Here is a 68,614-nt window from a genome sequence, read left to right on the forward strand (position 1 = left end):
TTTTATTCTGGGAGTTTTTTGAGGATTTTCTTAAAATGTTTTATTTATCTATTTTAGAGAGAGAGCATGAGTGGGGAGGGGGAGAGGGGGAGGGAGAAAGAATCTGAAGCAGACTCCACACTGAGTGCAGAGCCCCACACAGGGCTCAATTCCACCACATAAGATCATGACCTGAGCTGAAATTAAGAGTCAGATGCTCAACCAATTGAACCATGCAGGCACCCCATTAAGTATGTTTTTTGGGATGAGATTAATATTTAATCAGTAGACTGAGTAAAGTAGATTTCCTTACCTAATGTAGGTGGGTGGGCCTCATCCAATCAGTTGAAGGCCTGAATAGAATGAAAAGGCTGACCCTGCCCCAAGTGAGAGAGGTCTTCCTGCCTAAAAACCCTTGAGCTGGAATACCAGCTTTTCTCCTGCCTTCAGACTTTAAGTGAAACATCAGCTACTCCTGGGTCTCAAATCTGCCAGCCTTGGGACTGAAACTACATCATTGACATTCCTGGTTCTCAGGTCTTTGGACTTAAACTGGAACTAAAAAATCAGCTCTCCTGGGTCTCTAGCTTGCCAACTCACTCTGCAGATCTTGGGATTTGCCAGCCTCCATAATTGTGTGAGCCAATTCCTTATAATAAATAATATGTGTGTGTGTGTGTGTATACTATATATACATATATGTATGTATATATGTTTATGTATATGAATATGTATCCTACTGGTTCTGTTTTTCTGGTGAACCCTGACTAATACACACACATTACCTAAACTGTCTCAGAAAACAAAACAAAACAAAACCACAGAAATCTCAACAGACCTATAACAAGAGATTGAATCAGTAATCAAAAACCTTCCAACAAAGAAGACCTAGAGATGGCCAACAGACACACGAAAAGATGCTCAACATCACTAATCATCAGGGAAATGCAAATTAAAACCACAATGAAATATCACTTTACAACTGTCAGAATGGCTGAAAATCAAAAACACAAGAAAAAACAATTGTTGGCAAGGATGTGGAGAAAAAGAAACCCTTGTGCAGCTGTGGAAGACAATTGTGGAAATTGTGGAAAACAATTTGGAGGTTCCTCAAAAAATGAAAACTAGAAATACCATATGATCCAATAATTCCACTACTGGTATTTACCCAAAGAAAACGAAAACACTAATTCAAAAAGATATACATACCCCTATGTTTACTGAAGCATTATTTACAATAGCCAAGATATGGAAGTGACCCAAGTGTCCATCCATAGATGAATGGATAAAGAAGATGTGGTATGTATATATATATAATAGAAAATTACTCAGCCAAATAACATTTGCAACAACATAGATGGACCTAGAGGATATAATGCTAAGTGAAATAAGTCAATCAGAGAAAGACAGATACCATATGACTTGATTTATATGTGGAATTTTTAAAATTAATTTATTATTTGAGAGAGAGAGAGCAAATGCTGGGGATGAGGGGCAGAAGGAGAGGGAGAGAGAAACTCAAGCAGACTCTGCACTGAGCGCAGAGCCCAATGTGGGGCTCAATCCCACAACCCCGAGATCATGACCTGAGCTGAAACCAAGAGTTAGAAACTTAACTGACTGGGCCACCCAAGCACCCCTTATATGTGGAATTTAAGAAACAAAACAAATGAACAAACAATGAAAAAAGGAGATTAAAAAAACAGACTCTTAAATATAGAAAATGAACTGGTGGTTGCCAGAGGGGAGGTGGGTGGGGAGGATGGGTGAAATAGGTGATGGGGATTAAGGATACACTTATCTTAATGAACACTGAGAAATGTACAGAATTGTTGGATCATTATATTGTATACCTGAAACTAATATAACACTGTATGTTAATTATACTTCATAAATAAATAAATAACATTAACAAACAAACAAAAACCTTCCAACAAAGAAAAGTTCTGGACCTGAAGCTTTCACCAGTGAATTCTATCAAACATTTAAAGAAGAATTAATACCAATATCAATCCTTCTTAAACTCTTCACAAAAACAAGGGAATACTTTCCAACTCATTCTATGAAGTCAGAATTACCCTGTTACTAAAGCCAGATAAAGAAAAGTTAGATTAGAAATAATAAAATTAGGGGCACCTGGGTGGCTCAGTCATTAAGCATCTGCCTTTGGCTCAGTGCATGATCCCAGGATCCTGGGATCAAGCCCCGTGTTGGGCTCTCTGCTCAGCAGAGAGCCTGCTTCTCCCTCTCCCACTCCCCCTGCTTGTGTTCCCTCTCTCGCTGTCTCTCTCTCTCTAGCAAATAAATAAAATATTTTTTTTAAAAAAAGAAAAAATAAAAATAAAATTAGAAATTCTAAATATAAGCTTATTCTAATAAGTTTAAATAATAAAATTAGATTAAGAAAAGAAAATTAAAGCTCAACATCCCTTATGAATATAGATGCAAAAATCCTCAATAAAATATTAGCAAATTGAACTCAACAGCACATTAAATTATTCCTCAAAACTAAGTGGGATTTGTTCCTGGAATGTAAGGGTAGTTCAACCTAAGAGAAACAACCAATGTAATACATGATCCTAGTAGAATAAATGGGGGAAACACATGATCATCTTGATACAGAAAAAGCATTTGATAAAATCCAACATTTTCATGATAAAAACAAAGAAAACAAGGAATAGAGGGAAAATTCCTCAACATAATAATGGGTATTTATGAAAAACCTACAGCTAGTATCATACTCCACAGTGAAAGACTGAAAATATTCCCCCTAAGATAGGGAACAAGACAAGGATGCCCACTTTAACCACTGCTATTCAACATTATACTGGAAATTCCAGCCAAATTTATTAGATAAGAAAAAGAAATAGAAGCATCCAAATTGGAAAGAAAAAAGTGAAACTATCTCTATTCACAGATCACATGATCCTATATATAGAAAATCCCAAAGAAACCACAAGAGAACTAGAGCTAATAAATGAATTCAACAAAGTTACAGAGTACAAGATCAACACACAAAAATCAGTTGTTTCTCTCTGCACCACAAATGAACAATCCAAAAAGGAAATTAAGAAAGCACTTCCATTTATAATAGTATATAAAAGTACCAAATACTTAGGAATATATCTAACCAAGGAGCTGAAGACATTGCTGAAAGAAATTAAAGAAGAGCTAAATAAATGGAAAGATATCCCATGTTCATGGACAGGAAGACTTAACATTGTTAAGATGTCAACATTACCCAAAGTGATCTACATATTCAACACAATCCCTATCAAAAGTCCAACAGCCCTTTTTGCAGAAATGTAAAAGCCATCCTCAAAATAATATGGAATTGCAAGGAACCCTGAATAGCCAAAACAATCTTGTAACAGAAGAATAAAGTTGGATGACTCATAGGCAACAAAAGAAAAAAAATAGATAAATTGGACTTCATAAAAATTAAGAACTTCTATGCACTATTAAAAGGTACTATCAAGGTGCACCTGGGTGGCTCAGTCGTTAGCCGTCTGCCTTCGGCTCAGGTCATGGTCCCAGGGTCCTGGGATTGAGCCCACATCCGGCTCCCTGCTCAGCCAGGAGCCTGCTTCTCCCTCTCCCATTCCCCCTGCTTGTGTTCTCTCTCTCACTGTGTCTCTCTCTGTCAAATAAATAAATAAAATCTTTAATTAAAAAAAAGGTACTATCAAGAAGAGTGAAAAGAGGGGCACCTGGGTGGCTCAGTTAGTTAAGCCTCTGCCTTTGGCTCAGGTCATGATCCCAGGGTCCTGGGATTGAGCCCCGTGTCAGGCTCTGCTCAGCTGGGAGCCTGCTTCTCCCTCTCCCTCTGCCTGCTGCTCTGCCTGCTTGTGTACACTATCTCTCTCTCTCTGTGTGTCAGATAAATAAATAAATAAAATCTTTAAAAAAAAATGAAAAGATGACCTATAAAATGGGAGAAAATATTTGCAAACTATGTAGCTGATAAGAGATTAACATCCAGAACATATAAACAACTCAGTAACAACAACAAAAAAACAACCCAAATTTTAAAAAATGAGAAAAGGACTTGAATAGACATTTCTTCATAGATGATACACAAATAGTCAATAAGCACATGAAAAGATGTTCAACTTCATTTGTCATGAGGGAAATAGGAAATGCAAATCAAAACTACAATGTGATTTAAGTTTTTGGGTTTCCAGTTAAACATGGTGGACCAAACATACTTTATCTTCTCTCTCACCCAAAATTCCATTAAAAGCAAAGGAAAAAGAAAATAAACTATCAAAGATGACACAAATGAGGGGGGATACATATGAGGTATCAACAAGCTTCCAGCAGACAGAAATCAAATGGAGGACTGGTAGCTGACTTAGCAGAGGAGAAGTACTTACCAACTTAAGCACTTACAGAAGAGGGCAGGGAAAGTGAGCCAATTCACCCCACCAACTTCAAAAGACCCAGCAAGTGAGGGTGGGGCATGGGGCAAGGAATTGCAAATGATTATTTGATGATTTTTGACCATGTGGTAAGCAGACTTGACAGACTATGGGTATAGATAAATACAGATAATGAGAAAATTGAGTACTGGAAAAAGAAAAAAATTGTATAAAACAGGAAACATAATTAGAGTATAATGTTTGACACAACAGTAAGCAATATTTATATAGTCTATTTAATATAAATATGAACATCGATTTAACCAAAAAATTATAATGTAAGAATATGGAGGAAGGAAAATGGGGATGGTTGTGAAAGCCTAATCTTCATCTTCCATAGTTAGAAATCAATATGATGTCTAAAATTAATAAATCAAGAAACAGTGGTAAAAGTATATTATTTAAATATAAGGAGGTCAACAATACAAAAAATAGCCAAAAGAACTCAAAATGGTTGCCTCTGGTAAGTAAGACTTGGGGTAGAAGAAAGTGGGAGAAAAGAGCCTGCTTTCTGTTAAAAGACAAACTACTGGGATGCCTGGGTGTCTCAGTCAGGTAAGCATCCAACTCTTGATTTTGGCTCAGGTCATGATCTCAGAGTCGTAAGACAGCCCTGTGTCAGGCTCTGCACTAGGCTTGTAGCCAGCTTAAGAAGAATCTTAATCTCTCCCTCTCCCTCTGCCTCTGCCTCTACCCACTACCCACTACCCTCTCCCTCTGCCCACCACTCACTCTCTCTCAAAACAAACAAACAAAAAAGAAAAAATTTAAACTACTGACTTTTTAATTTTAAGATTTTATTTATTTATTTGACAGAGAGGGAACACAAGCAGGGGGAGTGGGAGAGGGAGAAGCAGACTTCCCGCCAAGCAGGGAGCCCCATACAGGGCTGGATCCCAGGACCCTGGGATCATGACCTGAGCTGAAGGCAGACACTTAATGACTGAGCCACCCAGACACCCCTAAACTACTGACTTTTAAAATAATGGGCGTATATTACTCTGATTAAAAAAAACCACTAATTTTAAAAAGAACCAAGAAAAAAGCAAACAAGTGTTTGACAGATTTCACTGTAAAAATCTCCAAGTAATACCATTTACATCCATGTGGATGGAACTGGAGGGTATTATGCTGAGTGAAATAAGTCAATCAGAGAAAGACAATTATCATATGGTTTCACTCATATGTGGAATATAAGAAACAGTGCAGAGGATCACAGGGGAAGGGAGGGAAAACTGAAGTAATCAGAAAGGTAGACAAACCATGAGAAACTCTTTACAGGAAACAAACTGAGGGTTGCTGGAGGGGAGGTGGGTGGGGGGGATGGGGTAATTGGGTGATAGGCATTAAGGATGGCACATGATGTGATGAGCACCCGGTGTTACGAGCACCCAATGTTATGTGCAATTGATGAATTACTGAACTCTACATCTGAAACTAATGATGTACTATATGTTGGATAATTGAATTTAAATTTTAAAAAATCTCCAAGTAAGCCTGAAATAATCCAATTTTAAAAATGAAGTCTAGGGGCACCTGGGTGGCTCAGTCATTAAGCATCTGCTCAGGTCGGGATCCCAGAGTCCTGGGATCGAGGCAATTGGGCTCCCTGCTCAGCGGGAAGCCTACTTCTCCCTCTCCCACTCTCCCTGCTTGTGTTCCCTCTCTCACTGTGTCTCTCTCTGTCAAATAAATAAATAAAATCTTTTAAAAAAATGAAGTCTATAAGATTTCCATTTCTGACATTTAGCTAGGCTAGAAATTATGAAATGTCCTCCCACTGCAAAACACCCAAATGCTGGATAAATTAGAGCAAATACACTTTTAAATGCATTGCTGAGCTCATAAGAAGGTAAGGGAAGCTTTCAATAAACAGAAAAAGAGAGAAAAAGAAAAAGACAAATAAGAGAGAGGAGGGGGCACCTGGTTGGCTCAGACATGGAGCATGTGACTCTTAATCTCAGGGTTGTAAATTCGAGCCCCGTATTGGGTATAGAGATTACTTAAAAATGAAATCTTAAAAAAAAAAAGAGAGAGAGAGAGGAAGGAAAGGAAGAAGGAGGGGAGGAAGGGAGGGAAAGAAAGAAGGAAGGAAGAAAAAATTCTAGAGCCAAAATTAGATGGAAAGCCAACACTGACACCAGGCCTGCCTTAAAAATATGCTCAAACAGGTGCACCTGGGTGGCTCAGTCCTTAAGCATCTGCCTTCGGCTCAGGTCATGATCCCAGGGCCCTGGGATGGAGCCCCGCATTGGGCTCCCTGCTCCTCGGGAAGCCTGCTTCTCCCTCTCCCGCTCCCCCTGCTTGTGTTCCCTCTCTCGCTGTGTCTCTCTCTGTCAAATAAATAAATCTTTAAAAAATATATATATATATGCTCAAACCAGAAACCTAAAGCTTTGCTGGTTATCAGCCCCACTGAGGAATAGTGTTTAGATTTAACAAAGTAAGAGAGCTGAATCTAAGAGCAGCACATAAAGCCAAGCACCCAAAAGGACTATATCTTGAAGATGTAAACATAAAAATCTACATGCAACAAGAACCAATAAGAAAATCAATCTGTCTCTGGTGACACTAAGAATGGGGAGGAGAGACTAATTTGAGAAATAGACAAAATTAGCAAAAGTGAGTGGAAAGACTAACAACATTAATAATTTATTAATTTATAATCATAGTCCTAGTCTCATGCAATCCTGGGATTTGAATTTATACCATACTCACAGACTGAGAAATCCCAATACAAGAAACAGAAATAGTGCCAGGTTGGTAATATCCCCTAACACTCAGGAGAAACCAAAACAAATTATCCCAATCCACGCTCTTCAAGATTCACAAAGCTAAAATTTAACCAAATATGAGCTCCTAATAATATGCATATCAAACATACAAGGAATCAGACCTCCATAAGCCGAAGTCCAGAGAAAGCACAAACAGAAAAATAAGACATGTTCAGACTGCAGATATTGAAATTATACGAAAAAGTACATAAAGTAAATAGATTTAAAGGGTTTTAAGGATGTTTTAACTGAAAGGACAGAGATAATCTCTATGTAGAGCACAAAGAAGGGACATTTAGCCCAACCTGGACCTTCCAGGTAGGTTACCTAAGGAGATAATGCCTGAATTAGGACAGAAGGACATTTAAGAATTAGCCGGGTAGAAAAAAGTGGTGAGGGCATTCTAGACAGAGAAATCAGAATCGTGATGAGCAAAAATATGAAAGCAATGAAGAGCACAGGGGGCTCAGGGGAAACTACAAACATTCCTCTATTATTAGAACAACAAATCCAAGCAGGTAATGGCAAGGTACGCTAAAGAAGTACAGAGAGATCTCCAAGTGGAGGATTCTGTGTACCATGTAGGAAATATGGCCTCTCTGAAGGATTTTAAAGACAGTCATGGTCATTTTTGTTTTAGGTAGATTGCTTTGGGAGTAGTGAGGGGAGAGGACTTAAGATGGACAAAGCTGGAGGAATGGAGATCAGCTAGGAGGCAACTGCACAGTCTGTGGGAGAAATGATGACAGCCTGAACTAACAGGGTGACTGTGACAACAGGGAAGAGAGACAAATTTAAGAAACAGCAGATAAAATTAGCAAAAGTTGGAAAAAATAAAGGGGCAGCAGTGTAGAATGGCTCCTGTTTCTTGCCTGGGTGATTAGGTGATACTAATTGCTTTGGAGAACACAACAGGAAGAGCAGATTGGGACAGAAGGAGAAAATGGTCTAAGTTATGAAGATGATAGACCTGGGATACCTGTGGGAAACTGAGCTTGGGGATGTTTAGCAAGCAACTGGAATTTATCAGACTGAAGCCCATAGAAGTCAGTGCTGAAATAACTAACCACATGAGTGGTTACTGACTACCTAAGAGAACCTACTTTAGAGAATAACATAGTCATTAAAAATGATGGTTAGGAAGAGTTTACAGTGTGTAGAAAAGTTTTACACTAAAATATTAATGCTTTCCTACCTTATAAAAACCTACATTTATTTAATCAATATAAAAATATGAATAGCAAAGTCTGAAAAGAAGTATGTCAAAATGCTATGGAAATTATTTTGAGATTGGAAGTTTATGGGATTCTCCCTTCTAGTTTTTCAAATCTTCTAAATTCAGTATACAATACTATCATAACGAGGAAAACCGTAAAAAAAAAAAAAAAAAAACTACAATATTTCTTCCTACCTCTAGTGGGACATAGCTAAAGTTCCTATCAAACTCAAGACCTGACACATAGTTACCCCCTCAACAAGTGCAGATGCCTCAGATTTTCCTATCTTCTTCTCCTCCTTCTTAATTTTATTAAGTAACCTCTGCACCCAACGTGGGGCTCCAACTCCCAACCCCAAGATCAAGAGTCGCATGCTCTAACGAGGAGCCAGCCAGGCGCCCCCAGATCTTAATATGTTCTAAAAGCCTTGGCTTGGCGTGTCGGCTGCTGGAGGCCTCTCCAGGGTGGGACTCCACAGATACGATGCCGATGCCATGCCGATGCCGGGTCTGCCTCTGCTCCTCAGGAGTCCGCCTCACCTCAGCCACTTGACGCTCTGCCCTTATGGGCCTGTGCAGGGCTCCCTCCCACCACTCCCACTGACGCCCCCCGCGGCCTCACAGCTCCCTTCATCTCCTCTGAAACAATTTCCCCGGGGCCAGGCCCGGCATCCTCCCTCCTGTGGCTGAGTGAGTGTGAAGGAAGGAGAGTTTGAGAAACTGACCCCTCCTGGAGGAGTGGCTCCGTGAGGTCTCACTGTCCTCTGATCAGCCCAGACATGTTCAGGACACCGGGCCTATCAAGGACACTGGACAAGACCGTGTGCATGCGGCCAGGCTAGTGGGGCTGGGCTGCTGACGGGGCCCTTACCTCGACATCCTTATGGAGGAGGCGCGGAGAAGGCGAGGAAAGAGAAAGTACTGGGACAAGAGGAGAAAGGGAAGAAGGAAAGGGGAAGGGAGAGGGAGGCGGAGGGAAAAGAAAAAGAACGACTAGCGAGTTGGGCAGCGACGGAGAAGCCGCTGCCGCGGTGACGCGTCGACGCTCAAACCGCGGCGGGTCCTGGGCCCAGCCCCCCTCCCCAGAAGCCTCACCGCTGGAGGTGGGGTAGTCCCGCGGGGGAGGGCCCTGGGGCGTCGGAAAAGTCCCGCCTGAATCTCGGCTGTGAGCTTAACTGCCCAGCTCATGTCTCACGGAAGCCAAGGAGGCCGACCAGACTGGAGGCCTCAAGAGGTGGCCACTAAGAAGCCTGAGGAAAGAGTTCGGAAGCCCGGGAGGAGGCCGTAGGCGGGGCCTCTCCAAGAAACCCCGCCCATCGGTCATTCTAGACACTGAATTCTAACCAAATACTACTAGGCAGATGCTGGGGTTAAAGCAGTTGGCTGGGTAAAAAAGGTCTCTGCCCTTAGATAATTAAGGCACAAGTTACAATCTGGTGTGGAAAATGGCGGTGAGGGAGTGGCGGGAAGATAAGTGCACCCATACTAGCCTAGGAAGGCCTCCCAAAGGGACACCTTTCACATAGCAAGGAAGGAAGGAGACTGAACTCAAGAGTTTTTAATGATGAAAAGTTTCCATATGACGGTTTCTGGTTCCTTTGAAAAGTGGAGATCTGGCTCATCTGCTAGGAGCAGGGGCAAGAGAAGTTGAAGAAAGTGAAGAAGGTTTGAATTGATTTTAAGTAGGATGGGAAAAAAAAATTTTTTTAAGATTTTTTAAAAAAAGATTTTATTTATTCATTTGAGAGAGACAGAGAGAGCACAAGCAGGGGGAGAGACAGAGGGAGAGGGAGAAGCAGACTCCCCGCTGAGCAAGGAGCCCAATGGGGGATTCGATCCCAGGACCTGGAGATCATGACCTGAGCCGAAAGCAGATGCTTAACCAACTGAGTCATCCAGGCATCCCTAGGATGGGAAAGTTTTTAAGGAATAAATGAGCAGGGAGTTTTGCCTGTTTTGAATGCTGATGTATCCCAAGTACTTAGTGCCTAGTACATAGTAGGCACTTAATGGAATGCATGAATAAATGCTTTTCAAGTGATAGTGGAGCTGACCCTTAGTTGTAGACCATGGTCTACAGTGACACCAACATGTATGATTTTATCCAGTAGGGCTGAGCCACTTCCTAAAGGGCAGGTCTTGGCAGAGGCAGAATTGGGATTTTGCCAGGTAAAAGTGATGAAAGGAAGAATTGAGAAGTGTTTGGGATGTGATTAAGTGATGGGCATTGAAGTCTATCATAGAGAGGGAGGAAATGAAGGCAAGAGGTTGTTGATGGACAAGGAGAAAGTGGAATGGATGTTCTGACAAGGCTGAAGAATTGGCATCTTTAGAACAAATCTAGAGGTTTAAGTCAGAGGGCGGGATGCCAAACTATTTCAGAGGGCCAAACAGTCCCTAATGATGAGGCTTCAGATATGGACATAGCTGGACTGGAGCCGAGGTAAAGGACTCTAAGATGAAAAAGTCTAGGAATTGAGAGTCATTAAATGGGGTATCCATATAGATGTTTAGGTCTCTCATAGATTCCCCCTTCTTTAAGATGCTGCCCTGAGCTCCATCCAGTCCCTTCCCCAATCTTCAGAGGATCTGCATTCACACTTCAACTTAAGCCTTAAATCCTAAAAGGGTAATGGCATGGCTGAGCCAGAAAACAGAATGGAGATGTTAGAGAGGGCTGTAGTGGACATCTGTTTTATTTTGTTTTGATACCAACATGCATACACTTTTCTGAAACAGTATGTCTGTTTCCTTTGGAGGGACTACCACACATCCCTGCTTCTGTCCATGTGCAGGTAGAGTGTGACTCTGACTTGTTAGAAGAAGCATTCTGTTTCCCTGTGAGCAGTTCAGTGAGTAGTTCAGGGATAGATACATGACCAACTGGAACCCATAGGCACAATGTTGTCAGAACAACACCACATTTTCAACTTCATTTGAACCTGACACAAAACCTGAGAATACAGTTAGCTCAAAAGAGAGCCAAGAAATAGAAAATGAGGGTGCCTGGGTGGCTCAGTTGTTATGCATCTGCATTTGGCTCAGGTCGTGATCCCAGGGTCCTGGGATCAAGCCCCGCCTCGGGTTCCCTGCTCAGCGGGGAGTCTGCTTCTCCCTCTGCCCCTCCCCCTGCTCATGCTCCCTCTCTTGCTTGTGCTCTCTCTCTCTCAAATAAATAAAATCTTAAAAAAAAAAAAAAGAAATAGAAACTGAATCCTGATGACATTGAAATGAGTTCCTGAATCAACCCTATTACCTGAAGCCAGCCAGCCCTAATCTTGGACTCTTCAATTAGAGTCAATATATTCCCATTTTGCTTATACCTGTTGGATTTTATTTCCTGTCACTTATATCTAAATGATTCCTCACAATGCAAGGGGGTTCTCAAACTCTGGCTCTGCTTTCTGGGATAGCCAGAAATATATATATACTAATATATAGTATTATATACTAACATAATATTATATAGTAATATAATATTATATAGTTAATATATATTAATATATATTAACTTCTCTGTGCCTCAGTTTCCATTTATGCAAAAAAAGATAACAATACCTACTTCAAAGAGTTGTAAAGATTAAAAAAAAGAGTTGTAGTTGTAGCGTCTGCCTTCGGCTCAGGTCATGATTTCCAGATCCTGGAGTAGCCCGCTGAGCAGAGAGCCTGCTTTCCCCCTCCCTCTGCCTCTCCCCCTGCTTGTACTCTCTCTCTCTCAAATGAATAAATAAAATCTTTTAAAAAAAAAGAGCTGTAGAGATTAATAGAGTGCTATTAAAGAGTAATAAATGTGAGAGTATAAATTTGTTCCACAACACTGAGAAACAAGAAACATCACATTACTTAATTTTTCTAAGTTAAATTAAATCTGGTTCAAAAATCTCATTTTTTAGTGTTGGAAGACATCCAATATTAAATCATTATATGGGGGGGGGCTTTTTTCCTCTTTAGCATGATATACATTGACCAACAAAACAACCCTCCCCCCCCCAAAAAAAACCACTTAGAAAATAACCTCTGCTCTTGAGTCTATCATGGTTGCCACTGGATGTGCATTGTATAAGCACATATGGTCCATTCAAAGGCAGGTGGCTCCACAGCATCTCTGCCAGGTATGCACACAGCATTTTTGCTGCAGTTCCCAAGACTATGTGCTGGATGTTTAGTGCCCTAACCATTAAATCGGCTCTCCTCATTAGAAGTCCTGTTGCCAAAAAAAAAAAAAAAGTCCTGCTGCCTCCCAGTGGACTTCTTTCTGTACAGACACTGTCACTCAGGGAACCCATTACTATATCTCTTCTCTCAAATTCCTGAACAGACCTCTATCCTTGGGCAATTCTTTCAATCATCCTCCATCTTCTCCTTCTCAAGAACACGTAGCTAAATTAAATTCCCCTCCCACACAAGAGCCTGGATAAGGTTGTAGACCAGGTGTCTTGAAACTTTGGTTTGGGACTAGAAAACATAAAACTACCAATTCCATGAGACAAGAAACCTAGAATTCCTGGAAGAGAGGAGAGCAAAGTTACCTTTTTATCCTACTGGATGTTTCCTTCGGCAAGAAGTAGGAGACAACAATTAATAGCTTGGTAAATTGTCCTGCCATAAATGTAACTATGTAAGTATTCAACATCGCTTTCTCTCTTTCCCATTAGGACTCAACTTACCTTCTTCATCCAGAGGTAGCAAACTCAAATACCAGGCAGGTAATACAAATGAGCAAAAATGGACACATATAAGAAAACAAAATCACAGGCACAATGATAAACTGCAACTAGCCTTAGCCTTGGCATTAACGATGAGAACATGGGGAGAACCACGGTGAATTGAAGAGCACATGTACACTACAAGGGGAGCCACTGCTACTTAGCTCTAAATGGTCTTTACTTTGTGGAAATGAGAGTCTAGTGCTGCCAGACTTTAAACTTGAAATACTGATTATTTTGTACAATCTACTAGTTTTACAGTGTTGGCTACTCCAATTTTAATGCTGGCCACATTGAGCCAAATGTTACATATCGGTACATCATTTTTAAGCCCTTTTATGGTTTCAGCTGCTACATATATGCTGCTAGCTGTCAAATTTTACATCTTCACCATAGACTGCTCTTCCAAGCTTCAGATCCATCTATCTAATTGCCTCCTGCCCAGTTTTTCCTTGTCACAGAAACCTCACATTCAAATGTCTAAATGGAACCCATTACCCTCCCCCCAACCGTAAATTGGTTCCCAAGTCTGTGTTCTCTATCTCAGTAAAATGGCACTAATAGGGGTGCTTGGGTGGCTCAGTCGGTTAAGTGTCTGCCTTCGGCTCAGGTCTTGATCCCAGGGTCCTGGGGGATCGAGCCCCACATTGGGCTCCCTGCTCATCGGGGAGCCTGCTTCTCCCTCTCCCTCTGCTGCTCCCCCTGCTTGTGCTCTCTCTCTGACAAATAAATAAATAAAATCTTAAAAAAAAAATGGCACTAATACACACCCAGTTTCCTGAGTTAGGAACCCTAGAGTCATTCTCAACTCCCACTTTGATCTACCCCGTGCCATTGATAATGAAGTCTAATCAATTATATCTTTGGAATTCTACTTGAATTCATTATTCTCCATTCTTACCATCACTGCCTTGGTTTAGGCCTCATCTAAACTAAAGCAAGAGTTCCCTAACTAATCTCTCACCTCAATCTCTTTGCCCTCACTAGAGCCAGTGTTCTTTCCAAGACAAACTTGATTTTGTCACGTTCCTGCTCAAAACTTTTCACTGATTTCCCATCATTTTCAGGATAAATTTCAGTTTCTCAGACTGATGTTGAGGGGCCTTGGTGATCCTGTCTTTCCAGGTCCATCTTTTACTGCTTCCCTAACCCCCATACATTGAAATACCTTCAATTTCCCTAATGGTACATGCTTTCTCTGCCCTAGCATCTTTACACAGGCTGTTCCTCCTGCTTGAATCGTCCTTCCCTTGCTGCCTATACTTTTCATTTTCTTGGCTCTTCAAACCAAGCATTAATCATCTCATCTGGGAAGCAGCCCCTGGCAAGCAACCCCCTTCCCCAGGCTAGTTAGATATCCTCCTCTGACCCCATAGTACCCTGTGCATATTTCTATTTTAATTGTCTATTACTTAACTGTTTCCTCCCCCACTGAAATGGGACCTACTTTAGTGCAGAGACTCTTATTTCTATCTCCTCAAGACTGAGCACAATACCTGATCCATAGTAGGCACTCAGTAAATATATGTTGAATGAGTGAATGAAGTCCAACTCATGATACCTAGGGGAGAAACTTTTCTTGCCTGAAATCACATAACTGATATTATCAGTGACAGAGTTAGAGAACCCAAGTCTTAATTTCAGCTCAGTGCTCTTTCTATCAGACTAAGCTGGCCTTTGATGGGGGTGGGGTGAGAAGAGAGGCATTAAATTGTATTGGGAAGGTAGAGATTAAAGTTTGGCCCTGAAAAAGTCGATGTGGAACACAGTGGTGCTTTTAGGATAAAGAGGGCAAATGAAGAAAAATGGTCAAGCACATTTGATTTGTCATCCTTAACATAAATGCTTGCCAAAAAGATCTTAAGCAACCTAACGTGAAATAAGACAGTTCATAGCTGACATGAGATTTTAAAAGGGGGGAGGGTGGGAACAGACTCCATATATTAAAGATGGAATAAGGCTTATAATCAAGAACCTTAAAAGAAATAATTTTTTTAAGATTCATTTTATTTTTTAAAAAGATTTTATTTATTTGACAGAGAGAGACACAGCGAGAGAGGGAACACAAGCAGGGGGAGTGGGAGAGGGAGAAGCAGGCTTCCCGCTGAGCAGGGAGCCCAATGCGGGGCTCGATCCCAGGACCCTGGGATCATGACCTGAGCTGAAGGCAAATGCCTAACGACTGAGCCACCCAGGTGCCCCAAGATTTATTTTAGAGAGAGAGAGAGCAAGAGCAAGAGTGAGAGAGAGAGCACAAAACGGGGAGGGGCAGAAGGAGAGGGAGACAAGCAGACTCCCCAGTGAGTGCAGAGCTCAATGCAGGGCTTGATTCCAGGGCCACAATATCATGACCTGAGCTGAAACCAAGAGTCAGACAATCAACTGAGCCACTCAGGTGCCCCAAAAGAAATAATTTTTTAATACAGCATATACTATGTACTATCCTAATCATATGAATTTGTTCATTTAATCCTCAAAACAACTCGAGGCGCCTGGGTGGCTCAGTCGTTAAGCGTCTGCCTTCAGCTCAGGTTATGATCCCAGAGTCCTGGGATCGAACCCTGCATCGTGTTCCCTGCTCGGCGGGAAGCCTGCTTCTCCCTCTCCCACTTCCCCCCTGCTTGTGTTCCTGCTCTTGCTCTGTCAAATAAATAAATAAAATCTTTAAAAAAAAACAACTCTATGGGTAATATCATCCCCATTTTACAGGTGAGAAAACTGAGGCAGTAGAAGATTAAGTAGTTTGAGATTTCACAGATAGGATGTGGCAGAACTAGGATTTGAATAAAGCAGTTTGATGCTAGAATCCATGTCCTTAATGACAATGCCTGAAGCATAATTCTGATTTTGGCAATCAAGACAAAAGGGATCACTAAGGTTTCAGTTATGAAGTATTAGTTGCCTGGTAGAGGCAATGTTTTGGCTCCAAATTCAGGGAAAAGGCTGTTAGGCATGTGGGGGATGGGAGTTCTTTGTTCCGTGATGCAGTGATGACCTCGGGGTAAACTGCCACTGGCTGAGGAAAATGGAATGGCTGATACAAGGCCTACTTGGGGCTGAAGGGGACATGGAGCTTCTCTGGGGCCAGCTGACCCATGCCCTGGCCTGCAGACACTGTGGCAGCAGCTGCCTCCAGAGTCCAGGGAATCTGGTGACACTATTCTTGTTCATGGTTTGGCAGATCCGGAGGTGGTGGCAGCTTGGGAAGTGGCGACAGCTTCAACCCTGGTACTCTGGGGACATGATGCAAGGCAAGGTGGGTGACATGGATGTGCAGCTGGGTGAATGACTCTTGATACCACATGTAAGTTCAGGTAAAACATCATTGACATGGAATGACTATAAGTCAAATCTGAGGCTGGATGAGTGACCATGGATACCAGATTTGAAGACAGGTGGGTGATTACTGACCCTAGATGTTGTTATGGTAGGGAATGCTGATTTCCAAATATGGGCTGGGTAATGGCCCAGATGGGTAAGTTACTACTGACCACAGATGTGGGGCCACGTGAGTAACTTCCCTCTGGATGTGGAACAGAGACTGAGGGCTTCATGATACACCTTGTGTCTCTGAAAGGTCATGCCTGAAGTAGCTTTCTCCACTCCCCAGGGCCTACCACTTCTGTATCGTGTGGCTTTCCTTGATCACCTGTGGAAGCAGAAGTCAGAGGAGGAAGAAGAGGAGGAAGAAGAGGAAACATCTCTGGATCCACTGAAGCCATGTTCTCTTCCCAAAGAAGCTCCTATTGGAGAGCAAGCCACCACAGCCCCATCTCAACCATCCTGTGGTTCTGAGGACCTCCACAAAGCCATAGGGACACCAAAGCAAGTACATACACAGACCCCAAGCCCTTCCAGATCCTTCCCCACCTTTCAGATCCTGACCAACCTGCCTGTGAGGCACAAAACAGAATCAGGAAGCTATCTACATCAGAGAAAAAGCCAGCTCTTCTGGGGTCTCCCCTCTTTGCACAGTGAGTCCTTGGAGGCGATCTTCCTGAGCTCAGGTGGCCCCTTTCCCCTGAAGTTGTCTATTGGTCCTTTTGTCTTCTTCAACAAGCTTGCCTTCCTGCCTAGGTCCAATCTGCTGCTTCCCCAGTATTGCTCCCCAACTCAGCCTCCTACCCATGAAATTCATACTACAGAAGACGTGGAACGGATGGCCCTTGATCCTCAGCAACCTCCTCCTCCATCTTCCCCTTCTGTCCCATCACTACCCTTCCATCTTAAGTCCTTTCCCATGGACCACATGGGAGTCCTATCTGATGCTAAGGCACATACACAGTGGCTTATGCAGCAAAAAGAGGTCCCTTGGGTCTCTGAGGATCAAGCCCTGCACCTACAGCCTGAACTCCAAAGAACCAGACCCTCCAAGCTCTCCCCGTTATCTGAGGTCTGGTGGGATGTGCCACAGGATCCCAGCCTCCAACAACACATTCTAGATTCACTCTCTGCCTCTCTGCTGTATCCTTCTAGCCTTCTGGGAGTCCTGACAAGGTTTGAGGCCCCATGGAGAACTATGGGGCAAAATGAGGACCCCAAGGCCTCTGAGCCTACAATGCCAGCTCCCAGCCCAAACCTGGCCTCCCTTTCAGAACTCCAGGAAGTCAGCCCTATAGAAGGCCTGCCTAGATCTAAGGCCGTCTGGGAAACCACAAGGCAAAGAGAGTATCCTCAAATCTCTGAGGCTTCAATCCTGGTCCCTTGCCAATCTGTAGACCCCATGACACAGACACAAGGAACTAGCCCCCTGGGAGTTCCACCTGGATATAAAACTCAGTGGAGAACCACAGGACATAAAGAGAGTCCTCAAGCCTTCGAGCCTCCAATGCCAGCTCCCTGCCAACCCTCAGATGCTCTGTCAGAACTCCAGAAAGTCATTCCTGAAGGAGGACTTTCTGCACCTAAGGACTTCTGGGAAACCATGAGTCACAGAGAGAGCCCTCAGACCTCTAGGTCTCCAATGCCATGCCCTTGCCCTCCCCTAGGTCCCCTGCAAGAACTCCAAGGAGGAAGTTCTCTGGGAGATCCATCTAGATATAAGCCCCAGTGGGGACACAGAGAAAAATCAGGAAATCTGTGGGCCTTTAAGCCCCCAGCCCTGGACCTTAACCCAGGGCTCTATGGAACGAGCCCTAAATGTGTCCCACAAAGATCTGAGACTCCATGCAAGGGCAGGCAGAGTAGAGAAAATCTTTGGGTCTCTGCAGACCCAGTTTCTTCTCCTAGGCTACCCTCATCTTCTCTGCTGGTGTCCCTAGGAATGAGTTCCCAGGGAAACTTGTCTGAGTCCAAAGCTTTGGGGGGGCAGAGAGAGAACCTCTGGACCTCTGAGTCCCCAGCCCCTGCCCACAGCCCATCTCTAGCTTCCATTCTAGAACTCCACAGAATCAATCCTATGGGAGGCCTCACTAGATCAGAAGCTGCATGGAGGGACACTGAGCATTCTAGGAATTCCTGGGCTCCTGAGCCTCCATCTCTGGCCTTCAGCCCACCCCCAGCTCTTATATTGGAGCCCCTCAGAGCTAGCCCCATGGGGGTCCTGTTTGATTCTGAGGCTAGATGTGGGGACATAAAAAGGAGAAAGAACTCCTGGGCCTCTGAGCTCCCAGCTTGCAGCTTACCCCAAAACCCACATGGAGCCAGATCCTTGGGAGCCCTGTCTGGCTCTGAGCCTACTGGACAGAACAAGAAGCAGAAAGAAACCTGTTGTATTCCTGGGTCCCCACTGTGGGGCCACAGCCCACCTCCAAACTCTAAGTCAAAGTTTCACATAAGCGAGCCTCCTGGAGACCAATGTACCTGTAAGCCTAAGGGGGAAGCAGTGGAGCAGAAAGACAACTGCAGGGCCACTGAGCTCCCATCCCCAACCCCCAGCTCTCTCTCTGCTCCTCTACCAGATCCACATACTGACCTTGAGTTTGTATGGAGGAATGTGCAACCAAGAGGGATCCCCCAGGCCTCCAGCCCTCCAGCAGTGGATCCTGTGCAGCCAATACCCTGGCCTGCCACCTTAGCTAAAGCTCTGAAGACTGAGTCCAACCAGCCTGACTTACCCAAGAGAGAACTGTTCCCAGGGGCTAGGGCAGAGACTCCATCCTCCCAGGGAGAGGCTGTCCCAGAGGTGCCCCCCAACTCTGGGATCCAGGCCTGGCACTGGAGTAGAGAGTTGGAACTCAGGCTGAAAAAACTACGGCAGAGTCCTACTTCCGGATACCCGGATCAGCGACTGTCCTTTGAATGCTCCCGGGACCTGAGCTCCACAACTCCAGACTCCTGGAGACTCTCTTCCTGCCCCCCCACAGCAGAGTCATCCCTCTAATTTGTGCCCCCACTCTTCAAGCTGTCATCCCCTGAAAATTCACAGCACAGTAGCTCAGCCTGTCCAGATCTCCCACTGTTATCACTCCCACTCTTCTTCCCAGCCTCAGCTACGAGTGTCTGGCAGGGCCGAACAAGGGTCTGAGAGAGAGGAAAGAATGAAGATGAAGATGGTAGCCCAGGTCTCATCCCAGGTGCCATGTGTTCCCATGGAGACTGGTGAGAACTGCTCAGACCTGAGTAAACCCTCAAACCCTGAGGTTCCGGCCTTGGGCAAGAGACAGAACAAGGCTTCAGCCCTACCTTCAGCCAAAAAGAGAGAGAGCCCCAGGAAACCCAAAGCAGGAGACCACAGAAGAGGGGATGCAAGATTGGGGTCATCCACAGTTACAGGGAAGAGCCACCCAGCCCAGGCCAGAAGACTGGTGGAAGCCCCTTTAAGCAGACTTTCCCAAAGACCTCAGCACAAAGACCAGAGCTCTCGACACATTGCTCTCCCTCAGCAGCTTCACTCTAAGGCTGCAGGTCCCCAAATTCAGCGAGGAGCAGGGCTGGGAGCTGGTGACATCCTGATCCCTCATCATTCTAAGCACTGCCCTTGGGCCCACATGGAAAAGCATTTCTCCTCCCCAATGCCTCAGGTTCCCCTTACCAGGGGTCTCCAAAGAATGTTAGCCAAGTTTCTGGGTACCCATGGCCCCTGCCAACCAAAACCAGTAAGAAGAGGAAAGGCTGGTAGTACTGGCACCCAATACCCCAAGACTTGAAGCCAAACCAGCTGTGGGGTGGGGAGAGAGAAAATCCTAATAAACTAGGTGAACTAGACAAATCCCTCTCATGTTGTATTTGGAGTCTGGGGTACTGGGAATGTCAGTTCCCTATTAACTTCTGCTATAGCTGTATTCCCTCAGGATCAGAGAAGTACAGAGCTCAGGATTTTGCAGGCTTAACTTTTCAAGCCCTTCACAGATGATCAGCCTGGAGCCCACACATCCCTGCTCTACAGGCTTTAAGGCCAGAACAGAGTCCAATGCTACCCTTGAGAAAAACTTCACAACAAGTGAACAGAAAAAAATACATCCATTCACATGAACACAATTGCTCTGAGTCTAGGCAGCTGTTCTCGGTCCTTGGTATAGTCCCCTTCTTCACCCATTTGATCCACAAGTTCTCTACGCTTTTGACCATTTCTTCTCAGCTCTGTGCTCTTTCTCTCCTTGAGTCAGTTCATCCATCCCCAAGACCACAGAAACAAGTGCCTTTTCCTGTGTTTAGTGGCCATGTAGATTTCTTCTATAATTGCCTGTTCATATCCTTTACCCATTTTTCTACCGCTGCCCTAACAAATTTACCACAAAACAACACAAGTTTGTCAGAAGTCTGACATGTCCCATGGAGCTGAAATGAAGGTTGGCAGGGCTGCATTCATTTCTGCAGGCACTGAGAATTCATTCCTTGTCTTTCCCAGCTTGTAAAAGCTGCCCACATTCCTTGGCTACTGACTGTCTTCCTCCATCTTCAAAGCTAGCAAAGGCAAGTCAAGTTCTTCTCACATCACTCTGCTCTCTTCTGCCTCCCTCTTCAACTTTTTTTTTTTTTTTAAGATTTTATTTATTTATTTGAGAGAGAGAGAATGAGAGACAGAGCATGAGAGGGGGGAGGGCCAGAGGGAGCAGCAGACTCCCCGCTGAGCAGGGAGCCCAATGCGGGACTCCATCCCGGGACTCCAGGATCATGACCTGAACCGAAGGCTGTCGCTTAACCAACTGAGCCACCCAGGCGCCCCTCCCTCTTCAACTTTTAAGGACACCTGTCATTACAATGGGTCCATCTGGCTAATCTGAGATACTCTTCCTCTCTTAAAGTCTAACTATCTTAAGATTAGCAACCTTAACTCCAACTGCAATGTTTAATTCCTTTGCCATGTAAAATAATATATTCACAGGTTCCAGTAATTAGGATGCAGACCTCTTGGAAGGGCCTACCTACCAGAGATATAATCCTATTATGTAGGCTGCAAATATTTTCTCCCAATCTGTAGCTTAATTTCTAATTTTGTTTAAGGTGACTTTTACTGTACCAAACTTGAAAATTTTTATGTAATTAATCGACCAACATTTTCCTTATGACTTCAAAAATACTTATTTCTGGCACTTTTACAGTAAGTTTCATATATTTGTTTAGATTGTTACATTTTGAGTATGGTTATGATGTGAGAACCTAACTAGACCCCCACCCCAAAATATAGGTCCACCTTTACCATTAAAAAAAAAAAAGTCTTGAACTCATCCCATTAAGTGCCATATTTCAAAATATGGGTCATTTTAAAAGCATCTCTACCTAGGCTTCAGATCCACGTATCCAATAGCCTACTAGGTATCTCACATTCAACTTGTCCAAAACTCATTTTCCCTTTAACCTTCTCCTCCAATGTGCCCATTCCTATTGAAGGGTATCACATCCATCGCAATACTGAAGTCAGAGCCTGTCATCCCTGACTCCTTCGTTCCCCTCACTTCCTAATCTAGTTGTCAATTATAATCCTATCAGTTAACTTATGAAATGTATTGCAAATCCATCTTCACCTCTCCATCTCCACCATCACTGTCTTAGTTCAGTTATTTCTCACCAGACTGGTTGCCCTATTCTTTCTAATTCATCCTCCACATGGCTACAATTCTCTGGAGGTCAACTGACCCAATCTCCTCAACAAGTGTCATAAAAGTTTGAATAAAGGAACATAACAGATGCAACCAGTGGTCCTAGACTGGATATTGGTTTGATCAAAACTAACAAAACCCACTGATAAAGGTCCTTAAAGGAGAGATTAAATTCCTTTTGCATACACACACAAAAAATAAAAAATTGTGAATGACATATTCCGATCACTTGGGAAGCTGAATGTGTTATGAGTATTAGATTAAATGGAAATTTACTGAAAGGAAAAGGTAGAGATGGACTTAAAAAAGAAAGCAGTAGATCTCATTTCGATTTAAAAATACTGCATGTAGACCATAAGGGTATAATGGACAAAGGCCACTCAGCCAAGTGGGACCAACTTCTTCCTGTAGCAGAATAGTACGCATGCCCCATCTGTTAATAAATGTAAACACGTTTCTGATTACATATATGCCAAGGATGGTCATGAATCTCCTATGTCATCCCTAACTTCAAAATTTTTTGTTAGAGGGATTGCTCTAATTAATTAACAGTAGAGACTGTTAACAGTGAAGACTAAGTATTATAACAAAGTGTATTTGTTTCAGGATATAGAATCTGAGATTCTGTTTGTTACATACATTTGTTTGTTCTGTCAAAGTATAATTACCAAACCCTTTCTTGAAATATGAATCAATGATTCCATCACATGTAAGCATGTGATTCCACGAACATTTTAAAGAAAGTATTAAGATTCCATCTTAATCATTCTCATACAAAAAAGCAATACCACATAAACACACATGTACATACATGCACAGAAAGATACGAACTAAAGTTATTAAGATGATCTCCGGGAATATTAATTTTAAAAATGTGCTTATATATTTTTAAAGATTTATTTTAGAGAGAGAGAGAAAACACAGGGAGGGGGAGGGGGAGAGGGAGAGTCTTATGCAGACCCTGCACTGAGGGTAGACCATCTTATGACCCTGAGATCACAACCTGAGCTGAAACCTGAGTCAGAAGCTCAACAGACTACACCACCCCTGTGCGCCATAAAATTTGCTTGTATTTTTCTAAAATTCTACAATATACATTACTGCTTCTATAAAAATGAAAGGTTTTTAAAATGTGAATTGTCACGCCTGGCTGGCTCAGTTGGTAGAGGGTGCAGCTCTTGATCCCTGGGTGGTGACTCTGAGGCCCACATTGGGCATGATTACTTTAAAAAAATAAAAAGTGAATTGTCTACGCACAATGCACATATGGCTGACAATATTATATACACTTGGAAATTGTTGAAATTTTTTTTGCCAGTTAAAAAGGGGGCGGGGGGGGGCGCCTGGGTGGCTCAGTTGGTTAAGCAGCTGCCTTCGGCTCAGGTCATGATCCCAGGGTCCTGGGATCGAGTCCCGCATTGGGCTCCCTGTTCTGCGGGGAGCCTGCTTCTCCCTCTCCCTCTGCCTGCTTCTCTGCTTACTTGTGTTCTCTCTCTGTCAAATAAATAAATAAAATCTTTAAAAATAAATAAATAAATAAAAAGGGGGCGGGGTGGGGAGTAAATTGTCTAGCACTGAAATTTGTCACTTCCTGCCTAAATTGCCCAGAAAACCCACAACTTTAAAATGAACTTCACTTGGGGAGGCGCCTGGGTGGCTCAGTCAATGAAGCATCTGACTCTTAATTTTGGCTCAGGTCATGATCTTGAGGTCATGGGATCAAGCCCCATGTCAGGCTCTGCAATCAGCAGGGAGTCTGTTTGAGTTACTCTCCCTCTCTCTCTCTCTGCCCCTCCCCCATTGCACATGCGCACATGCACACATATTCTAAAACAAATAAATCTTTAAAAAAAAATGTAGCAGGAAAAATAATAAATAAATTTCACTTGGGGCACCTGGCTGGCTCAGTCAGTAGAGCACGCAACTCTTGCCTCGGGGTTATAAGTTCAAGCCCCATGTTGGGTAGAGAGAGTACTTAAAATCTTTAAAAAAATAAACTTCACTCCTAAAGTTCTTCATGACATGATTGACCTCTCCAAATACACTCCCTTGCTACTCAACCTGATGCTTCTTAAGCATGCTCGGTATTTTCTGACTTCTGTGCCTTTTGCACAAACTGCTCTCCCCTACTTCTCCATGTCAAGTCTCCCACTTTCCTTTAATGCCCAGCTCAGACTACCTCCGGAGCCTTCTGATTCTCCTGTCTTGGTATGGTTTCCCCCTCCTTGCAGCCCCTAATTTGTACCTTGTTGACAGCACCAGTTTCCTGATAGTACGGCTATCAAGTCCCTAAAAAAGTTGAGGTTCTAGGAGGTCAAATCCACATTCCCAATCCAGTGCTCTTTTCATTCTACAATATTCCCTCTACTTCATATATATTAGTTGAGAAAAACCGAAGATACATGCTGTCCCTCTATCTCCTCTGTCACTCATCTGTTCCAAAGCTTTATTTATTAGCCCAAACCTGTCTAGAGGGTCTTACTCCAAAACTCACCACCTGCTGGCCAGGAGTGGAACTGAAGTTATTTTCCCTCTTCCCACCTACCCCACCCCCAAATAATCTCAGACAGTGCAATTCTTTAATTTTTTGGGTTAATTTTAGGTAGGTTCCATGCTGATGGTGGGACTTGGAACTCACAATCCTAAAACCAAGAGTTGCATGCTCCACCAACTGAGCCAGTCAGGCGACCCAAACAATTCAATTCTAAATTTCTACTTGACACGAGGACATTTCATGAGTCTATGCATATCTTTTTAAGGCCTCAGTGGAAAAGAGTAACAAACCATTTAACATTGCCTCAGTTCAGTGAATTAATGATTGGCAGACCTGTGTTCTCACGGGCATTGTGTGACTAGACTCTCAGGGCAACTTGTAGGATCAGTATCTTGGATCTAAATATATCTTGGGGTGCCAGGTAGTTCAGTCAGTTAAGTGTCTGACTCTTGATCTCAGGGTCATGAGTTCAAGCCCTGCGTTGGGCTCCATGCTGGGTGTGGAGCCTACTTAAAAACAAAAACAAAACCCAAATATATCTTAAGATGTTAGGTTTATAGTTCCATCTTTGCTTTTGCATCTGCAGTATGTTGCTGATCCCCTATAACCTGTTTCATGCCATATTCTTGGTTAGAAATCCATCTCCAAATTGTAGCACCTATCCTATGGAAGAAGTGATTAACTATAGTAAAATTATAAAATCCAATTTCTTTCTGGGAACACTGGAAGGGAAAAAATGGGACTGCCTTTATGACTTGCCTCTTGGTTTAGGTATGCAAATGTCTGCAGGTGTTGACAGTTCCTCACACTCCTTTCTACAGTTTACAAAACACTGTCAACCACTTCATCTATCAGAGGCCCCAAAGAACTAAGTGCCTTGTTAAAGCTACACTGCTATAAGCTCAAGTGCCAGAACTAGAACCGCGCCTCTCACTTATAAGTCTGTTCCTTGGTTTTTCCTAAAGGATCTACAGAGCTCCAAACTGTTCCTTGGTTTTTCCAAAGGATCTACAGAGCTCCAACTGTCACACACTTTGTGTGACACGTAAAAGCGAAACAATCACTCCAACACACATTTCTCATGTTATCAACCAGCATCTCTACACATTTTGTAGGAAAATACCAATACCACTTGTCTTCTAATCTGTTCCTATAGCTTGATGCAGAGGCACTAACCAAATGTCTTTCCCCCAAAAGACCTTGTCTTTGGCCCACAGTGAAGTTAGGCTGCCAACCCACAGGGATGAGCCATATGGATAACAGAATAACAATGTTCAAAGTGGAAACAAGACTGAAGGCTAGCCATCAGGACACCTAAATGGTGGGAAAACCAGAAGACGATGAAAGACAGAATGTGGTAGAGAAAGTATCATGAAAAATGAGGGCATCAACTCAAATTTCCAACGTGCAAAAATCTCTATTTCATAGCACATGAATTCCAAATGCCCCAGTTTCATCAGCCAGTATAATTATCTTGTGTCCTTGTAGATTATCTATCTTTGTAATCCATACCAGCGACTGGTGTTAGTACTAGGAAGACCAATAAAAATTTGGGGATTATCATCTCTGAACCATATTCCTCTCTGGGTAAGGCATCACAGTACTGATCCCAAAAGCACTAAGTGATTATGTTGGTACCTGTTGAACAAAAAGGATATTCTATACCTGGATATGGACAAAACTATGCAAGCAATCATCTGAAAAAAGGTGAGCAGGGGAGGATGTATAGAAAAAAAACACATCCAATACTAGAATTTTATATTAGAAAAAAAACTATTTTTTTTTATAATACAAATTATATAAAGGTGGACATAACTGTAAGTGATCCTCAACCAGAGCATGAATGTTTAGGACTTTTTAGATGCCTGTAAATAACATCCACCTCAGACAGAGATTCTCTTTCTGCAACCTTTAAGATTTTTGGAAGGCACCCCAATTCAGTCCTTGGTCAGGAAAAGAGAGTTCTGCAGCCTAACCTTACCATCCACATCAAACACAACTAGAGCTCCATCAGGCAGGCTGTACCCCCTCCCCTGCAGTCCTATTCAGTGATAATACAGACATGGGGCAAGGTGGCAGTTCATACCGCTGTTAATCAGAAGGGGAAGAGGGTGCAATCTTATTTTAATTTTTCACATTTGAAGAGTGCCTTGACAGTAAGGGGTAGCCCAAGGCCCTTCCCAGGAAAAGAAGCAGGCAAAGGGGCCAGGACTCAGGCTCCATTTTGACCCAACGTTTATTGTCCTTTTACAACATGTCATTTTTGGTTTAGAAACTGCTTGTGATTAGTTTTCCAACATTAACTCAAAAGCATGTAAAATAAAATCAACCTACTCTCTATATAAACACCCAGCAACTGTGGCCCCTCGTCCTCCTGCCCAGGTTGGGTAGAGGGAAGGGAAGGCTTGGGTAGCACTGAGTGAAGTGCAGATGCTTTACTGTGGGGAGTGGCGGTGGTGCCTTGGTTCACACCCACACAGGTCTCCTGCACTGCCCCAAACTACAACAGAAATGGCGTAGGCCCAAGGCCCAATTCCCTGTTGGTAATTCACTCTCCGCCTCCCAAATGAAAATCGCTTTTATTTTATCTCTTTTGTTTTGTATTTTTTTGCAACAGAAACCCCCTGTCCAGAGTCTGACTGTAGCTGAACTGTTCAGACTGAGGAATGGAGCAGGCCATGGGCACACCCCTGGTCCCTCCTGGGCGAGCGCCCCCACCCTCAGGGAACAAGGTCCAGCCAGGCCAGCTCGCTGCATGCTGGCCACCACCACTTAGCCATACAGGTCATCATCATTGTCTTCCGTGTACACGCTGCCACCTGTGCCGCCTCCACTGCCCTGACTGGGGCCAGCTCCACCTTGGTTTCCTGAAGGGAATCTGTATGCACAAAAGCAGAGCCAAAAAAGGGAGTTAGGATAGGGCCTGTGTAGGATTTTCACAACTAACCCGCCAGCTTCCTTAGGACTCCCATAACCTTGGATGTAGTTACCCAAAACCACTTAAGTACTGCCTACTGTAACGCAATTACCTGAAGCTGCCAAAGCCCCGACTCTGCTGAAGGGTCTGAGCAAACATCTCATACTTCCGGATGTCATTGTCACTGACAGAACGGCGGGCAAAGCGCATGGCTTCCTCAAAGTGATCTCGGCGGATCTCAGGCACTGGATCATCTTCTTCTACCTCCTACAGGGTTGGTAAACACAGACCACCAGGGCTAAAGTTCAGCCTGAATTCTTTCCCTGGCCTTCCTGGTCACCCCCCTCCCTTACTGTCTCCTGTCTCTCTAATCCAACCTGAATAGTTGCAAGGCCAATCTTCCTAAAACTGAGTCAGTGCCCTACTTAAAAACTGTTAATGCATTCTGGAAAAAGCCAAACAGTATGGACAAAATCACATTAGTGGTTGCCAAGGGCTTAGGGTGGAAAGAAGCGGCTGACTAAAGTGGCATGAGGGAACTTTCTGGGACGACAGCAATTTATCTAAACTGTGATAATAATTACAGAACTTAAATACATTTGTCAAGATGCATGGAGACAGTATACATTGAAAGGGTGTATTTAACTATATGTGAATTATATCTCAATAAAGCTAAATTTTAAAAATAAAGTTTCTTAAAAAAACAAAACAAAACAAAAATGAAACCACCTAAATTTTAAAAAGATAAGGTATATGACTTTCAGCGCTTACCACATCTGGATTACACCTTACCTAGTGGCCTCACTTCCAGTAACATATGCCCTCTTAAATCTACCCAGGTTTTCCCCAATTCCTGCAATCCTATTTCTTAAGCCAGTTATTTAGGCTGCTTACTACCTTAGCCTTTATAGTCTCCCTTCATAACCCAGCTCAAACTCTATCTCTTCCACTAAGAAGCCACTCCGACTGCTGTGACTTAAGAGATTACTCCATAGGATTAAATGTATCAATAGTTTCTAAGCTTTTACGGGAGGGAAAAGGGATGTCTCAGAACTCCTACAAAAGATAAAGACAGCCTTTCATTCATTTATTTAGTCATTCATGAAATCTCTAACATGGTGCCAAGATACACTAGAAAACATGCAAGATAATACAGATTCCCTGTCTTTAGGAAGCTTACATACACACCCCAAATCCTGCATTTAATTTCAGTAGGTCCATGGACAACCAAGGAAGGACAGGCCCATGGATCCTAGGTTCTAAACCCTGCTCTATTTGTTTATGTGCACAATCATATTTTGATTTCCCTCACAGAGCCTACTTCAGGCTGAGCATATAGACTACCTATCTCTTCTCAGCCTTTATAATTCCAGACTGAAGAGATTAATACTCAGTATTCTTTCTCTTTGATGCCCACCTAAAAGGGCATCTATCAGATAGCTTTCCAAAACCTTATACTCTTAACTCTAGAGCATGATAGCGCTTACCTCTAGAGCATGTGGCTCCCCACAACTGGCACATATGAGGAAAAGATGTAGACTCACCATGGCAGACGGGTTGGTCTGCCTCTCTCGTTCTCGCCTAATTTCACTCTCGATGGATTCACGGATGGCCAGCTTGCAAGCACGCTGGCAAATCTCTGTAAGGTCAGCTCCAGAGAAGCCATTAGTCATCTTAGCCAGGAATTCCAAATCCACATCCTAAAAGAAGCAATAGAGCTACCTTAGCATTTAGCCTCCCCTCCCCTATAATACACTGATCTCTGAGCCACCCAAGAACTCCTAACTCCAGTTTGTGCCATCTTTCGCCACTGCTTTACTCCTGATTCTGGACTGTATTAATACCTTCAAGTCTTCGTCCTCCCTTTACAACCCTATCCCCGGAAATCCCCAATGGAATCTTTTCTAGGAACCGAATGCTACACTAGGCCGAGCACTCATAGAAGTCCGTATCACCAATGCCCTTGCACCTGCCTTGGCAACTGGGGACTTGCGCAGGTTGGCCTTGAGGATGGCAACACGGGACTTCTCATCAGGAAGTGGAATATAGATGAGCTGATCGAGGCGGCCAGGTCTCAGGATAGCAGGATCAATGATGTCAGGCCGATTGGTAGCGCCGATAATAAACACATTCTTTTTTGTAGACATGCCATCCATTTCTGTCAGGATCTGGTTGATGACTCGGTCTGCAGCCCCACCACCATCTCCAATGTTACCACCACGCGCCTTGGCAATTGAATCCAGCTCATCAAAGAACAGTACACAGGGGGCAGCTTGGCGGGCCTATGGGAGGGACACATGGACTCAAGCATTAACACAATTGGGTCTCTCAGACCTGAGAAGGAAAGGAAATTAAAGTGACCTTCACTGCTCCAGCTGAGCTGCCAGAACAAGATGGTTTCAATTCTCCCAAGAAACAGCTACCTTGCTGCCAAACAAGTGAACAGATAGCTCAGCTGCTTGTAGCTCACCTTGTCAAAGATTTCCCTGACATTGGCTTCAGACTCTCCAAACCACATGGTGAGCAGCTCAGGACCCTTGATGGAGATGAAGTTGGCCTGGCACTCATTAGCAATGGCTTTGGCCAGCAAGGTTTTCCCACAGCCAGGAGGTCCATAGAAGAGTACTCCCTTGGAGGGTGTCATGCCAAATTTGAGGAATTTGTCTGGGTGCTCCACAGGATACTAGAAAGAAAAGGAAAGAGGGTTTGGCATACCCCCCAGTTCGAAACAAACCTAACCAAACAGCAGCATCCCTCCCAACCACGCCATGGTGTAAAATCAGGTTCTCTAGGAGCCGGGTCCTTAGTGCCTCCGAACTGAGAATAGCAGGTTCATGAATTATGCTCTCACAATTCTTGCACTCAATTGCCAACACCCCAAGCCACGTACAATGTACTAAGCTGTGACTCACTCTGGACCAAATTACCCTACCTGGACCAGCTCCTGAAGCTCACGTTTGACATCTTCCAGGCCCCCAATGTCCTCCCAGGTCACCTGTGGTACCTCCACCACAGTTTCCCGCAGTGCTGATGGATTGCTCTGGCTCAGGGCCCACTAAAAAGAAAAACTGGGGATGAGATTTGCCAAGGGAAAGGTCAAAATGCATGTGTGTGTACCTGAGATGGGGGTGCAGTCCTTACCCGGAAGTCATCCATAGTAACTGCCAGAGAGTTCATGACTTCAGCATCAATAGTCTCATCCTCTAAGTCAATGAGGTCCATCTTCTTGCGGATAGCTTGAAGAGCAGCTTCTGAGCACAGGGCTGCTAAGTCAGCGCCCACATGCCCATGAGTCTCATTGGCGACCTGCAGAGAAAAGATCTACTTACTACCCTGTCTCCAAGACCTAACTGCCTTAAGAGGCTCAGAGACTACAAAATCCTGGCCCCTTCCCGTGACTCCTATCTCTGGGTCCTCCCATTTTCCTGAACACATACTAGCAGTTCTTTCAATGGCTGGGTTTTAAATAGTCAAGCCTAGACTTGGAGCCTGGAAATAAAGCTGACCCCAAAGTTCTGGTTTACTCTAATGTGGTATCAACAGAGAAACATGCCAACTCCAGTTTCCTGGATTCAATCTCAGATCACTTCCTTTTCCCTGCCCAAGAATCAAAATCAGTCTCTTTATATCTTAAACTTGTGTCCCTAGCCAGTTCACTTTAACTGCCTAGAAAAAGATATCCTAACTCAGGGCCAGCCCTCATCATCACTCCACCTGTTCCAGGTCCACATCGTCTGCCAGCTTCATGTTCTTGGTATGGATCTGAAGAATTTCCAAGCGTCCTGTAGCATCAGGGATTCCAATATCTACCTCCCTGTCAAAGCGACCTGCGGGACAATGTGTGAACACAAACAGGGCTCATTTCTGGTCCAGAGGGAAGAAAGGACAGGTCTCAGGTGACCAACTATCCCTGTCTATCCAGGACTGCCCCGGTGCTAGCACTGAAAGTTCCATGTCCTGGGAAACCCCTCAGGCTCAGGCAGACCAGGATGGTTGGTCACCCTAGACAGGACATGGAATAAAGGAACAGACCCCTAGGCCCTACCACTGCAAGGAGTTTCAAGAAATCCTCAGATTAGGTGACTTAAATGAAGGACAGGCATGGGATCAAAGAGATTAAGCTCAGTAAAGCTATAGTCTCCCTACGAGCAAGAGTAAGTTTGAACGAAATTTGGGGTCCTTACCAAATCGCCGAAGGGCTGGGTCAATGCTATTGGGTCTGTTTGTTGCTGCCATGACAATCACATGTGCTCTCTGCTTTAGGCCATCCATGAGGGTCAACAATTGTGATACAATACGCCGTTCCACCTCCCCGTGGGTCTGTCAGAACAGGATGTCTGGTCAGAAGTGAAGTGAGGACCTTTCAACCCCCACTATCCCCTCGGGTAAGTTCCTACTTTCTCTCTTTTGGGAGCGATGGCATCTAGCTCATCAATGAAGATGATAGCAGGAGCATTCTTCTCAGCCTCCTCAAAGGCTTTACGAAGGTTGCTCTCAGACTCACCAGCCAACTTGCTCATGATCTCAGGACCTGAAAGGATACAGAATAGAAACAATGACAACTGTTGATGATATGAACGATATCCTTCCTCAATTCCAAAAGAAATCAGATCTCTTATCTGGCCAGCCCATAGACAGGTGCTGTGTGAAAATGTGGTAACCTCTGCCTACTCTCTCACAGACTCTATCCCAGGATAGCCACCAAACTAGGCTGGAGAGAAGCCAAGGAACTCACAACACATATTTCACAGTCAAGCTCTAAATGTCAAGATGACAGCACATGCTCTGGGACCTCTGGCCAGACCAGGAGAAGCAGCACACCAGATGGACCTCTACCATTCCCCAGGAGCCAGCTGATCTCAGCCGGTCTTCCCCCCAAACCCTCTCAAATAAATTATCAGACAAAATTTGAGTTCTCATTCTAACTTGCTCCCCCTCAATGTCTTCAGCCTTTCCACAATCCTTCTCAAGGGGAGATAGATCAGGGGGCACCAGAGCACAATACCTTCCCCTTGTTGCTTTTCTGTCCATAATGTACCCCAGCAGAATAAAGATGAAATATACACGAGGGCATGTGTGCAAATAAACATGTCCATGAGTTCTCTAGTTCATGAGACTGGATCGTGCTCAGCTCAGAGTAAGGTCCAGCCAAACACAAGGTGAACCAAGTCTCCTACCATTGATCAAGAAGAAGAAGGCTCCAGTCTCATTTGCCACAGCTCGGGCAATTAGGGTCTTCCCAGTCCCAGGAGGTCCATAGAGCAGGATTCCCCGAGGAGGCTGAGGACCGGTACAGAGAATATGATTAGGTTCAGAGTCCTACCTTCCCCCAACCCCATCCATTCTAAAATGGTTTGACGGTGGCTCTATCTATAGAGGATGAAAATCAGAGCTCGACCCTGACATCAGTAAGAATACGCTCTCAGCATTAACTGCTAGGAAAACAGTTTACCTCAGACCATACTCACTCCTCTTATTAGCAAAGAAAATACGGTCATAAAACTGACATTTATGATTATACATTGCAAAGAAGACTAAGAGCACAGAAACCACCCTAAGAAACTCTAATGTGGCTAAGTCTGAAGATCCTGGGACTACAAAAAAGCAAGAGGCCACTAGGCCAAGGGCTTGACTTTGGACAGACAAGGGCCAGGACTAGCTTAGCCATCTAAGAAAAAGTACTGCCAGAGGCTCACTCATTCCTGTAATCACAACCCTCTAGGATTTACTATGATATTGGAATGCTTTTCCTACCACCAACCACAACTTTTCCTCTTTGAAGCTGTCTTTTCTGTGGCCTCATCCATAGGCTGCACATGGGAAATGCCCACATGGAAGATAAAATTATTTGTATGGTACATACTAGAGAAAGGAGTAATTTCATCTTCACTGTGACCCATGATATGCAAACCGTTAGGAATTACATTGCAAATCTGAAATTCTCAAATGTTTTGGATTCAGGACCCTTCACATCGCAAATTTCCTGAAACTTCTATTAGGTGGTACTATTAAGGACAAGTTGACAAACTATGATAAGATTTGTTTTTATAGGGTCCATCAAATAAGAATGTTTTTTACATTTTTAAAGAACTGTAGTAATAAAAAAAAAAAAGATATGCAACGAAGAATGGACTGAATCTTCATTAATCACCAGCCGAGGTTATGTCCCACAGGACCCAGGAGGCTCACCTTGACACCAATTGCCTTAAAGAGGGCAGGATGTCTGAGGGGTAGCTCTACCATCTCCTTTATTTGAGCCAGCTGTTTCCTGCAGCCACCAATATCATCATAGCCTACTTCATTCAAGGATTCTTCCTCATCCTGAATATAGAGGAGACCAAACAAACAAACAAAATGGAGGAATATTAATATCAGCAAAAGTTGAGTTTCTCCAAACCCTTCTACAATCTGATGTAGAGAAATCTGTTCTATGATTTCCTCTAAGGGGATCCTGACTCAAAGAACTCTAAAAATCCCACAGCAAAGATTTCTAGCATAGCCTTTCCCTTTCACACTGTCCTTAGTATTATTACTGGGAAGGGCTCCCCTAAGACCTAAAGCTGGAAAGTCCGGGAAATGGGCAGAAGTCTGGATGCGTTCATCAATGTCACTTCTACAAAAATTATGGTTCAATCTAGATTTTTTTTTTTAAAAGATTTTAATGAGAGAGAGAGAGCACAAGCAGGGGGAGCGGCAGGCAGAGGAGAAGCAGGCTCCCTGCTGAGCAAGGAGCCCAATATGGGACTCAATCCCAGAACCCTGAGATCATGACCTGAGCTGAAGGCAGAAGCTTAACTGACTGAGCCACCCAGGCCTCCCAACAATCTAGATTTTAAAAATCACTGGTATCACATAGGTCTGAAAATAAATAGCTGATTTTCCCACCTCTGGAAAGGAGCTTAGTTCCAAAGAGCACCCAGTTTTATTTTATTTTTATTTTTTAGAGAGGAAAGGGAGGGGCAGAGGGAGAGAGAAAATCTCAAGCAGGCTCCACGCCTAGCATGGAGCCTGAAGCAGGGCTCCATCTCACAACCCTGAGATCATAACCTGAGTCGAAATCAAGAGTCAGACACTTAAACAACTAAGCCACCCAGGCATCCCAAAGAGCACCCACCCCATTTTAGTAGTTATCACGTAACTGTCCCACTTTGTAATCGTGAAATTGGGTACTGGAATGAAGGAGAGAACTCACCTCTCGTTTGATAGGCTCCCCTTCACAGTGGATCACTGTGTCTGGAGCAACAATGCAGTAAGGGCTGGGATCTGTCTCCACTACTTTGAACTCTACAGCACGCATTCCACCCCGGACAAGGAAAATATCTCCTATGAGAGCAATTAGCACAAGTGCCACGAGAGAGATCAAATACCAGAGCAAGTGAGAATTCCTCATCAGTACCTGGAGTCTAAAATGCCAAATTCACTAGATATTGCTCTTTTTCCCTTCCCACCTCCACTTTATTAAGCATCAGGCAAGAGGAGAAAGCTAAACTGTGAAGAGTCCCTCTGCCACTCAAGAGGACACTGAACAAAACCTTATGGGCTTCTAGCACATCAGGTTTTGGCCTCTGGCCTGAAGCCCATAAGGTTTTTGACTTCTGGGCTATAGGTAACCAAGCTTTCACAACCACCACCAATGGTCAGGCTGTGCTAAATATTAAATACACTTTGGACTGTGACACAGTCAAGTGCCCAAGTCCTCCTCCTGGGACAAAAGAGAAGAAAGCTTACTCTACCGAAGCAGGGAATGGGAGTAGGGAAAGGGGGGGGGCAGGGAGTGGGAGGGAGAAAGAGGGAAGGAGAGTACACATGAGCATGTGTACAGAATCTATGTGTAAGCACACATATATGAGAATGAGATAAAGACATTCCAAGGCTTACTCCCAGGTAGCCCTACAAACAACTATCCTTAAGCTCAGTCCCTAAAATTATCTCTCACCTTTCCGGATGGGTCGATAAGCTTCCAGGAAGTATGGCTTAAGGTATACCTCGAAGAGATTGCCAGTGATGCCTTCCACCGTGTCATCAATGGGTAGCACATGGATACGTTTGCCGTACTTCACATCAGGGCACGGCTGGATGCTGAGGATGACAAGCAGACTCCACATTACCAACCACACTGCAGCCCCAAGCACTGGGCATCCGAAAGGGCCTGGCACAGAGAGCTGATGCGAGTGAAAGAGAAAAGGCAGGGATGGCTTTAGGTGAAGAGAGGCAGGAGGGTAGTGTGGGAGTGAGGACAAAGGAGCAGCCAAGCAGAACTAAGACAAGACATACTCAAGTGGGGTAGTAGCAGGAGCCATTAGAAGAAGCTACTGGGGCTACTCACTCCTCATCAGTGAGCCAAAAGGAAGACCCACACATATAAAGCCCCCACAGTAAAGAAACAGAAGAAAGGGTCTTCAGTGAGAGATATCCAAAGATGACCCATTCTGTATCAGTAATCCAGTATTACAAAGGGAGGCCTTAGTCAGACAAATGACAGGATCAAAGAAATAGAACTGATAAAAATCATCTCAGCCAGGTGATCAGAGGACCTTGACAAAGTGACTTAGCACCTCCAGGAAGGCTACATGAAACCTAGAATCCATGAAAAATAATCAGAAGTCTGAGATGTTCCTGGCCAGGTGACAGGTGGTTGAATAGCAGTGGCTAGTGATGACTCCAAGATGGGGAAGCCTCTTGCCTAAAGTTATGTCTAAAATCACTCAGATTGAAGCTATTCAGGGATCTGACTCAAACTATGCCTCTCTCCTACATTAACTTGGATCCTTAAAAAAAAATCTACTTGGAGTCCACCTTCTGTGCTCACACTTCCACCTCATTCTGGCCCCGACAAAAGCCATTATTTCAACATAACAGTGAGATCATTTCGTAGACAAACACTCTCAAATGGCATCCTAAACCAGTGTCTAGCATGTGATAAATTATACCTCTGGCAAAAAAAATAAATGAATGAATGAATGAATGAATGAATGAATGAATGAATGAATCATGAAAATCACAGAAATCCAACTTGTCCCAAGGGTCATGCAGAAGTAAATTCTGAAGTCCCAGGGAGGCAGAATCAAAACCTAAAGACAGCCCTGCTGTATTAAGTCTTTCCATGGCTAGGGGGCTTCTGCTATTTGTAGCTGCCAAGGACTTCACTGGGGTCCCGTCTATAATTCAGGCTGTCTCTGGCCTCCCATCCCTGAGGGGCCAAGAACCCCACACACACCTGATGACATCCCCTAGGTGTACGCGGAGGTTGTTTCGAACAACTCTATTCATTCGAATCTTCTCATCAGAACATGTGTCATCAGAAAGCACAATGCACACAGCTTCCCGCCTCTTCTTTCCTTTCAGCAAGACTGTGTCACCTCGGAACAACTGCAGCTCATCCATCTTGGGCTGAGAAAAGAAGGTTAAGGCCTTTGGGTCACTGGGCCGGGGGTAAGCAGCAGCCCTGGAGGCTAGAATACCCAGTAAACCCCACTCTATCTGTGGTCACTGCAAAAAAAAAAAAAAAATGAGGAAAGAAACCTGGGAAAAACCCTCAGGTTAAGTGCAACAAGGAAAGATTGGACCTTGGACCCAACTTACCTGGGACAAAGACACCACACTGTTGTCCTCATTGATGGCTTCATCGACAATTAATCGATTGGGACGGTTCTTCTGTTTAAGAATGGCTGTTGATAAGTCATCACCTTTTGAACTAGAAAGAGAAAATGAAGTTAGTCCCAATACATACTCCAGTCCCAGGGGCCCCACCAGTCTCTTAAAACTCACACTTAGGAAAGAAATAGTGGATAAATGAAGCTGTCCCTACACCAGAGAGGTGAGATAAAGGATATTCAGCCAAAATCATATTGAGTAACATTTAGCACATACAGTTCCCATTCCAGCAGCTCTTGGTATTCTGAGCACTGGTATCCTAGCTGTAAAGGCCCCAAGTGATCTCGCCCCAGAGTCAGGAAACTATGGCCTGAGAAGACTAAATAGAAGTAAAGGCTGAGTAACAATTAGAGAAATGACAATAGTCTTAGTATGAGATAGCGATTAGGAGAAGGGGCTCTGCAGTTAGACCTGCTGGATCTGAATCCCAACCCTGCCACTGCTTAATTGTGATCTTGGGCAAGTTACTTAACCTCTCTGGATGTTGATGTCCTCATCTGTAAAGAGGCGAATACAGTAGTACCTGTCTTAGAGGATTATTGTCTTAAGTGAGATAATGAATGCAAAATGTTCAACACAATGCCTGGCACATGGTATTAATGGTCACAATGTTTAGCACTGCAGAACAAAGCATAAGCTATTTCTTTGCTAACCTTCTTGGAGAATGAAGTGAGCAAGACAACTTCCTGTAGGGCTCAGCGAGGCCCAAAGTCCCACCAAGCAAGCCTGGGGACAATGAAGCAAAATCATTAGCACTACCATCCTTATTGGCTAGACCAGCTGAATGCCAGAGCATTCTATATACCACAGAAATGCCAAGCATAATATCTGGGGAAAACAAAACAACTCAACTAACAGATCTGAAACCTTCAAAAAGACGCTCAAGCTCAAAAACAGCTTTACAAATCTCTGCAAAGACATATAATTTCACAATGGTGGTTCAAAAAGTCAAAACCAAGAAATGATGAGATGTGGAGCAAATCCAAATCCCTCACCCAAACCAAGGCTGCCTGAATAAGCTCGGTTTAAACCCTCTAAGTAGTTTCAATCATTTCCTAGATCATTCACCTTACACCAACTTCTTAGCTCATCTTCAACCTTCAGTAACTACAGTGGGCTCTCCCTTTGAAAAGCTACCTTCTCTTACTAAGGCTCAGGAAAACCTGAACATTAACCAAAACAGGGAGACCAGACAATGGAGGAAATGAAAAAATAAAAAGGAATCTTTTCCATTAATTATTCCTTCACTTAACAAATTAGCAAGTATACATTACAGGCCAGGCACCATCCTATGATCTGGAAATACATCAGTCAACAAAACAAAACAGTATTCCTGTTGGATATATCTTCACAACTTACAAGAAAAAAAGATGCCTATACTCCAGAATACCAGCTAGGAAGTTGTGGGGTTTCTCCATCTTTTGGTTCTGATATACCCAACAGAACTACAAATCCCATTCATCTAACAAAGTTGTAAGCTTTCTGCTGATCCTCTCACACAGGCTGCATATTTAATCATCACCTTAAAACTCATTTCCAAGAGTGGAGTTTCCTCAGCTTAAACCTGCCTCCTCAACCTAAAAGTGTAGCACTCTAGGCCCAATGATGCATGACAGGCAGATTCTTCCAGTGCTTATCAACACCCTGGAGAACAAGCATGGTCAATATGGCAGCTGAAGGAAATTTAAACCCATCAATTCTACCCTCTCTCTCACACATCAAAATACCCTCCAAGGACTGCCCACCTTCCTGTTTAATCTATGGGACTGGGGCTAGAGAAAAATAAAATGCCAGATGCCTCTAGTCATCATAGTTTGTATTTGTATTTTAACCCCAAAGCTGCATTCTAGGAAAACTTAACTGCCTACCATTCCTGACCCTGGCAATGGAGATGAGTAGTATGCCCTTCCCTTAAGGTAAAGACCTTTACTTCCGTATCTATCTACTAAGATCAAAGGAAGTAACCTCTAAAAGAGAGCTTCAGCCTGATCGTGGGCCAACAGCAGTCCTGGAGGCTCTTTGGGGACATCCCCCATTGTCTTCTGCATGAGTCAGGCCCTTTCCAGAACTCCAGCGGGCCACAGGGGACTTGGAGGGAGTTCAGGTAAGAGTCATCAAGATGACCTAGAGGTTAGAAACCATCTATGATGCCAGGTTCCAAGAATTTTGAATTTTTATTTTTAGTCTTGAAAATAAATGACTGACTGAATAACCTAAGAGAGTAAGTATTAATAAGTAATGGTCCTTTTAAATAGACATCCAACTAATACTTCATCTCGGTTTAGAGACTTAAAAAAAAAAGGGAACACACCTCAAAAAACTAAATTCTCTTTAAGTCAGGAAAGTGATTTGCATAGAAGAGTTTCCACATGATGGCTTTTTTTTTTTCCAGTATCTAAAGCTCTTGATTCTAAATATAATGGGCAGATGGGCAGAGGTGGTCAGCTTTTATCTGATGCTTTCCTGAGGGATGGAGGGCCCAAGATTTCTCAAGACAGCAATTTGGGGAAAGGAGCGTGTGTGTTCAAAGAGTTAGGGCAACTCTAACCTTCTCACCAAAAAGGCTGAAATCGAGGAAGTCCCGCAAATTACCAACTGAGATTCGAACTTTAGCAAAAGCCCAAAACAGTACAGAAAAGTTCCTACCTCCCGCCCCCATTTCATAACATTTAAGAAAAACTGACTAACTTTCTCATACCAACCTAAAGTACGAAGAAGGCCAGAAACGAAACGCAGGGCCCTCCCTCTCCCTAAAAGCTCCTCACTACTCAGGTCGTGAGGATGTCAACCAAGGGCCAGGCCGACCCAGCTCCAAAAAAGCCGTCGTGAGCTTCCCTGAACTCGCGGAGTCTTCCCCGCTCCGGCCTCCGCCGGTCTCCCGGCTCCTAAGACCTTCACATGGCCCAAAGTCCACGCCCACCGGGCCCAGTTAGGGTGTCGGGCCCGCTAGGCCTGTTCCCTCCGGGGACCAAAGGCCTTTGGCGGATAGTAAACCTGATCCCAGGTGGGCGCCCTAAGGCTTTGGGGCTCCGCGCCGGCAATGTGGTCCCGCACACCTCACAAGAACAGGACAGCGGTTCCCAGGGAGCCAATCAGGCCGGCCGGGCCTGCATGACACAGCACGATCTGGCCCAGGCCCCGACCCAGGCCCAACGCAAGCCCGGCCTAGGGGGCGCGCGGCTGCGCAGCCAGACCCAGACCGGACCGCGGCCCCTCATCGTTCCCCTTCTTCTCCCTTCCCTCTCTCCCTCCTTCCCTGTCTCCACCTCTTAGACGCGCCCACGGCCAGGCCCGACCGGGCCTACCCAGCGCGGCGAGTCCCCAGGTGCGCGCACCCGCAGCGGGCGGGCGGGCGCGCGCACACACTCACTCAGCTCCAGAGGCCATGGCGCGAGCCTCTCCCGGCCGGCGGCTGTGGCGGCCCGAGGGTAACGGCTACGAGGGGTGGCAGGCGACTGACTGGGCCGGGGCTCGGCTCTCCCGGGCAGGGGGCGAGCAGCGGCGACAAACCCGCAGGCGGCCTCCTTCTCGCTTCCTCCTAGCGGAACCGAGGCGGTGGGCGGGCGGTATACACTAGCTCCTGATCCGGGAGGGGGCAGCAGCAGCGACGACTCAAACGACGGCTGCAGACGCTGCGCTGAGACTGAACCGAGAAGAGCCGAATCATCGGAAGGAGAGGTGCTCTCACCTCAGCCAATCAGCGCCTGCCCTGGGGACTCCCGCCCGCCTCTCCGCGCCTCTCCCCAGCAACCCGCGGACCAGAGCCAATCAGGAAATTCGCTTGTGGCCTGGCTCCCGCCTCAGGGATGCAACACGCCTAGTAACGCCACGTCAATTGGCCGCAGCGCTACGCTTCCTCGACGGATTGGGATTCGCGACCAATCAACGAAAAGGATGGCGCCAGATCGACTGGCGAAAGAAGAGCCTTTAATCCCTTGGAGGCGGACTCTCCCACTTGGCTCCAGTTCATTGGCTCTTGATCTTACCCTGCTGAGGAAGCTGGCACAATGGATTGAACCCATGTATTAGTCTAGTCCTGCTGCAGTGATAACCTACATACCCGTTTTCTTCCCAAATCTAAGGCTCCACCCTAACCCCTCTCCTGGCTCCTTCAAAACGCTGGCTTCAGCCATCCCTACTCCGAATCCTTTGACTAGCACCCCAGCTATTAATCCATTCCACCCTATTGTTGTGGCACCCTCTGGTAACCCTAATCCCATAGGCTTTACATTTCCTCAGGGCTTGGAGGTACATGCTTCCTCTTACCACTGGGTATTTATATTAATGGTTAGAGGAGGGAGGGCACTCAACTCCAAAAACGGGTCAAAAGGCAACCACAGAACACAGTAGATTCAACAGAACCCAAAGCAGCAAGAAAATTGCATGCTGAGACTTGAAGTCCTTGGGCCCCAAATGCCAGCTAGCCCTGACTAAATTCAATAAACAGCTCTGGTATCATGCTGATTAAATTAATTTCTAGAATTTGGGATTGGGGTAGGGAGTCACTCAGAGACTCAGAGGTCTGCTTGTCCCTCCCCTCTAAGAATCAAAAACTTGCCCTTGTCCTGAGAGGCCTGCCCAGACCACCTTCCAGACCCAGCTCCACTCATTCTGTGACCTTGCACAGGATCCTGGGCTTTGAGACTCTGGCTTTTAGGCAACAGAAAGAACCAAAGCCACTGCAAGGATTCCTGTGGCCCTTTCTTCTACCCAGAACTCAATCTCATAAGGTAGATGATGTTGGGAGAGGGCATCTTAGATAATCAGCACTCAACTGAATCAGACAGCTGTGAGCCTTCCCAGTCAAGTATGTGTAGTAGGCAAACGAGATAAATATGAGATTTTACTAAACACGATTAAAAGGAAAACAGGAAAAAAGGTGTCATAAGCAAAGTTAATGCCTTTATGGTGGCAAGGGAGCTTTCTCTGGAACCAGAATGGCAGTAACTAGGCCAAATTTTGCAGGACTACTACCAACTTCTCCAATGCCAGACTTATATAGGAATGATTAGTTTCACCCACATCCCCCAAGAGTGGTAAAGCAGAAAACCCTCCCCACAGAGAAATGGGCCACTGGAGCCCCAGCTCAGGCTCTTTAAAATGTGGCAGCTACAGATCACAAGGCTCCGGCAGAGATGTCTGAAACTCCTCAAGAAGAGTTTCACGGTCAGGGAAACGAATCCAGCCCAAATAGGTTTCTAGGTACAGGGGGAGAGACCTGGAGAGCAAAAAGAGTGATGTCTAAGGGTGAAGGATAGGTGGAAGGTTGGGCAGCCATTCCCTCCCTTTCATTCATCACCACCCCCAACAGACTCAAGGACTCCAGGATGCCCTCAGCCCCAAGCCCACAGGCCTTAGCCTTACCATGCAGCATTCTCCTGTGGCAACTTAGTTTGGGCCTCTAGCCTCCACCAGAGAGCAGTGGCCTCATCCCTCCGATCCATCCTCCTCAGAGTCTGAAGCAGGTGAAAGGAAGCATCTTGATTACCTGTAGCCCCACCCCAGAGTAGAAACGCTTAGAACTTGACACAGCCTTAAGCATTTTATAAAAGGAGAAACTGAGGCCTAGAGCAGGAAAGTTATCTTTTCTACAGTCACACATGGAACCAGGAGGTTCCATTCCCAACCATTCCTATCCCTGGGTACTGCCTGCCCAAGACAAAGGGCTCAGCTGACTCTGCTTCTCCCCAACATACTCCCAGCACAGTTACGGCCTTTGTCTCTGAGGACATTGGGAAGACTGAGGAACTCCGGAGAGCCTTCACACACACTTGCAAATGTCTTCAAACCTGGGTATATCCCTAGGTATATACGTACAACCCCATTCATCCCCTTCTATCTGGGAACATCACTCTTCCACTGATCCCCAAGGGCCCCCCATGAGCCTCTCTGTCCTTGTGCATCTGAGCATAGCTAATGTCATGCAAATATACATACCTGGGCACATTTGCACACTGAGGAGGAAGTCCTGTAGGGCTTTGGTATCTTGGCCACTGGCCACCCACTGCAGTCCACGACTAATCAGGGCAGCTGCCCGAAGCTGTTGTAGTGTCATATCTGATACACACCCCTTCTCACCATTGGAAGCAGGCCCTGGGGACCACCCCAAAGTCAAAAAAGTGTGTCCCTGCTACACAGGCACCTAGTATGACAGAACCCCAAGTACTCCTCTTTCTCTTCTTATGTCTGGAGTCCCTTTTTTTTTTTTTTTTAAGTCTCTTGGTAGGCTAGGACACATGGAAAGGCAACACATTCACCACCCCCACTTCCAGAAGGGAAGAGGAAAATTGAGAGTCTAGATCACCTTGTTCTTTGTCCTTAGGAATGGCCCGGAAGAGCAGCTCAAGGCACCTGAAATGGGACACAGAATAGGGGTATGAAGTCAAACTCAGAAACTCTGGGGTGAGTCGGTAAGAATGGAGTTTACCAACTCAGGTCCCAATCAGCAAATTATCCCTCCATACTTCCCCTAGGATCCTGGTTGGCTTCCTGGGCTCACCGGCTAAATTCACTAATTGCCTCTTTTTGGGCCCCCAGCTGCACCCAGGCTTGACCCTGAAGCAGGTAGGTGGCAGAGACCCAGGATGGGCAGTGTGGTGACTCCTTGGTTCCTTTTCTGGCATCTTTCCACAGCTGGGGCATCTTGGGAAGCAAAGATGACGTGCGGCTGAGCAGCTCCTCACATACAGTCAAGGCATCCTGGGCTCGGCCTGCCTGGATCAGTGCTGCCGCTGCCTCTAAGAAGACCTCAGGCATACAAGGCCCTGCGGGGGAAGGGGGTGGGGAGAACTGGGGTGGGAGGAGGATGCAGTGTCTTAAAGAGACATTAGCCACCATGCCCAACCTCTTCACCAGGCTCTGGTACCACACAGAGACCACCTATTGCTTGCTACCCCGGACCCTTTGCTCTGGGAACCTTCCTGGTCTGGCCTTCCAACTTGGGCAGACAGAATAGCCGAAGAAAGAGAAAATAGCAGTCCTGCTCTACTCCAGAGGAGACTACAACCCTCCCACCCCATTACAGAGAATCTTGAAGACATACCCACCTTTGGCTCCAAGCCATCCAGCACCAGAGCCAGCAGGTCCAAGTAATGCTCTGCAGCGTCCTCTGCCCTGAGAAATCATAGCCCACGAGCTTCACCTTAGGCCTTTAGCAGGGTCCTCCAAGGGCTCTTAGCTAACAAAGGGATGCTCAAGGGCCCTGGGGAGTGGGGAGAGTGGGGTCTTGGGGCTCCAATCCTAGCTCAGTATGGATCTACCCTCCTTACAGAATGGATTTGGGAGGAGATTTCAGAGTTTTAAAGATCCAAGAGCTTAGTGTCTGGGTAAAGAGTCTTAAGTTCAGGTCCAGTGATAAGGCAGGAGGTAGAGGAGTGGAAACCTATGTCCTACCACTGACTCGTCCATACAGCTGACTTGCAAGAACAGAAGCAGAGTCATACCCCAGGGAAGGCATCAGAAATGGGAAGAGGAGCTCAGATGAGCAAGGCAGTGGAACCTCACCTTCCCACGTGTAAGCATCGGCTTGCTAGCAAGTACTTGGCCTGGCTCTGTGTGCCACAATGAAGGGGTGAGGCTGGGTGAAGTCTGGGGAGTAATAACTCTACCTCGATGAGAAGCTGGGGGGCTTCAGAACTGTGAGTGACATTCAAGGCCTAAAAGGGACAAAAAGAAAAAAGTATATCTATAATCTTTGGGAGCCCTATTTCCTTCTATTTACAATTTGATTAGTCTCCCTAACACAAGCACTTCAGCGATCCCTGTATCTTTAGTTCCTTACCTCAACCAACAGCTCCAGACTCTCCAGCTCTGCTGCTGTGTTCCCCAGTTGCCGATACAGCCTGGAGGCCTCCAGAAGCGGGGGACCCCAGGTTGATCCCCCCTTCAGAGCTGCAACCAAGTACAGCAGAGCTCTTTGTGGACTGCCCTAGAGGATTGAGAGGACACAAGCCTCAGCTACCCTCACAAAGCAGAAAGCTGTCTATAACACCCATGGTTTCCCCAACCCACGCTAGGACTGTCTTTACCATTTTACGGAGACAGGTCCCCAGAGCCGTGTACACCTGGACCAACACAGGCCGTGGGCACAGACCTGAGGCTGCTTCTTGCAGGCTGCTCAGTGCCCTGGGCAGACTTCCTGTGATCAGCTCCCGGAGGCCTGAGGTCAATCAGGGTTTAAACTTAAAGAAGCCCATAGGGCAAGGGGATGATAGGGAACAAGAGTACAAAGAAGCTCCACTGAGCTGAATGGGACATGACAGGGAAGGTATGAGCCAAAGGACCCCTTAAGACAGGGAGTGGTGAGGAAGGGATGAGTAAGATTGCTAGCTGACCTTGGCGATAGGCAGAAGCAGTAAGAAGGACATCCCTTAAGCCCCGGGCATCCTGCAGGGTCAATGGAGCATCTGACTCCTCAGCTGGGGGGCTCCAAGTTTTCAGAAGCCGCAGCAGATTCTCAGAGGCCTCACTCTGAGGAAAGAAGGGTGATCAGAGGCTCTAAGCCTAGAACTACCTCTTCTCCTATCTCAGTCTATACTGGCTGGACCTTGGAATCAAGGGTCCTCCTGATTCCTGTTCCCTCAATTCTAAGGTATAGATAGCTATGGGGCGAGGATAAAGGGAGGAAGAAAAACTTGGGAGCACTGATGATCTATTCTAGTGCACCTCCTCATTCAGTATAAGCCCAGAACACACAGGGCAAGGACCATGTGTGGGTTACTGATGAGAAGAGTGAGGCTGGGAGATGACTTCAGCAAGGTCAATAAAAGCCCTAACCCTATCTAAGATCATTAAGCTTTTTTTTTTTTTTAAGATTTTCTTTATTTATTTGACAGAGAGAGACACACTGAGAGAGGGAACACAAGCAGGGGGAGTGGGAGAGGGAGAAGCAGGCTTCCCGAGGAGCAGGGAGCCCGATGCACTGCTCGATCCCAGGACCCTGGGATCATGTCCCGAGCCTGAGGCAGACGCTTAACGACTGAGCCACCCAGGCACCCCCATTAAGCTATTTTAAAAAACACTCAAGGGGCGCCTGGGTGACTGGGTTGGTTGTGTCAGATTCTTGATTTGGGCTCAGATTATGATCTCAGGGTCATGAGGTTGAGCCCCACATCCGGCTCTGTGCTTGAGTCTGCTTGAGATTCTCTCCCTCTCCCTATGCCTCCCCTCCATGCACGCACTCCCTCTCTCAAATAAATAAATCTTAAAAAAACAAAAACAACCACTCAAGAGAATCACCCCAGTGAGGGACCAACCAGAGCAAGCCACCAAGAGTCCCGGAGAAACCCACGTCTTCTGACCACCAACCCAGCAGCCTTTCCAGCACAAAATGATGCTACTGCAGCTGAGACAGGTGAGAGATAGGAAGAGACCCTTAGGTCCAGGTTACTTCCCAAATTACCTGGTTGCCATTCAAGGTCTGCAGCAGGAAGGTCAAGTCCCCAAGACAGTCAGTGCTTAGCCAGAGGGCAGCCTGCAGGCCAGCCAGGTGGTGAAGGGCAGGCAGCAGCTCCAGCAGAAGGGAGGAATAATGGAGAACAGAGTCCCACAGCCCCCTGAGCCCACATTCCAGTCTAGGCCCCAGCTGCTCCTGGGTCTCCAGCACTGTAGAGAACACACATACAGCTAAGGTTGGGACCTCATCTCTGGTTTTCTTTTTCTGCAGGAGCCCAAAGGTCACAAAAGTACTCCTGGTCTAAGGAGCACCTGGAGGATAAGAGAATGGCAACTCTGTCCATGGAGGTGACAAATTTTATTGCTCCTCTTGTCCCCTTTGCAAGGGCTTAAACCCAGACAGTCTGGCAGGGAAATGGAAAGCAATCTCTGGCCCTCACCTCTCTCCAAGCCCTGTTGGATATCCTGTGCCTGGTCCTCAGTGAAACCCTGGGCCAGGCTCGCCCTCAGGGTAATGAAATTGCAGGTAACAGTCAATTCCAAGGGGAGAACAGGAACCGCCGCAGGGAGCCCTGGAGCAACACAAGCTGATCTCACAGACCACTTCCCCCAGAAAGATTCCCCAAATAAGATCCAAACCCAAAGATCACCTCACCCCAACCAAAATGGCCGTTTGCACACAGTTTGGAAAGAGCAGAAAATTCTCCAGATTGGATCATCTCTGAAACCACTTCTTCAAATGGGGGGGGGGGGCCGCCGGCGCGTGGCAGGGGGAGGGCGGGGCATAGAGATTCACCTGCACCAAAGAGAATTCCACTCCAGTCCTGTCTGTGACTTAAATAGGATCCCCTGCCCCCTAGTAATTTTCTCAGTCCCAGAAATGCAGAAGAGGAGCTGGTCTCTGGCTGTGGAGGAAGGTAACTGAGCATCCTGAGGAGGATCCTGCTTACCCCGCAGACTATGGAGGAGTCCCCTGAACCCTTCCAGTGCATCTTGAGCCAACTGCTGTCGCCTCAGAGACAGACCCGAGTCCTGAGCCACCTAACAAACGTGGGATGAGGTATCACTGAGAATCAGTCCTTATTTCTCCCCTTGCAGCAGTGGCAAGGGATGTCATTCTCCAGTCATTTCTGGCTCCTGATGGGGGAAGTCAAACTCAATCCCTCCCCATCAGCTGCGGTAAATCCACCGGAAACCCTCTTTCTGGTATTTTGGGCCTGCAAAGCGAGGGTCCCAGCAACCGTGTTACCTTGGCCTGTCGAACTAGCTGGTCATTCTTTTCCCTCCACAGGTCTAGGCAGCTGGCGTGTGGCACTGAGGAGCCTAGAGGGGTCTGGTGCGACATGGTGGCCGAGGCTGGGCCCGGACACCTGGAGGGGGTTGCTGAAGGGTAAGCCCGGCCCCGCCGCGGTCCGCACCCGAGCGGGGAGAGGTCCCTGCGCTTCCGCACCCCCCCGCAGCTCCTTTGCTCCTCTCGGGGTCCCAGGAAGGGCGACTCGCCCTTTACAGGAGAAACGGACTCTCTCCTAGACAATTTGGCGGCTCCCACCCCCGCCTCTTCCATCTCGCCTCTGGTTGGCCCGGCCGGCAAAACTCTCGGCTGCAGTTGGTCGTCTTCAAGAGTTAGTCCCCGCGGGAAACTCGAGGAAGAAACGAGTCCGGTCCCGATCGGAGAGGGAGGCTACGGCGGGCCAGAGGACGGGGGGGTGTGTCTGAGTGGGAAGGTAGTACTTCTCACGGTTCGGCTTGCTAGTCCCTCGCGCAGGCCAAAACCTTGAGAAATCGATCTCCGTACCAGAAACCGTGTCCCAGCCTTTCCCTCACAGCCACACTTCCAGGTCTGTCTAGCTTTGCCCCTCCGCAGAGGGCAGGCCAGCGCAGTGCATGCTGGGAATCGTAGTACGGCCCAGAGTCGCCACAAAAAACCCAGCCCTGGCACAAATTACCTCCAAAAGGAACTGAGACCAGACCAAGGCCCTTGGTAATCCAACCATCCTTTCTTTGTTCACCACGGAGCACCAACACGCTACCACATTTGCTCAACCCCATGCAGTCTGCTGGCGGAATCGCCCAGGGCTTGGGCCGGCTTCACTGCTAAAGGTACCTGCCCCTTTCAACAAATGGACGCAGGAGATTTGGATATCCGTATGCAAAAACAAAACAAAACTGTGACCCTTACCACAGATAAAATCAACTCAATATGCATAAGCTGAACTTCATTAACATTAAAAACTCTTTTGCTACAAAGGCAAGATCAAGAAAATTAAGTCAAAAATGGAGAAATTATTTTCAGATTATTATACACCTCCTAGCAGACCAGTATCCACAATATGTAACTCTCAGCGCTCAATAATGAAAAAAATTAAACTATTTTAAGACGAACAGAAAAATATGAATAGGCATTTTACGGAAAAAAGATACATGAATGGCTAAGCAACACATAAAAAAATCATTAGCCATCAGGGAAATGCAAATTAAAACCATGAGATAAGGGTGCCTGGGTGGCTCAGTCGTTAAGCGTCTGCCTTCGGCTCAGTTCATGATCCCAGGGGCCTTGGACTCAGGTCATCATCCCAGGGTTCTGCGATCAAGCCCACATCAGGTTCCCTGCTCCGCAGAAAGCCTGCTTCTCCCTCTCCCACTCCCCCTGCTTGTGTTCCCTCTCTCGCTGTCTCTCGCTGTCTGTCAAATAAATAATCTTTAAAAAAACAAAAACAAAACAAAACATGAGATAACCTGGCTGGCTCAGTTGGTAGTGTGCGACTCTTGATCTTGGGGTTGTAAGTTCAAGCCCCATGTTGGGTGTAGAGATTACTTAAAAAAACAAAATCTTCTTTAAAATATCTTTAAAAAAATAATAAAACCGTGAGATACCATTACACATGTACGCACACAGAATGGTTACAATTTAAAAAATGCAGATAATGCCAGGGGTGCCTGGGTGGCTCGGTCGGTAGGGCGTGCAACTCTTGATCTCAGGGTCGTGAGTTCGCTCCACATTGGGTGTGGAGCCTACTTAAAAAAAATAAAAACATGGATGATACCAAATGTTGGTGAGGATGTGGAAAAACTAGAACTCTCATACACCGTGGGAATATAAAACATTATAGTTACCTTGGAAAATAGTTTGGCAATTTCTTAAAAAGTAAATGATAAGCTTATCATATGACCCAGCAATTCCACTCTAGGGAATCCTCCCAAGAAAAACAAAAACATATGTCTACACCAAGATTGGTATGCAAATGCTCATAGCAGCTCCAAAAATATTCATAATAGCTAAAAAAAAAAAAAAACCCTAAAAACATCCAAACATCCATTAGCTGATCATAGCCATACAACGGACTATGACTCAGCAATAAAGAGGCAAAAACTGATACATGCTTCAACATGAATGAACCTCAAAAAATTCTAAGTCAAAGTAGCCAGACCAAAAGACCACATATTTGATGATCCCATTTGTATGAAATGTCCAGAAAAGACAAATTTAGAAAAACAGAAAACAGATCAGTGGCCTACAGTGAAATTGGGGATCAACTGTAAACAAAGTATAGGAACTTTGTGGGAATGATGAAAATTTTCTAAAACTAAATTGTGGCATTAGACAAGGTTTCTTACATATGAACACCAAAAGCACAAGCAACAAAAGAAATATAGGATGAACTGGACTTCATCAAAATTTTAAAATTTTGTACTACAAAGAACACTATCAAGTAAATGAAAAGACTAGGGCAGCTGGCTCAGTCCGTAGAGCGTGTCTCTTAAATCTCAGTCAAGAGTTCAAGCCCTACCTTGGGTGTGGACACTACTTTAAAAAAAAAAAAAAAAAGAGGTGGCTCAGTCAGTTAAGCATCCACCTCTTGGTTTCAGCTCAGGTCATGATCTCAGGGTCCTGGGATCGAGCCCTGCCTTGGGCTCCATGTTCAGTGTGTCTGATGGAGATTCTCTCCCTCTGCCACTCCCCCCACTCACACACACTCTCTCTCAAATAAATAAATCTTAAAAAAAAAAAAAATGAAAACACAACGCACAGAATGAATAAAATATTTGCAAATCATGTATCAGACAAGGTACTTATATCTAGAATATATAAACAATGCTTGTAAATCAAAAATTAGAAGAAAACCCAATTAATAAACGGAGAAAGGCTCTGAATGGACAGTTCTCCAATAAACACAAGAAAAATGCTCATTATCTTTAGTCATCAAGAACATGCAAACCAAAACCATGAGATACCACTTCTAACACCCACTAGGATGGTTAGAATAAAAAATAAATAATTGTACATAAAGGCATAGATGTGCAGAAATTGGTACCCTTGTACACTAAGAGAGAATATTAAGTGGTGCAGCAGCCTTGGAAAACAAATTGGCAGTTCCTCAAAAAGTTGAACATAGATGTACCATATGACCTAGCAATTCCACAGTATACCACTAGGTATAAACCAAAAAGAAATGAAAACATTATGTTCAAACAAAACTTGTACATGGATGTTCATAGCAGCATTATTTGTAAACACCAAAAGGTATAAAGAACCCAAATGGCCATCAATGGATGAATGGATAAACAAAATGTGATATATCCATGCAATAGAACATTATTTGGCCATAAAAAAGAAATGAAATACTGATACATGAGGCAACATGGATGAACCTCAAAAACATTAGGCTGAGTGAAAGAAGCCAGACCGAAAAGGATACATACTGTAGGATTCCATTTATATAAAATGTCCAGAATAGAAAATACAGTCAGAAAGCAGCTTAGTGGTTGCCTAAGGTTAGGGATGGAGGTGGGGAGGGTGAGAGGGTGATAGGAAAATGTACTGACTTTCTTTTGGGTGTGATGAAAATGTTCTGAAATTGACTGTGGTGACAGTTGTACAACTCTGTGAATATACCAAAAATTACTGAATTGTGTACTTTAAATGGCCGAATTTTATGTGAATTATACCTCAGTAAAGCTCTTTAAAAAAATAATGAGTTAGTGTGGAACAGGTGCTTTGATGTCAATTAAGAGTCAGGGATAAGAATTTTTAATAATATATCTTTCTCCAAAAGGATCTTGTAGTTAGATCAGGAGAAAAGGAAGTAGCCAATGGTTGGCAAACCAGCATATTTCCCTTAGGCTTCAGGAAAGCAGGCTCCCTGCAAAAAAAAAAAAAGAGAGAGAGGGTGGAACCTGACACCCTAGGACAGGGTAAGGGACTGGAGTCTTGAAATCCTTCCCATGGGTGCTACGGATGAAATAAGGTCTTTTCTTCTCACAGAGGCACTGTGTGTTTGATGCTTCGGAATGGTGTCCGCCAGATTGAAAGAGGCAAAGGGACTTTTTTCTAATTCATCTTTTAGTCTTAGCTGGGGCCTAACTTCTCTCTCATTATTAGCCTATTCCTGCCAGGGTTACCAATGTCCTATCCTCTAATTGCCTGAAACAGTAAACACTTCTCATCATCCTTCTGTTTGACCCATGTAGCACTAGAGACTATTAGCCAATAATAATTACAACTTTTCCTTTAGCTCCCACAGCAGTGAACGCCTTTCCTTCACAATCACTGCTATGCAGCGTGTCTTCTTTCTGCCAAGTAAGAGTGCTATTCCACAATTTTACATCTGTTCTTCTTTCATCTGTTTCATCTCCTCCTGTCCTGGACATTCTCAAACATCAAATCCCAGGCCTGATCCCTCTCTGAGAGTCTCCCTGCACCCTCCTTTGATGGACATTTTCATGAGAATTTCATGCCAGCACTTCAATGTGACACAGTAGTGACGTGGATGGAGAGCACAAGACAAGCATTAAATGTATAGTTTTGGGGGTGCCTGGGTGGCTCAGTCGTTAAGCGTCTGCCTTCAGCTCAGGTCATGATCCCGGGGTCCTGGGATCAAGCCCCACATCGGGCTCCCTGCTCGGCGGGAAGCCTGCTTCTCCCTCTCCCACTCCCCCTGCTTGTGTTCCCTCTCTTGCTGTGTCTCTCTGTCAAATAAACAAAATCTTAAAAAAAAAAATGTATAGTTTTGGCTTCAAGTCGAGAATAATCAATGGGACAAGATGGAATGCTATGTCAGATGGGCCATTAGGTCTGATAAATGAGAGAACACTAGGGTGGCCTCCACAGAAGTAAAGGGCAGAGGGTGTTCCAGAGTGAAAAAACCCAAGAGAGGAGGGAATACAGCACTGTTTGGGGTTTTAGACAGTGAGTCTGGGTACTCCATGATGCCTGGGCTTGTCTTTCCAGCCATCTCTGCTATCAGCGAAAGCATAAGATTTTAATAAAATATGTTACATGGCAAAGAAAAATGGCAGGTGGGATGACAGGAGTGATTTGGGAAGAAGTAGCGTAAGTGAATTCAGACAACTTCAACCACTTCCCAAAGGTTTTCAGGTGTACCCAGGTCTGCCTAAGATGGCTGATGTTATCCGTGCCTCATGGGAGGGGAGAGTGACCCTCCCCCTAGTCCCTATAGGACAGTGGGGACTCCCCCACCTCTCAGACACACATATTTACATTAGTATTTTATTCTCCTTTGGAGGCCACCCTCCAAAGCAGGAGTTAGGGAGCAGGCCCCACTATGATTTTGAATTATAAAATAATAAAGTCCCGATGTCAGTAGCTCCTGGCTGCATGGTGGTAAGAAGTATATAGCTAAGCCTCTCTTGCAGATGATCCAGCACCTATATAGGCCAGACTAGATTGTTCTCCAGCTCTCCCTGTGGCCAGAAGCCAGCATTAGCAGCCTAGGCTACCTCTGCTGGGCGAGAACTAGCTGCCTGAACCAGGAGCTCACAGCACCATCCACTCGCATCACCAAAGCTATGCCCAGGAAAAGTCCCACGCTGCTCACAATAAAGCCCATGGCTTCAAAAATGAACCTGTAAAGAAAGGGAGAATTCTCAGGGGACACTGAGAGTAGGTCTAAAGCCTTTTCCTGAGACAAACCTGCCCACCCTGATGTTCATTCTTTCCTCCAAGCTTCACCCTCCCCAACACCAATACTTCTCAAGCAAATCCACTCACTTGGGGGCAAACACCTTCCAGACCATGAGATGCCTGCGGAGGATGGAGGCTGCCAAGGCACAGGCCAGAATCTAGGGAGGACAGGAAAGGTCAAGTTACTTGGGAAGGAGGAAACAGGTCAAAGGGAGGGTTGCCATAGGCCCCTGTGAAGAATGGGAGCAGTAGGAAAGTAGTGCATGTCAGTGGAAAAAAAGCTGGGTGAGGAGTTAGGAGACTTAATTCTTTTCCTGGCCCCACCACGACCTTGGGTAAGCACTACCCATCTGTGCTGATTACACTCAGGCTCTGCCTCCCAGGTTGGGAGGAAAATGTCAGTCACACCTTCTGCCTCTGAATGGAAGGGGGATCCGTGACCACAGCCTGGGAAAGAATCCTGGCCATCACCTCAGTTTTTCCAGTCTGTCCACTAATGGAGGAATGCCCATATGCAACCAGCAGGGTCCAGATCTATCTTATAGGGAGGAAACAATCCAAGACTAGGATTAAGGAGACCCAGGTTCAAGTCTCAATATAGCCCCTTGAGGCCATGGCCTTAGGCAACCATTTTGCTTATCTGTACTTCAGTCAAGGCTCTCTCCCAGGGTTTTGGCAAAGTATGAAAGAAAGAATGTGATGTACACAGATGAGGAAAGGGCACTAACTCCGGGATCTCTCCCTGCACCCACCTGAATGCCAAGGACAAAGAGGTACTTGAGGCCCAGCTGCAGCAGTGCTGCATTGAAGTGATGAGGTGCATCCCGGAGCCGCATCTCCATCAGTGGCTCCTCCTCCTCCTCAGGCCTGACTCTGGCTTCAGCTTCATTCTTCCCTAGGGGCTGCCACCTCTTCCGGGGCCCTTGACTCTCACAGAGGAAGGGCCAGAGCAAAAGCAATGGGCAACCTACTGCCTCAGAGGAAGGCAGGGCTAGAATCAGTGGAGGACCTAGGGACCAGGCCACCCTGGCCGCCAACCACCCTAGTTGACCGAGGCTCCAATTAGCATTGGCCAAGGGGTGCCAAAGATCCAACAAAATCACATCTCCCCACTGAAATCCAGGAGTTTCCTTTCCTTCCAGAAAGTCAGAGTAAACAATGGAAGCAAGAGAGGAATGAGGTACCTGCAAAGAGGAGATGGGAGGCAAAGGTGTTGGCTCCCACCAGCAGAGCAGGCAGCCAGGTGGAGGAGCCATGACCCTCTGGGAATCCCACGAAGGCTGCGTGCCAATGAATGGCTGGAAAGACAGGCTGGTGGCCCATGGAGTAGAAGGTCTGCGTGGCCATGAGGGCCCAAGCAGAGACCGCCTGCCATGGCACAGTAAAAGGACCTGGGGGAAGACAGATACCTCTTCACAGTCATATCCCGTTCACTAAGCCATAGCCTACAGCCTCATGGTCATATACTCCTACTACTTCAGTGCTAGACACACACACATGCCCCTCACCCCAGCCTCCTTACATTCAGCACTCTGCTATTCTAATTCCCTCTTTGGCACTAAGCCTCCATTTCTCTAATCTGAACTGTGGTCCATCTCTTCCTCTCATATACACACAGCTCACTACATCAGGAAATGCACTCCATGAAGATGCAGCATTCCCACTGAGTCTTGGAAAAAAAAATGAGTATTGGAAAATGAGTCTTGGAAAAAAAAATTAATTAAAAAAAAAAAATGAATCTTGGAGTACTCCTGTCTCCCTCCTTCATGAACTTTGCTGGCCCTGAGAGCCAGTGACAGGGTTCAATTAGCTTGGCTACATCAGGAAGACCCTCCCAACTGTGTGAAGAATCAGAAGAATAACACCTCCCTGAAAACAAGAGGGACCGACGTCACATCACTACCGTCCTTGGATGAATCAGGGCTGAGAAATGTATTTACCAGGGGTGGTGATGGGTATCCCAGCAGCAAGCAGATGCAGGAGAAGGAAGCTCTGCAGAAACAGAAGCAGGAACACAAGGCTAATGCGCTCTGCGTGCAATAGCAGAAGTGGGAAGGCCAAGAGAGTGAGAGCCGTGACCATAGCAGCTGAGTAGACACTCCCCAGGTGACAGGCCGCCACAGTCAGGGGACCTTGGGATTTGGTCCTCTCTAGACGGCCCCGGAACTCCTCCTGCATATGTCGGTAGATTTGAGGTACCACATAATCCAGGTCAGCCCGAGAAGTGGGGGGCCCTGAGAAGGGAGTGAGGACAGTCCTGGTCCTTGGGGCACCCGTCGTAGCCTTCACCAGCACTGTCACAGGCCTCCAGAGCAGCAGCATGAGCCCTGAAGCAGCCAACCCGGCCACAGCCCTAGGCAGCACAACTGATGCCCCAGCAACCAAGGCCCGGAGACGCGGGGGTGCTTCATCTGCCCCCGACACCAGTGCCCAGTAGGCAGCAGTGCCCAGTGCCATCAAGGGCAGCCCCCAGCGCACAAAGAGCACAGAGGGCTCAGGGCTCTTGAGATTGCTGTAGCGGCGAAGCCACAGGCGCACGGCAGCTAACAGGGCTACCAAAGCCCCCACACAAGCTCCATACCACAAATTCTTGGCTCGACCACCCACCATGGATGCCAAGGGACTCAGCCAGGGAGAGGAATGGCAAGCAGGTGTCTCTTCAGGGCAGCGTTGAAAAAGCCCAGCTAGCCTTATACATAAAAGCAACCCGACTCCAAGTCCCAGAGCATGTGTGCCATTGTGCCGTGGTGGGCCTGTCGAGACCGAAAAGCAAAGGCGGGGTATTGTGAGCAGCTTAGGTGGCAGCAGCTTGCCCTCCCAATGAAGCTGGGCAATCAGGAGCAGGATGAGTGAGCCCAAAAGGAAGGGGGTGGCCCTGGCCTCAGCTACAACAAAGCTATCAGAGAAGAAAGCAGCAAAGCGAATGAGCAGGAATAACAGGACAGGCCCAGGGATGGGAAGCAGGGCTACCAGGGGCCTCTTGGACCCCCAGCCAGCCCAGGCTTTCCACAGAAAAGGCAGGAGTGAGCCTGCTGCAGCCATGGCCCCTAGAACCACTGGATCCAGCTTCAGCCCAGTAGTTGTCAAGAGTCCAGCACACACTATGGTACCAGCCAGACCACAGACCATGGGTGTTAGGAGGGGGTGGAAGCAGAAGCCTGGGGATGTTGCCCACTGGGATACCAGCAGGCAAAGAAAGCAGGCAGCAGCCATGAGAGCAGCACCCCCTGCCATGCGGCCCAGAGAGAAACGAGCCCAAGACTGAATGCATATGGCCCGAACTCCCCGCAGGAACTGCTGCAGCTCAGTAATCACAGTCTGCAGTGCTGCCTCAGCCCCCTGGGGCCTCTGCAGGAGCCGCTGGTAGTCAGCAGAGGCCTTGGAGAAAAGGGTCTGCAGCCGATGAAGCTCCTTAACTTGAAGGTCCTGAGCAGCAGCTGAGTAGGTGTGAAGAAATCGGGATACCTGGCAAAAATGGTCAGAGACCAAGGGAAGACATCAGAGATATAAACCAGGACAGAGGCAAGGATAGGTGTTACCAAAAGGGGTATCTGGAAATCAGGGAATTGAACTCTGTCCAAGACAGGGAAGAAGGGAGGGATAATGGAAGGAGGACATGGCTATGGAAGGTGGGATTAAGACTGAACAAACGACAATGGAGTGATCACTATGCTTCTCCTATGCCCACCCTAGCTCTGTCACCTGGAAGCCCAGCCCATCACCTACCTGCTGGGCATTGAGATGGAGAGCCGAGGCTTGGGCCAGAGCAGAGGAGTGAGGCTGGGAGTCTTCAACCTCTGAGAACAGCTCAGCCATTACCTCCCCGATGTTCCCAAATGGAATGGGCAGGCCCAGCAGCAGGGCCAGCGTAGGCACAAGGCTGATTTGAGGAACTACCTCCGGCTCCTAGAGGAAAAGGAGAGGGGCCAATGGGTTCACCACAGAGCTGAGGTCAGGATTTGGGAGGGAAGACATAGGGACCCGGGTAGGAAATGAGTGGGGGATGCCCAGAGTCATGAATTTGGGGGCCTAAAATGGAGGGAGCCACAAGAATGCTGTGATCATGACTCGGCTGAATACCGAGACCAGACAAAGCACACCCCAGGCCTCACCTCTGGTGGGGCACCAGGAAAGAGGGCTTTGGGACTGTAGAGAAAAAGTGCAGCCGAGATCTCCAGCTCACTGTCTCCTCCATGGTCCCCAGTCATGGTCATCCCATGGTCCCCAATCACGACCAGCAGTGTGTCATTTTCCAGACGCTCCACAAGTCCCCTGAGGGCCAGGAAATATGTCAGGAGGTAGGAATGGATAAAGATTTTCCTGGGAGACCCATTCAGCCCCAGCCATAACTTCCATTAGGAGGGCCTAGACAGGGGTGCCTGGGTGGCTCAGTCGTTAAGCGTCTGCCTTCGGCTCAGGTCATGATCCCAGCGTCCTGGGATCAAGCCTCGCATCGGGCTCCCTGCTCGGCCAGAAGCCTGCTTCTCCCTCTCCCATTCCCCCTGCTTGTGTTCCCTCTCTAGCTGTCTCTCTCTCGTCAATTAAATAAATAAAATCTTAAAAAAAAAAAAGGAGGGCCTAGACATTTGGCAAAGAGATACCTCTTCAGTCATGACCCTACTGCCCAAAGCCACATGCTTAGTTACTCAAGATGGATGAGACCCCTAGCTTCAGAAAAATGCCTAGAAAAGACAGAATTCAGGAGGAAAAAGGCTCCAAGATAAAGACTTTTTCTCTTGGGCCAATATATCCTAAGATTCTCAGACACAAACCCACTCCCCCAGCCAATATCCCACACTCACTGGATCACCTGGTCCATTTGGCTAAGTTTCTTGGCCATTTCAGGGTGATGAGGGCCATACTTGTGGCCACAGTGATCCACACCCAGGAAGTGAGCAATCAGCATATCCCATTCACCACTGTCCACTGTGAAAGGAAGAACACTGAGCACAAGGGACTAAGGCCCACTCCTCAACCCCAGCCAGGCTCTGACACTATGTGAATGGACACAATCCCAGGCCACTGTACCCATGGGAAGCTTAGAATTTGTGACCTGAAGCAGCCCTCCCCAGCTCCCAGTCTTAGTCAGGCCTGCATCTGGCCCCATGCTCACTGGTTGGATAGAGGTGTTCCAGGATGCCATTGTCCACTGTGTGCAGGTCTCTGACATTGAAGGATGGGAAGAAGAAAGCTTGGGAGAAAGCTCCAGGAAAAAGATCTTTCCAGGTATCATCTCCCATGAAGACCACACGCCTTCCTGCAGGGACATGAGAATGCATTACAGCCTGAGCAAGAGTCAAGGCAGAGGGAAAGAGAAGAGGAAGCCCTTTAAAGACTTATCAGAAATCTCAACCATGCACTCAAAGGCACAGCAATTCCATCCAGCAACTCTTTATCCTTCAAGGCCTAAAATGTTCTGCCAGGAAGCTTTCCCTGATAACCATACTTTCCCCAATAACCAGACTTCTCACTCCTTGTTTCTACAAAAGGCTCTGCTAGTTCTCAGTCTCTGGCTATCTTTGCTACACTGTTTTTCCCGGGTATATGCTGCTTTTTTCAAGTCAGTGAGTGGACAGGGCATGGACCCTCTGCACTCTCCTCCAAACTTGTGAGAATACCAGACTCACACCTTCTCCTCTTCATTGCTCTACTGCCCCTGAGAGCTCCCCAAAAGTAAAACCAACACTCCATGCAAATTAGAAATTCCAGAAGGACAAAGCCCACACCTGCACTTGCTGCATGCAGGGCCCTGGTCTCTTTCTCTTCCCCCGTCCTCCCCCAGCATAGTATAGCATCCAGCTGAGCACCCAAAGTTCTGACTCGCTGACTTCTAAAGAGAAAATATGCTATGGGATTCTTGGCCTCCAAAGGGGCCCAAACTAACCTGCACTGGCGAGTTGCTTCATGAGATTGTCTTCCACTATGGCATAGCTGGCAAAGTTACTGCCGGCATCGATGAAGGTAGGCAGTGAGCCTGTGGTGAGGGCCTTGAGGCGCTGCATGGTGGTGGTGGGGGGATCAGCCTTAGATTGGTAGAGCCGGGCATGGTGGGGTTGAATCTCCAGGATCCTCTGCAAGGAGTCCAGTTTGCCCAGGAAGGGCAGAGAGACAGGAGGCTCTCCAGGACTGTGTGAGGGCTGGGGCTGGGCAAAGTCAAATCGCAGAGCATCTATCAGCACCAACACAAGCCGAGAAAATCGAGAAGCCATCCAGCAGGCCCCAGGCTTCCCTTGGCTCCCCCATGGCAGGGACCCAGGGCCTGGAGGCTCTTGGCAGCTGCTATGGTTGGTGAGTTCCAAACGGGTGAGCAGGAAGCCACTGGTGAAGAGAGCAATGCCAGCGTAGAAGAGGAAGCAGACCCAGGCCAGGAAGAGCAGCACCGAGATCTTCTGCATCCTGCTGGTAGCGGGGAGGGAATTCATCACTGTGGGGTAAAGAACCAATGGATATTCTGGTCCCTCAATACAAAGCCCAGCTAGAATCACTTCCTCTTGGAAGCCTTCCGGAAGATAAACAGCCCCATAGCCAACCCAATACAATGTTCCTCTCCACCAGTTATACCAGTGTTTCTGAAAGTGAGGTTCGCAGACTATGGGCATCAACCTGGAGCAGCTGTCTAAAATGCTTATTTCCAGGCCCCACCCCAGATCTACTTAATCAGGATCTTTGGGGGTGGAGCATAGGGATTTGCACTTGTACTCCCGGAGATTCTAATGATGAAAAGAACAGTCCACGAGGGAAACTTATTCCTAGTGGTAGAATGCTCTCCGACAGCTCATTTTTCCACCTCTCTCCTTGCCAATCTCAACACCCCTGGGGTGGCCAGGGCTCGCAGCCGCAGGGAAACCCGGGCCGGACTGACGGCGCCGCCTGGTGGGGACCAAGAGGGCCAAGGGGAGGAGTCACGCTCCGCTTCCAGATAGCCAGGATCGCCAGGAGACCGGAGTCGCGACCTACCGCGCGCAGCAAAGCAGAGTCGCAGGGTCTAGAGCCGGTGGGGCCTCGCGGGGACCCACACGTCCGGACGGCTCTGCTTCCTCTGGTGGATACCCGGCCTTCTCTTGGGTACCCTGGCTTCGGTACTTGGCACGCCAGGCTGCGAGCTGCGGGGAATGGTTCCCTTCGGGAAAGGTGAGTGAAGAGAACGGAGTGCGAGCAGATTCTCGGAGACCCTGGCTCACCTTGAACGGCGCCGGAAGCGCAGCGGCGACGCCTGCACACGGGCACCACAGACAAGCGCACGCCGGACAGAGCGGCCTGTGGGGGCCTCAGCGCCATCTGCTGGCGCCTCCGAAGAAGTTCGGCAAGAAGCGCAGGGCGGGCCACAGACGGAGTTTGATGAGAGATCACAGCAACTTAGGAGAATTAGGGGCAAGGAACTAAGCTAAAAGAGCTCAGGGAAGCACTGGTCATTCTTGGTTAAGACTAAGAGCGGCCTTTTGGAATCAAACTTAGCTTGAATCCTAGCTCTGCCACTCACTAGCATTATTGGGCATTACCTCATCTGTAAAGTAGGGATAAGTAATATTTATTTTCTCCTTTTTGCTTAGCTGACACCAACTGATAGATTTTATTATTCCTCCTCTTCATGTCTTTCACTGTATCTTCCAACTCAGTAATTGAAAAAATAATCCAATTTAAAAATGGGCAGGGGCGCCTGGGTGGCTCAGTCGTTGAGCGTCTGCGTTTGGCTCAGGTCATGATCCCAGGGTCCTGGGATCCAGCCCCACATCAGGCTCCCTGCTCGTTGGGAAGCCTGCTTCTCCTTCTCCCACTTCCCCTGTTTGTGTTCCCTCTCTCGCTGTCTCTCTCTGTGTCAAATTAAAAAAAAAAAATGGCCAAAGGTGGGGCAACAGGCAGGCTCAGTTGGTACAGCATGCAACTCTTGATCTTGAGGTCATGAGTTCAAGCCCCACATCGGGCATAGAGCCTACTTTAAAAAAAAATAAAATAAAATTTTTAAATGGGCAAAGGAGGGGCGCCTAGCTGGCTCAGTCAGAACATGTGACTTTTGATCTCAGGGTTGAGTTTGAGCCACGTTGGGTGTAGAGAGTACTTAAATAAATAAAACCTTAAAACAAAAACATGTTTTTTAAAAATAAATAAATAAAATACAAATGGGCAAAGGATCTGAATAGACCTTTCTCCAAAGAAAATATACATATGACCAATTAACAGGAAAAGATGCTCAACATCATTAACCATCAGGGGAATACTAGAAATACCACTTCATACTCACTAAGATGGCTATAATAGAAAAGACAAATAACAAGTATTGGCATGGATGTGGAGAAATTTGAACCCTCATACACTGCTTTTGGGATTATAAAATGGTGCTTTGGAAAACAGTGCGGCAGTTCTTCAGAAGGTTAAATATACAGTTACCATATGCCCCAGCAATTTCACTCCTAAATAAAAATCCAAGAGAAATGAAAAGCTTATATCCACACAAAAACTTGCACATGACAGTTCACAGCAGCAAAACAACCCAAATGGCCTTCACTGACAGATAGATAGATAGGTAGATAGATAGATAGATAGATAGATAGACAGACAAACAAAATATGGTATATCATACAATTGAATATTGTTCGGCCATAAAAAGGAATGAAGTACTGCTACGTGCTATTACATGGATGAAACTTAAAAATATTGAGTGAAAGAAGCCAATCACAAAATAGCATTTTATATTATTCCATTTACATAAATACATAAAGCTACAGAGATAGTAAGTTAGTGGTTTCCTAGTACTGGGGGAAAAGAGGCGTAACTGTTAATGGATACAGGGTTTTAGTGGTGGGGTAGGGATGAAGAGGAGATAATGAAAATGTTCTAAAATTGTGATGGTTGCACAACTCCGAATATACTACAAATTACTGAATTTACACTTTAAATGGGTGAATTGTATGTGAATTACATCTTAGGAAAGCTACTATTAAAAAATTTTATTTATTTATTTATTTATTTATTTATTTATTTATTTGAGAGAGACAGAGAGAGCATGAGTGGGGAGGAGAGGGAGAAGCAGGCTCCCTGCGGGGCTCAATGACCTGAGGGACCATGACCTGAGCCAAAGGCAGACACTTAACCAACTGAGCCACCCAGGCGCCCCTCAGTAAAGTTACTATTAGAAACAAAAATCCTCTCTGCTGGTTTCATTTCACAGTAAAGCCCAAGTTCTTAGAGTAGTCCTACATGGCCCTACAAGTCTATATACCAGCTCTGGCTTCCCTCTCTGATTTATCTAGCTGCCACTTCTTTGCTTCCTTAACTCTGTTCCATCTACTGTAGCTCTTTCGCTCTTCCAGTTATAATGGCCTCAAAGGCCATCGCATTTAGAATCTCCAGTCAGCTTTACTCCCAAGTGCCCAAATGGATCTTCCCCTCATCTCCATATCTAAGATAAAATTTAACATCCAGAGGCTTCCTGGAATGCTCTACTTACTGTTACAGATTACAGCCTCCTCCCCAATTCCCCACCTCCCTCCTTTCTTTGATTTCTTCTATAGCACAACTCCCCATCATGCGAAATACTAAACATCTTATTAATGATTTGTCCCTTCCAAATAGAACTTAAAACTCATTGAGAGGTACCTGACTGGCTCAGTGGGTAGAACGTATGACTTGTTCTTGCAGTTTAAGTTTGAGCCCCAAGTTAGGTGTAGACATTACTTAAAAATAAAATCTTAAAAAAGAAAAATAAAATCTTAAAAGGAAAAACAATGCTCTCATTGAGAGCAGGGAATTTAGTTCTTCATTATTATATCCTTAGTGCCTGGCATGTATTTGGGGTTCAATAGTTATCAAATGGATACATGAATAAATTCTAATTCAGACATATGTTGAAAAATGTCATCCCTCCACCTCCATCCCGATGGCTCCTTACTTCATGAAGTTCAGGCCTCATCACCCCCTCCAGGATTGTTGAGGCCGCCTTCTTATTGCCCTTCAGTTTCCCATCTCTCCTTCAAATACCCTGTCCACATTGCAACAGGACAGATGTATCTAAAACACTAAAGTGACTACCTTAATCTTCCTAAAAGAAATCCTGGGAAGGGGGGGAAAAAAAAAACCCTTCATGGATCCCTCCTTACCCTAAGGCTAGAGTCCAAATTCTTCAGTACTCTATCTCCCTGTGCCGTGGACCTTGCCATACAATTACACACCCTAATATCCCACCCTTCAGCCTTAGCAAACTCTGAATGTTCCAACTTCTCTGGAACTGTGGGCCTTTGCATATTCTAGTCCCAAACCCTAGCCTGGTGAAGACATTAATTTTTCCAGCCTCAGCTCAATGGCAGAGTTGGCAGCCTTGTTGCCCACAAGCTGACATGTACCTCCCTCCAGGATCCCTCAATCAGAACTTTCTTCTATCATAGCACTTATCACTTTGTATCTGTTTTCTTGTCTGTCTTCCCTGCCCAACCTGAGTCTGTGAAAGGAAGAACCACTGGGTCTAAACTGCTTTTGTAACCTACATCTAGCACTGAGCTTGGCACATGGTAGACAGCATGACATTTTTGAAGGAATAAGTGTCTTCAGTCCCTGAAAAACCTTTAAGCATTCAGCAGTACTTATCCTGCCAGGGTAGTACTGTTTCCCATAAAAAATCCCTCCAGGAGTGTCTGCTGGATGGCTCAGGCAACTTTTTTTTTTTTTTAAGATTTTATTTATTTGAGAGAGAGTGCGCGCACACATGCGAGCAAGGGAAGGGACAGAAGGAGAGGAAGAAGCAGGCTCCCCGCTGAGCAGGGAGCCCAATGCAGTACTCAATCCCAGGACCCCAGGATCATGAACTGAGCCAAAGGCAGATGCTTAAAAGACTGAGCCACCCAGGTGCCCCAAACAGTTTACTTTTTATCTTGAGGTTGTGAGCTCAAGTCCCACATTGGGCATGGAGCTTACTTAAAATAAAACCAATCCCCTCAAACACCTGCTCAAATTCACATCCCCATAGTTAGCAGGAGGCAGAACTACACTCCCCAGCTGGCAGGTCAGTAGACCTGTGGCTTAATCCTTCCACCCTATCCCAAAGCTTCTCCTGAAGACAGAAAGGATGATTTTATTTACACGAGGTTCATTCATTCTTACTGGTGGAGGAATCAGCTTCCCAGACCTGAGAGGACTGGAGGATGGAAGTGGACATCCAAGGAAAACACTGGTGACTTTCCTAACTTCATTCTCCAAACAAAGAGGACAGTTTCTGGTTTGCCATTGGCAAGTTTATTACATGATTAAAGTTCAAATAAAAAAATAATAACAAAATCTTGCCAGGGAAGCTAGAGCCAGAGTCTGGGAGTACTGTTTCCCTGTCCCCAGCCTCCCTGGCCAAGCCCAGCTCCATTAACTCAGTTTGACGCGATCAAATTCCTCATCAAGACTTGCATCTGTGCCCTGGACATCTCTGCTGCTCCCACTGGAGACTGAGTCCTGGGCCCCTGGCACTGGGGCTTTGGTGAGGGCCCCATACACACCCATGGCCTAAGAAGAGGGACAGAGAGTGAGCCATGAGGACACATGGCAGAAGGCACAGCCCAACCCACCAATGACTAAAAAGAAAGTGGGGCTGGGTCCAATAAGGTTGTTTTCCTTTCTCTCTCTCTCTCTCTCAAGACTCAAACTTTAGAGTTGATTCTAGGAATCTTATAAACCATCAAAACAGGGTCACCCTCAGAATACCGGTATAGATATCCACCAAAAAAAGAGACATCTCAAGAGCAACCCTATCTCCAGGGGTAAGGGGGGTGGGTGTCTCATTCTTAGAGATTTATTCTCTACAGAGACTAACAGGAGGTCTAGGTCTCAGGGTACTCGGAAGGCCTCTATGGTGTGTAAGTTGTAATGGTGGTGATGGGGGGGGGGGTCAGTTTCTAGCCTTGGTGTTCTGTGCTGGGTCCTCAGGGCACTCTAACCTGAGCCACCATACTGCTGACATCGCCGGGGTTGGAGGGCAGCAGGATAGTGTTGGAGTCCTTGGCCAGTTTGGAGAACGCACTGACATACTGCTCAGCCACAGTCAGTGAGGCTGCTGCATCTCCATTCTGTGGCCACAGAAGGGATAAAAACACAGATCACAGACTTGGAGAAGGGAGTGGGGGCAGGGGGTAGGTGGAGGGGGGTAAAAAGAAGTCAGATTCCTGGAAAGAGGATCAGATCACAATGCAGATCACAATACAAGAGATCATGTAATCTGGCTCAATGGAACCCACAAAAGCAGGAACTTCTCCCAAGGGTAGATGAGAAAACCTCTTCCACTGTCAATTCCTGTTCCTAACTCCCACCCAGAGGCCTCTTACATGTTGTGTCAGAGCTGCAGCCAGGATCCGAATAGCTTCAGCCTTAGCCTTGGCCTTGGCCAGAACTGCACTGGCCTCTCCTGGAAGAAAAGAGACAAAGCTTTACTCATGAGGTCAGGGTACCTCAAAGCTCCTGTCACAGCACCAACCCTCAAAGATCCATGCCCTGCTCCTCCCTCAGCCTCTACCCTCTGCGGACCTGCAGCTTGATTTATTTGTTCAGCCTTTTCCGCCTCGGAGGCCAGGATCTGGGCCTGCTTCTTCCCCTCTGCCACGTTGATGGCTGACTCTCGGGTCCCCTCAGACTCTAGAACTGTGGCCCGTTTCCGCCTCTCTGCCTCCACCTAGAAGCCCCCAACAAGCCCCATCAACAAGAAGCCAGAGTAAACTCTTACACAGACCTGCAATTGTACCCATCATGATAGGGAAGGGAGTCCAGGTCCCCATGAGACTGGAGCATCCTGAAGTCCTCTTCCCCATCCCTCCCTGGCCCCCACCTGCATCTGCATGGACTCTTTCACCCGGGGTGGCACATGGATATCCTTGATCTCATAACGGAGGCAGCGAATGCCCCAGCAATCAGCAGCCTGATTGATGGCGTCCACAATGCTAGCATTCAGGGACTCCCGCTCCTGGAAAAAAAGAAGCATAAATTCCATGGCTTTAATCCACTTATCAAGGGTCTAAGCTGAGAAGTGCCTCTGACTGATCTTGACCCCCAAAAGGGACTGACTGCAAGATATGTGTCTTCCAACACTAACTCTGGCTCAGATCCCCTTACCCGGAAGACTTTGTCCAGAGAGAGTTTGCCGAGCTCTGATCTCATGGTCGTCTGAGCCAGCTGTGTGACAGCATACTCAGGGTCCTCCACACCATAGCTTGCCTGAAAAGGGCATGGATAGTGTAAGAAGCTTGAGTGCAGGATTTTAGTGAGAAAAGCAACTCAGAAGCTGAATAAAGCAAGTAGCAGATACCTTGTAAGGGTCCATGATTCGCAGATAAAGGACTCCATCGATTTGCAGAGTTACATTGTCTACAGGTACAGGAATGGGAGAGAAAAGGAGGAAAATCAGGCCTCCAATTTCCAATCGACTCTTTCTCCTGAGCTCTGGATCTCCTGCAACCACATCCTAATGGTCTCAGAGCACCCGTGTCACCCTGCACCCCTCACCAAGAGTCACAGCCGACTGCTCAGGCACGTTGATGACAATTTCCTTGAGACTCTGCACATATCGGATCCGGTCTAACACAGGGATGAGGATGTTCAAGCCCTGGGAAGAGGAGTCATGGGTCCTCAGAAGAATGAGGGTTGTAGGGTTGGGATCCAAGCTAGGCCTGGAGTGGGTATGGAATCAACATATGGAACATTCCAAGTAAAGCAGAAAGCTGGGGGTGTCAATGGTAGGGAAGCCCAAGAGGATAGGAATACAAGGCTGCACATCTGAATGGCGGAGAGAGTCAAGGGAATGGGAGCCAGCAGAGTAGCAGACAGGCGAAGCTGAGAGTGGACAGGGGAGATACCCAAGAACGGAACCTGTGGGATGCCAGAGTGAATAGGAAAAGATGGTAACATGGTTATGAAGTTCAGCAGCCTGGGGCCTGCTAGGTCTGGCTGGGGGAGTTAGAAGCCAAAGGTGGGGGCAGGCTCGAAGGAGATCCCACCCCATTCGCCATGTCATGAGGGAATTCGGCATCAGGCTGGCGCTGAGTGGGCAGAAGAGGTTCTCACAGGCTCCAGGATCCGATGGAATCGGCCCATTCGCTCCACCACCCAGGCCTCCTGCTGCGGCACAAACAGTACCACGGTGTTTCGGGGCAATCCAGAGGAGGCGCGACGCGGAGCACGGCCAGAAGCCTGTACGGAGCCCTAAAGAGAAGTCAAGGATTAGCTGAGACCCCAGCCGGCGGGGCACTCCGCCCCTCTCGGCGCCTGTCCAGGGGGCATCTCCCTAAACCGCGACCCTGAAGGGTCCTCGGAGAAGGAACTCACGTGGGTACCATGACCTCTGACCCCAGTTCCCTCACCAAACTTGGAATTCCGCTTCTTCCCAGTAAGGACCCAGGTGATCTCTGGCCTGACCCTTGGAGGAGGCCCCGCACTCACCCTCAGCAAAAGGGCCCCAGTCCCCCGAGCCGCGCGCGCCAGCATTTCCCACGGCCGAAGGACCTCCGGAACCAACGAGACGGGGAGCAGAGAGGTCGCTCTAGAAGCCGGGACCCGAGCCTTTCCTCCTGTATTTCCACGCCCCCAGACGTACTTCCGTCTGTCTGCCCCCCGCCCCCAACCTCAGCCAATCAGCGTTACCTGGCTGAAGCGTTTATCAAATTGTTTCCTTGGATATGCAGACCGGCTAGAGAAGGCCCGAAGGTGGAGCTCGTTCTCGTTGACCAAGCCCAAGATCCCGGACATGGTGACCGTAGAGGCTACTTTCCACGTGCAGCTGGCCCAGAAACACCTCCCACCGAGTTCTTTATCTCCACCCGAGACTTAGTTTACCCTTTTGAGCATATAAACGCCCTTGTCACCATAGCGACCAGGGGATTGGAGCTCTTTGCCACGGTTGCCATAGTGATATTGTCAGGTAGTCCTGCTGTGTTGTACCCAGCCCTCCCACTAGGGACTGACCCCATTCCCGTTGCCATGGTGACTGGGCCTAACAATGCCTAGTGACTGGGCTGAGATTTCCCCTTCCCCTCTTTTCCCAAAGCACCATAGCTTTTTCTACCTCTTTTGACCTCTTCCCAGAGTCTATGAGGCCTAGTCCCCTTGCATAGAGTCCAGCACACAACCCCTATGTTCAGCCTTCTCTGGATCATGTCATTCTGCACACATCCCTGATGCTCTGGCACATCTTTTAAGG

The 68,614-nt window shown here is 46.4% G+C and overlaps 5 protein-coding genes across 14 annotated transcripts; 1 reads left to right on the forward strand and 4 right to left on the reverse strand.

The window, feature by feature from the left end:
* The first annotated feature begins 16,121 nt into the window (after positions 1-16,121).
* C13H9orf131 (chromosome 13 C9orf131 homolog) lies at positions 16,122-20,240 on the forward strand. Its single transcript, XM_021691615.2, is given in 5 exon segments — positions 16,122-16,352; positions 16,707-17,380; position 17,764; positions 17,829-19,391; positions 19,393-20,240. Coding segments are annotated over 5 exon segments (3,261 nt in total). The 3' UTR covers positions 20,185-20,240.
* Positions 20,241-26,789: 6,549 nt separating this feature from the next.
* Positions 26,790-40,831, reverse strand: LOC110581820 (valosin containing protein). Of its 3 annotated transcripts, none has more exons than XM_021691715.1 (17): positions 40,513-40,831; positions 37,071-37,182; positions 36,706-36,878; positions 35,425-35,567; positions 34,681-34,811; positions 33,678-33,809; positions 32,666-32,768; positions 31,886-32,019; positions 31,673-31,808; positions 31,203-31,315; positions 30,630-30,794; positions 30,421-30,543; positions 29,959-30,171; positions 29,462-29,770; positions 29,033-29,188; positions 27,601-27,755; positions 26,790-27,449 (listed from the first exon to the last, which is right to left on the reverse strand). In XM_021691715.1, exons 1-17 carry the CDS (start codon positions 40,527-40,529, stop codon positions 27,344-27,346), a joined length of 2,421 nt encoding a protein of 806 aa, XP_021547390.1. In that variant the 5' UTR covers positions 40,530-40,831; the 3' UTR covers positions 26,790-27,343. The 3 variants fall into 3 exon arrangements, with proteins under 3 accessions (XP_021547390.1, XP_021547391.1, XP_044776660.1); XM_021691716.2 differs by lacking the exon at positions 40,513-40,831 and adding an exon at positions 37,796-37,811; XM_044920725.1 differs by lacking the exon at positions 40,513-40,831 and adding an exon at positions 37,359-37,412.
* Positions 40,832-41,896: 1,065 nt separating this feature from the next.
* On the reverse strand, positions 41,897-48,230 carry FANCG (FA complementation group G). The gene is made up of 14 exons (XM_021691374.1): positions 47,785-48,230; positions 47,486-47,576; positions 46,976-47,107; positions 46,543-46,745; positions 45,476-45,611; positions 45,170-45,300; positions 44,923-45,069; positions 44,646-44,797; positions 44,189-44,255; positions 43,642-43,931; positions 43,447-43,493; positions 43,080-43,235; positions 42,507-42,630; positions 41,897-42,360 (listed from the first exon to the last, which is right to left on the reverse strand). Exons 1-14 carry the CDS (start codon positions 48,097-48,099, stop codon positions 42,252-42,254), a joined length of 2,100 nt encoding a protein of 699 aa, XP_021547049.1. The 5' UTR covers positions 48,100-48,230; the 3' UTR covers positions 41,897-42,251.
* A 4,692-nt stretch (positions 48,231-52,922) lies between these two features.
* Positions 52,923-60,801, reverse strand: PIGO (phosphatidylinositol glycan anchor biosynthesis class O). Of its 6 annotated transcripts, none has more exons than XM_021691242.2 (11): positions 60,415-60,801; positions 59,342-59,853; positions 58,571-58,714; positions 58,260-58,383; positions 57,570-57,729; positions 57,184-57,363; positions 55,398-56,922; positions 54,642-54,848; positions 54,210-54,427; positions 53,545-53,615; positions 52,923-53,399 (listed from the first exon to the last, which is right to left on the reverse strand). In XM_021691242.2, exons 2-11 carry the CDS (start codon positions 59,850-59,852, stop codon positions 53,270-53,272), a joined length of 3,270 nt encoding a protein of 1,089 aa, XP_021546917.2. In that variant the 5' UTR covers position 59,853; positions 60,415-60,801; the 3' UTR covers positions 52,923-53,269. The 6 variants fall into 6 exon arrangements, with proteins under 6 accessions (XP_021546917.2, XP_021546916.2, XP_044776329.1 ...); XM_021691241.2 differs by having other exon boundaries at positions 59,342-59,881; XM_044920394.1 differs by lacking the exon at positions 60,415-60,801 and having other exon boundaries at positions 55,398-55,449; positions 56,689-56,922; positions 59,342-60,303.
* Positions 60,802-64,603: 3,802 nt separating this feature from the next.
* Positions 64,604-68,001, reverse strand: STOML2 (stomatin like 2). 3 transcript variants are annotated; one of them, XM_021691274.1, is made up of 10 exons: positions 67,858-68,001; positions 67,483-67,620; positions 66,925-67,024; positions 66,728-66,786; positions 66,535-66,636; positions 66,251-66,385; positions 65,953-66,097; positions 65,754-65,833; positions 65,370-65,498; positions 64,604-64,938 (listed from the first exon to the last, which is right to left on the reverse strand). In XM_021691274.1, exons 1-10 carry the CDS (start codon positions 67,900-67,902, stop codon positions 64,801-64,803), a joined length of 1,071 nt encoding a protein of 356 aa, XP_021546949.1. In that variant the 5' UTR covers positions 67,903-68,001; the 3' UTR covers positions 64,604-64,800. The 3 variants fall into 3 exon arrangements, with proteins under 3 accessions (XP_021546949.1, XP_044776335.1, XP_044776334.1); XM_044920400.1 differs by lacking the exon at positions 67,483-67,620 and having other exon boundaries at positions 67,858-67,977; XM_044920399.1 differs by lacking the exon at positions 66,251-66,385 and having other exon boundaries at positions 67,858-67,977.
* Between the last annotated feature and the right edge of the window lie 613 nt (positions 68,002-68,614).

The sequence above is a fragment of the Neomonachus schauinslandi genome, chromosome 13, assembly GCF_002201575.2.
Source record: "Neomonachus schauinslandi chromosome 13, ASM220157v2, whole genome shotgun sequence".
Taxonomy (NCBI): domain Eukaryota; kingdom Metazoa; phylum Chordata; class Mammalia; order Carnivora; family Phocidae; genus Neomonachus; species Neomonachus schauinslandi.

Coding starts and splice junctions, on each gene's coding strand:
- FANCG (XM_021691374.1), bottom strand. CDS start 48,099: ATGGAAGAGGCGGGGGTGGGAGCCGCCAAATTGTCTAGGAGAGAGTCC. Junction 44,798..44,922: donor GTCTGGAGCTGTTGGTTGAG/GTAAGGAACTAA, acceptor TGTCCCTTTTAG/GCCTTGAATGTCACTCACAG. Junction 42,361..42,506: donor CCACAGGAGAATGCTGCATG/GTAAGGCTAAGG, acceptor TTTGCTCTCCAG/GTCTCTCCCCCTGTACCTAG.
- PIGO (XM_021691240.1), bottom strand. CDS start 60,056: ATGCCCATAGTCTGCGAACCTCACTTTCAGAAACACTGGTATAACTGG. Junction 58,715..59,341: donor GAAGCAACTCGCCAGTGCAG/GTTAGTTTGGGC, acceptor ATGTCCCTGCAG/GAAGGCGTGTGGTCTTCATG. Junction 54,428..54,641: donor CTCCCATCTCCTCTTTGCAG/GTACCTCATTCC, acceptor CCTCTGAGGCAG/TAGGTTGCCCATTGCTTTTG.
- LOC110581820 (XM_021691715.1), bottom strand. Junction 32,769..33,677: donor TTAAGGCAATTGGTGTCAAG/GTGAGCCTCCTG, acceptor ACCGGTCCTCAG/CCTCCTCGGGGAATCCTGCT. Junction 31,809..31,885: donor TCGCTCCCAAAAGAGAGAAA/GTAGGAACTTAC, acceptor CTGTTCTGACAG/ACCCACGGGGAGGTGGAACG.
- STOML2 (XM_021691274.1), bottom strand. CDS start 67,902: ATGCTGGCGCGCGCGGCTCGGGGGACTGGGGCCCTTTTGCTGAGG. Junction 67,025..67,482: donor TCCATCGGATCCTGGAGCCT/GTGAGAACCTCT, acceptor TCCTCTTCCCAG/GGCTTGAACATCCTCATCCC. Junction 66,787..66,924: donor GCAGTCGGCTGTGACTCTTG/GTGAGGGGTGCA, acceptor CTGTACCTGTAG/ACAATGTAACTCTGCAAATC.